Source organism: Equus przewalskii, chromosome 12 (assembly GCF_037783145.1).
Source record: "Equus przewalskii isolate Varuska chromosome 12, EquPr2, whole genome shotgun sequence".
Classification (NCBI taxonomy): domain Eukaryota; kingdom Metazoa; phylum Chordata; class Mammalia; order Perissodactyla; family Equidae; genus Equus; species Equus przewalskii.
This window is the reverse complement of record NC_091842.1, coordinates 4,735,730-4,804,838: the sequence shown is the minus strand read 5'-3', so window position 1 is coordinate 4,804,838 and position 69,109 is coordinate 4,735,730. Positions and strand designations below refer to the sequence as shown.

The 69,109-nt window shown below is 54.1% G+C and overlaps 2 protein-coding genes and 2 long non-coding RNA genes across 6 annotated transcripts; 2 read left to right on the top strand and 2 right to left on the bottom strand.

Annotated features, from left to right (window-relative positions):
• Positions 1 to 17,237: 17,237 nt before the first annotated feature.
• Positions 17,238 to 24,394, top strand: ZNF853 (zinc finger protein 853). Of its 2 annotated transcripts, none has more exons than XM_070566234.1 (3): positions 17,238 to 18,005; positions 18,744 to 18,866; positions 21,290 to 24,394. In XM_070566234.1, exons 2-3 carry the CDS (start codon positions 18,782 to 18,784, stop codon positions 23,125 to 23,127), a joined length of 1,923 nt encoding a protein of 640 aa, XP_070422335.1. In that variant the 5' UTR covers positions 17,238 to 18,005; positions 18,744 to 18,781; the 3' UTR covers positions 23,128 to 24,394. The 2 variants fall into 2 exon arrangements, with proteins under 2 accessions (XP_070422335.1, XP_070422336.1); XM_070566235.1 differs by having other exon boundaries at positions 17,842 to 18,005; positions 18,749 to 18,866.
• Positions 24,395 to 39,395: 15,001 nt separating this feature from the next.
• On the bottom strand, positions 39,396 to 42,421 carry LOC139074695 (uncharacterized). Its single transcript, XR_011524332.1, has 3 exons — positions 41,044 to 42,421; positions 40,375 to 40,425; positions 39,396 to 39,548 (listed from the first exon to the last, which is right to left on the bottom strand). It is a non-coding gene; the product is annotated as an uncharacterized lncRNA (long non-coding RNA).
• Positions 42,422 to 42,585: 164 nt separating this feature from the next.
• On the bottom strand, positions 42,586 to 45,133 carry LOC139074694 (uncharacterized). The gene is made up of 2 exons (XR_011524331.1): positions 43,246 to 45,133; positions 42,586 to 43,061 (listed from the first exon to the last, which is right to left on the bottom strand). It is a non-coding gene; the product is annotated as an uncharacterized lncRNA (long non-coding RNA).
• Positions 45,134 to 45,174: 41 nt separating this feature from the next.
• On the top strand, positions 45,175 to 64,042 carry ZNF316 (zinc finger protein 316). 2 transcript variants are annotated; one of them, XM_070566232.1, is made up of 6 exons: positions 45,175 to 45,313; positions 49,265 to 49,587; positions 49,809 to 49,927; positions 50,780 to 50,906; positions 51,459 to 51,572; positions 58,687 to 64,042. In XM_070566232.1, exons 2-6 carry the CDS (start codon positions 49,293 to 49,295, stop codon positions 61,005 to 61,007), a joined length of 2,976 nt encoding a protein of 991 aa, XP_070422333.1. In that variant the 5' UTR covers positions 45,175 to 45,313; positions 49,265 to 49,292; the 3' UTR covers positions 61,008 to 64,042. The 2 variants fall into 2 exon arrangements, with proteins under 2 accessions (XP_070422333.1, XP_070422334.1); XM_070566233.1 differs by lacking the exon at positions 45,175 to 45,313 and adding an exon at positions 46,552 to 46,736.
• The last annotated feature ends 5,067 nt before the right edge of the window (positions 64,043 to 69,109 follow it).

The following is a 69,109-nucleotide window of genomic DNA, read 5'->3' as shown; positions in this document are numbered from 1 at the left end:
GCAGTGTGGATTGAAGAGCGGAACTAAACGGAGCCACTCAGAAGCTTTCCTAGGAATTTAGATGTGGCGGCCAGGAAACATGCTTCTCAGGTGTCCTGCCATGGGGAGCAGAGGTGGCTTGTAGCCCAGCCGCTGCCTCTCTGGATCCTACAGCAAAGTTATGCTTCCCACAACTGCTCCCAGCCAATGATGTGCGTGCTGGGTACCAGAGTAGGCCCATTCTTGGAGGAGAGGAAGGCCACTAATGGCTGATTTGCCTTGCAGACCCCCGTCTGCCTGGCTGAGACTTTCTCAGAGATGCCCTGAGGCTCTGAGGTCCGCAGTTTTCCCTACAGCACCCCCCATCCTTCCCCCTCTCTTTACGTGGGCAGCAGGCCTGTCTGGACATCTGCTCCTCAGAGGACTGAGCTAATGCATTAGAACTGGATTTTAGAGTCACTACATGTGGCTGAAACTGAGAAATTGTGGGGTAGCCTTCTTCTCTCCGATGTCCTGGTCCCAGGGCTGAAATCCATATTTTCCAAGCTTGCTTTGTCACAAGAATCAACTGGCTGCTTGTTAAAAATGAGAATCTTCTAGAAGAATCCTATTCAACAGGCCTGGGTGGAGTGTCTGGGAATCTATTTGTTTAACAAGTGTCCCAGGTGATGCCTATAATCAGACAATTTTAAGAAAGACCTAGATAAATAGTCATGATAACAACCCAATACACCCTGCAAACAACAGAGGAAGAAAAATTGGATATGACTACCTGCAAAGAAAGAAACCAGCTCCAGAGAACACGAATTGAAACTTCAAGTGTTCCTTTTAGAAAAAGGCTCTGCAGGAAAATCCCTATGCAGCCCCACAACAGGCACTGGTGTCGCCAGAGATTATATTTCATAGGTAGGAATGGTTTGGCAAATGCAGGACCAAATAACCAGGACGTCCTTTTCTTGATGCATGTACTTGGCAGTGGAGGGAGTGCCCTAGTCAGCTGGTTCTGCTCACTGAGAGTACTTCTCTCCTCCAGTATGTTCAGGATTCCCTGAGGGACCCTCACCTCCTAATTACTGCATTCATTTTTTTAACTGAGATAAAATTCACAGAACATAAAACTCACTATTTTGAAGTGTACAATTCAATGGCTTTTAGAATATTCATAATATCTTGCAGCCATCATCATTATCTAATTCCAGAACATTTCCACCACCCCAAAAAGAAACTCTGTACCTCATTCTCCCCTTCCCATCCCTTGGCAGCCGTTAGTTACAGTCCCTATAGATTTGCCTATTCTAGATATTTCGTATAAATGGAACTGCCACCCAGGAATAAATTTAAGGAGGCGAAAGACTTGTACACTGAAAACTACCAAACACTGTTGAAAGAGATTAAGACCTAAATAAATGGAAAAACAGCCCTCACTTAATATTGTTAAGATGGCATACTCCACAAACTGATATATAGATTCAATAGATTACCTCTCAAAATTTCAACTGCCGTTTTTGTAGAAATGGACAAGCTGGTCCTAAAATTCATACGGAGTTACAAGGGAGCCTCGATACCCAAAATAATCTTGAAGAAAAGACAAAGAGGGACAACTCACACTTCCCAACTTCAAAATTTGCTACAAAGCACGGTAATCAAAACAGCATGGTACTAGCACGAAGCTAGACAGAGAGAAATGGAATAGAACTGAGAGTCCAGAAATAAACCCATACATCTATGGTCAATTATTTTTCAGCAAGGGTGCCAAGACCATTTAATGGGGAAAGAATAGTCTTTTCAACAAACGGTGCTGGGACAGCTGAATCTCAACATGCAAAAGAATGAATTTGGACCCCTACCTCACACCATACACAAACATTACCTCAAAATGGATCAAAGACCTACATGTACGTGCAGGGCCACACCGCCAACACTCCACCAGGCAGTTAACAACTCTGCCTTAGCCTTCACTTCCTGCTTGCACACACCCAGAGGCAAAAGCTTAGAGCCTTCTCAGGTCTTTCCTGAGCGTGTGCACAGCCCGCAGCATGCACACGGCCTATCAGATTCCCAGGAATATGTCAGGGATTTTCAAAGTCCTTATTCTCCCAAAGCATTTCGTCCCCAAGTCTTTCCTCCCAAGTTTTTAGTTAGTTTCCTCAACTATTATCCATTGCATCCATGAGCTACTAAAACCTTTTCCTATGAATATTTTTGACCAGTGCCTCTTGGTAACAGCTTTAGCGTTAGACAGATCAACAAGCACAGTTCTTTGCAAATGTGGTGTATTCTGTTCTCCCTCTGACACTGCCACCAGGAACTGGGCTGTTATTTTCAAGACTATCACTGAGCTGGGGAGCAGAGGATGGCATAGTGGAAGATAAAAAGCCACCAAGCTCACTGCGCTCACCAAGACCAGCCATTTTTCTTGAATAAGCACTTTTTGGTTTGCTGCAAGTTTTTGGTTAGTTTCTAGAGTTCTGAAAAGGTTGGTTCTTGTAGCTCTTGCCAGTTTTTTCATTGCTTTTATGAAGGAGAGTTCCTTATTCCACCCCTTTCACTAACCTCAGTTCCTTAATATTCCATTTTAATTTATCATTTGATGTTTTGGCAATATCTCTGGTTTTTGTTTTTTGTGGGTTTTTTTTTTTATGGTTTCTCTAGGGATTATAATTATGCACACCCAACTTACCACAGTCTGCTTATAGTAAACATTTTACCACTTCAAGTAAAGTGTAAAAGCCTTACAAGATTTACCTGCCCCTTTGATGTTATTGTGGCCGTATGTATTTCATCTACTACACTGAAAACCCCACTAGACGTTGCATTTTTTACTTTCAATGTCATACATATTTTAAAGAACTCAAGAGGAGAAAAAATAGTCTGTTTATTGATATATTTGTAATTTCTATTGCTCTTTCTTCATTCCTGAAGTTTTAAACTTCCCTCTGATTTCATTTCTCTTCTGCCTGAAGAACTTGCTTCAGCATTTCATTTAGAGCAGATCTGCTAGTGATTAATTCTCTTAATTTGCTTTCATCTGAGAATGTCTTTATATCATTTTCCTCCCTGAAAGATATTTTTGCCTGACATAGAATTCTGGGTCGATGTTTCTTCTATTTAAGTTCTTAAAAGACGTTCTTCCCCTGTCTTCTAGCCTCCGTGATTTCTGATGAGAAATTTGGTATTTGAATTGTTGTGCCTCTAATTGTAATGTGAAGTTTTTCTCCGGCTGTTCTCAAGCCTTTTTTTCTTATTTTCGGTTTTCGGCAGTTTGACTATGATCGTCTTTTCCTTTGTGAATTGGTTAGATTTTCCTGGTTCTTGGTATGTTGACTAATTTTGGACTATATCCTATACATCTGCGCTACTGTATGTGTGTGTACCTATGTTAAGTATGTATGTACATATGTATGTATTTATATTTGAGACTCTGGGTCCCTTTACATTCTCTGGAGAATGCTGGAATGTTTTGTTTTGTGTTGTTTTAAGTAGGCAATCAGCCTGGTTAAGACCACAAATTCTCTCTCTCCTTCTGGGTGCAGTGGTTCCAATGTCAGTTCAGTTTTCAAAGACTTTGCTAAGCTGTTTGGCTCTACCCCCGGCAAGCGCCATTCGGGGACTTAGGTGGTGGTTTGTTTCACAGTTCAGTTTTCTCAAACCCTTGGCTGTGTTTCTTTGGGTGCGTTCCACGGAGGCACCGTTGGGACGTGCGTGAGCTCATCTGTAGAATTAAGGGAATCCGTTCTCAAGCTTTCTCCTCTCCAGGATTTCCTCCACACCCCCTGCCTCCCAGGGACCCCTTTCCAGATTCCTCTGACCAAGAAGATGAGGTTCTCTAGGAACATCAGCCCCCTGAGCCGTGGCACCGTTCTCTGTGACTGGGCCTCCTTTGGGGTGAAGCGGTGAGAGGAGAGACAGAAAAAAATCACAAGGATTCCTGTCACTCTTCCCACAACAGGAACCCTTTTTCCTGGTTCCTCAATCCAGAAATATGGGTTTTCTCTCAGGACTTTAGGTGCCCAGGCCCCACCACCGCCTTAACAATAGGATTCCACAAATGGCGCTGTGCTTGGTTGGGGTAGGACTGGCAGAGAAAAATGTGCAGCTTCTCCGCCCGCTCTCCTGCTCGCAGGAGCCACTTCTCCCGTCTTCTGGCTAAAAGACTGGTCCTCTTGAAGGGTTTGCCGTCTCCACCTGCCGTGCAGTTCCCTGCTTCAGCCGGCCCGCAGGCCAAGGCCAGGAGATAAAGGACAAACAGGAAACCTGGCCTGCCACACTGGTTTTTCTTCACTTTTGACTTTCCTTCCCAATCTGCCTGTTAGTATTTACTTTTCACAACCTTCAGGTCACTGCTTTTGGGTTTTTCCAAGTTTTCTGTTGTAGTCAGCAAAAGAGGGTGGCGATTCTTATCTCCTCAGAAACCCTTCCCACAGCCACCATTGCTCTTTCCTTGGGCCTGGGGATTATCTAAGAGGCTGAGAGCCAATGATAGACCCCTGTGCACCAGGCTTGGGGTTTTTCTGGTGATACAGTCTCACAGAACCTAGGTCGACTGCTAATTAATTTCATTTCTGGGGACCCAATTATACATTTACCATAGCCAATGATTTCTGCAGGCCAGGCCACTCTTGAGCCCCCAGGAGCATCTCGGTGTCATGTTGTATTGACGACCCAGCTTGGCATGGATTGGTTAACTGCCACCCATCCCCAGAGTCTTCCCTCTAGTGGCCTTGACCCAGGGCCTGGATGGGGAACCCAGGTTGGGGTGGGATGGCAAGAGTCCATGATGGACAGCAGGATGCGTGACCCAGCTCCTCCTCCCCTTCAGGGATGAAGGGTGTGTGCTGCTGGCAGGCTTCAGAACTGCATCTGCTAAGGGCAACACCTTGCCCAAGGTCACAGCCCCTCCCCAGGACAGCCGTATCTAATGATTGATCCAGGTTTATAAAATTGCAGCCCCCCTGTCCCATCTTGTGACACCTCGGACGAGCCCTCCTGGCTTCAGAGGTCCCGATGAGGTCTCCTGGGGCCTTCATTGAGACTGCATCGCATCCACTCTCCCTCTGCTCAGTCCTGCTTCCTCCCCTTCTCCCTTCCAGTCCCCAAGCACTGGTTTCAAGAACCCTCCCTAAGGGCGAAAGACGATACTCCAAGCTAATGGCAAACAAAAGAAAGCAGGTGTCACAATACTTATATCAGACAAAGTAGACTTCAAGATAAGACAGGTAAAGAGAGATAAAGAGAGGCAGTATATAATGATCACAGGGACACTCCATCAAGAAGAAATAATGCTTATAAATATCTATGCACCCAACACAGGAGCACCAAAGTTCATAAAGCAACTATTAACAAACCTAAAAGAAGATATTACAAATAACACAATAATAGTAGGGGACCTCAACACCCTGCTCACATCATTGGACAGATCATCCAGACAGAAAATCAACAAGGAAACAGTGGAATTAAATGAAAAGCTAAAACAGTTGGACTTAATAGACATATATAGAACACTCCATCCAAAAACAGCAGAATACACATTCTTCTCAAGCACACATGGAACATTCTCAAGTATAGACCATATGTTGGGAAACAAGGCAAGTCTCTATAAATTTTAAAAAAATTGAAATAATAACAAGCATCTTCTCTGATCATAATGCTAGAAATTAATTACAAGAAAAAAGCTGAGAAAGGGACAAAGACGTGGAGACTAAACAATATGCTATTGAACAAGCAATGGATCATTGAAGAAATTAAAGAAGAAATCAAAAAGTATCTGGAGACAAATGAAAATGATAACATGCCATACCAACTCATATGGGATGCAGAAAAAGCTGTATTAAGAGGAAAACTCATTGCAATACAGACACATCTTAACAAACAAGAAAAATCCCAAATAAGCAATCTTAAACTATACCTAACTGAATTAGAGAAAGAAGAACAAACAAAGCCCAAAGTCAGCAGAAGGAGAGAAATAATAAAAATCAGAGCAGAAATAAATGCTATTGAAACAAAAAAGGCAGTAGAAAGGATCAATGAAACAAAGAGCTGGTTCTTTGAGAAGATAAATAGAATTGACAAACCCCTGGCCAGATTTATGAAGAAAAAAAGAGAGAAAGCTCAAATAAACAAAATCAGAAATGAAAGAGGAGAAATAACAACAGACTCCACAGAAATACAAAGGATAATAAGAGAATACTATGAAAAACTGCATGCCAATAAAATGGATAACCTAGAGGAAATGGATAAATTCTTAGACTTGTACAACCTACCAAAGCCGAGTCATGAAGAAACAGACCATCTGAACAGACCAATCACAAGGAAAGAGATTGAAACAGTAATCAAAAGCATCCCAAAGAATAAAACCCCAGGACCAGATGGCTCTCCTGGGGAATTCTACCAAACTTTCAGAGAGGATTTAATACCTATCCTTTTCAAGCTATTCCAAAAAATTAGGGAGGATGGAACACTTCCTAACACATTCTACGAGGCCAACATCATGCTGATACCAAAGCCTGACAAGGACACCATGAAAAAAGAGAACTATAGGCCAATATCGCTGATGAACATAGATGCAAAAATTCTAAACAAAATTTTGGCAACCAGAATTCAGCAATTCATCAAAAGGATCATACATCATGATCAGGTGGGATTCATACCAGGGACACAGGGATGGTTCAACATCCGCAAATCAATCAACGTGATATACCACATCAACAAACTGTGGAATAAAAACCACATGATCATCTCAATAGATGCAGAGAAAGCATTTGACAAGATCCAACAGCCATTTATGATAAAAAAAAAAACTCTTAACAAAATGGGGATAGAAGGAAATTACCTCAACATAATAAAGGCCATATATGACAAACCCGCAGCCAACATCATACTCAATGGGCAAAAGCTGAGCGCCATCCCCCTGAGAACAGGAATGAGACGAGGATGCCCTCTATCACCACTCTTATTTAGCATAGTACTGGAGGTTTCGGCCAGAGCAATTAGGCAAGAGAAAGGAATAAAAGGAATTCAAAGAGGGAGTGAAGAAGTGAAACTCTTGCTGTTTGCAGATGACATGATCTTATATACAGAAAACCCAAAAAAACTCCATTGGAAAACTAATAGAAATAATTAACAACTACAGTAAAGTTGTAGGGTACAGAGTCAACCTACAAAAATCAGTTGCTTTTCTGTACTTCAATAACAAACTTACAGAAAGAGAACTCAAAAATATAATTCCATTTGCAATTGCAACGAAAAAAATAAAGTACCTAGGAATAAATTTAACCAAGGAGATGAAGGACTTATACAAAGAAAACTATAAGACGTTACTGAGAGAAATTGATAATGACTTAAAGAGATGGAAAGAGATTCCTTGCTCATAGATTGGAATAATAAACATAGTTAAAATGTCTGTACTACCCAAAGCAATCTACAGATCCAATGCAATCCCTATCAGAATCCCAATGACATTCTTCACAGAAATAGAGCAAAGAATCCTAAAATTCATATGGGGCAATCAAAGACCCCAAATTGCTAAGGAAATCCTGAGAAAAAAGAACAAAGCTGGAGGCATCACAATCCCTGACTTCAAAATGTACTACAAAACCATAGTGATCAAAATGGCGTGGTACTGGTACAAAAACAGGCACACAGATCAATGGAACGGAACTGAGAGCCGAGAAATAAAACCACACATCTATGGTCAGCTAATCTTCGACAAAGTTGCCAAGAACATACAATGGAGAAAAGACAGTCTCTTCAATAAATGGTGTTGGGAAAACTGGACAGCCACATGCAATAGAATGAAGTAGATCACTATCTCACGCCATACACAAAAATAAACTCAAAATGGAGCAAAGACTTGAAGATAAGTCCTGAAACCATAAAACTCCTGGAAGATAATATTGGTAGTACACTCTTTGACATCAAACTAAAAAGGATCTTTTCAAATACCATGTCCTCTCAGACAAGGGAAACAGAAGAAAAAATAAACAAGTGGGAGTTCATCAGACTAAAGAGCTTCTGCAAGGCAAAAGAAACCGGAATCAAAACAAAGAGACAGCCCACCAATTGGGAGAAAACATTTGCAAATCATATATCTGACAAGGGGTTAATCTCCATAATATATAAGAAACTCACACAAATGAACAGTAAAAAAGCAAACAACCCGATCAAAAAGTGGGCAGAGGAGATGAACAGACATTTTTCCAAAGAAGATATACAGATGGCCAATGAACACATAAAAAGATGCTCAATATCACTAATCATCAGGGACATGCAAATCAAAACTATACTAAGATACCACCTTACACCTGTTAAAATGACTATAATCACTGAGACTAAAAATAACAAGTGTTGGAGAGGGTGTGGAGAGAAGGGAACCCTCACACACTGCTGGTGGGAATGCAAATTGGTGCAACCATTATGGAAAACAGTATGGAGATTCCTCAAAAAACTAAAAATAGACCTACCATATGACCCAGCCATCCCACAAGTGGGTATCTACCCAAACAGTCTGAAATCAACAATCCAAAGTAACATAGGCACCCCTATGTTCATTGCAGCACTATTCACAACAGCCAAGACATGGAAACAACCCAAGTGCCCATCGACTAATGATTGGATAAAGAAGATGTGATATATAGATACAATGCAGCCAGAAAAAAAAACAAATTCATCCCATTTGCAATAACATGGAAGGAGCTGGAGGGAATTATGCTGAGCGAAGTAAGCTAGACTGAGAAAGACAAACACCAGATGATTTCACTCATATGTGGAATATAAACAAGTACTGGGACAAAGAAAGCAGTTCAGTGGTTACCAGGGGAAGGGGGCTGGAGGGCACAGGGGGTGAAGGGGAGCACTTATGTGGTGACAGTCAAGAAATAATGTACAAGTGAAATCTCACATTGATTAAACTATTATGAACTCAATAAAAAAAAAAAAAAAAGAACCCTCCCTAAGGAGGCCCCTGCACGCTAACCTCCATCCCAGAGTCAGCCCCCAAGGGAACCAAACCTGCGACAGCGCCTTTCTCTGCCAATAGGCTTAGCGTGTGTCCCCAGTCCGCAGTCATGATGCAAGGCTCAGGCACAGGAACTAGACGAGAGGCCGTATCAGCCAGCATGGAGGCCTGGGCCAAGCTTTTGTTCCACAGACTCAGAAAGGTTTGGGTTACACACATCAAGTGTTTTCTTTCTTGGCCGCTCGCTAGTTTTTACTAACAACAGCCAGCCACCTCTGAGTGTTAGACTGTTCCTTTAGAACTGATTTCCACTGCACCCAGACAATGCCTGACGCGTGTGAGGCCCCCCACTTTGGTGCTTTGGTGATGTCTCCTGGCCAGTGGAATGTCCTTTCGTCCCTGCTCAGACTAGGAAGTCTGTTTCAATGGTCTGGTCGCACCACGCCTGGCTGACAAAGAGCTTTTCAACAATCCCGGTAGTGCCATCGCTGACCCATTTCTCAAATCAGGGGCGAAGTCCTCTGAACCTCCTGGGGAGAGATGAAAGAGCTGGGGACTGGGGCAGTGGCAGGACACCTGTGTTCCGTCCAGCCCAGCATTCCTGTCTCAATGTCTCTGGATTCTTTCTCAACCCAGGTCAAGGACAGGGCCCCTAAACACAGGCCAGTGTTAGATTCAGGTTGGCAGTGGCTCCCTCGAAGGGGCTGCGCCATGCCCTGTGGACAAGCTGGCACAAATCCACATTCCCGCCACACGTCAGCCACCCGTTCAGCTTGACCCGAGTCACAGTCGGCTCCCTGTGGCCCAGTTCCCTTGGGCTGCCTTTCACCCCCACAAACCGGTCTCAGGCTTTTAGAGATACAACTTGGTTCATCCTTGTCATCTTTTCCTGAGGCTTCCTCTTCTTCTCCCGCCTCTGATTCCCAGTGCCATCCTTGGGGCTATGTTGAGCATAAATTCTGATTATGCAGGGAACAGCAACGGAGGCGAGGTAGGAGGGGAAGGGTCAGCCCTACAGGGGCGTGGCTTTCTTGAGCTTTGAGGATCTCTCAGAAGAACTAGAAGATGTCCAGTCCTCAGTCTCTTACATTCCTTCCAAACGTCACTGCTCCAAAGATCGGCGTCCCCACTTTCCTGATTAACGCCCCCAAAATACCTGGCAGGGCTGTGAGTCTGTTACAGGTTGAATCGTGTCTCCCTAGATTCATATTGTTGAAGCCCTGGCACCTTATTTGGAAATAGCATCATTGCCGATGTAATTAGTCAATGAGTGAGGAGGTCATTAGGGTGGGCCCTAACACAGTATGACTGTATCCACATAGAGAGGGGACATTTGGACACACAGACACACACAGGGAGAACGCCGTGTGAAGATGAAGGCATAGCTTGAAGTGATGCTTCGTCAAGCCAAGGAATGCCAAAGATTGCCAGCAAACCTCCAGGAGCTGGGGGAGAGGCCCAGGACAGGACCTCCCTCAGATGGAACCAATCCTGCCGCCGCCTGGATCTCAGACTCGTAGTCTCCTGAACAGTGGGACAGGTCATTTCTGTTGTGTAAGCTGCCCAGTGTGCCTGGTACTTTGTTACGGCAGCCACAGGAAATGCATACAGAGTCCAGCTGGAGCTCCCTTCCAGTGACCTGGGAATTAGACCCAGGTTTTCAGAGGTCTTAGCCCGTGTCTACCAGTGTTTCGGGATGCTCTTAGAGTGGCCCCAGGAAGGCCTCCTTCAATCCGGGCCTCAGCAAAGGAACACTGAGATCTTACTGGGAGGGGACCAATGCCATCAGGTGGAACCACCGTATGCTGTGGTCCTGGCTTCCCTTGTTCCCTTTAAATTGATCCTCTAGAGCTCAACATCAGAGGACACGTGATCCCAGGGGACCCAGCTGACACTTTGATTAGCCATTTAGACAGAACTCACTTCCCCATCCGGGAACGTGTATAGGAACCTCCTTGCCCTGCCCCCATCTTGGCCCCATCACTATTTCCATATGACCCCCATTTTCCTGGGATGTCTGCGCCTATATATGCCACTTCTAGTGCCAATTTCTGAAGTTGTTAAAGTTCTCTGTTTGCAAGCAACAGAAACCAATCTTGAGTGAACTAGGCAGAAAAAAGGGGTTTCTTGGCAGGATGCAAGGGCAGTGCAGAGGAAGGGTGGGAGCCGGGAGAAATCTGGGGTATTCAGCAATGGCAACCCTAGGGACTGTCTCTCTAAAGTGCCTCCATTGGTCCATTCGACACAGCCACCTTTGGTTCCAGTGTGTCTCTGCACCAGATTCTGGGAGAGGGAGCGTGTGATCCACCATCTGGGCTCAGATGCCCCACCCCTATGGGCTGGAGGTGGAGACCGGATTACTAACTGAATTGTTTTTGCTCTGTTAGCAGGTATAAAATAGCATCTCCAATTTGATTTCGTTTGTTAATTCATTTAACAAATACTTATTGAAAGTCTGCTCCACTAGGCACTGGGGAGACAATGGTGACCAACAGAGACAAACTCTTTGCCCTTACAGCTGGCAGTCTCGTGACGGAGGCAGACCCCAATCAGATTGTAAAATCAGAATCATGCAAGAGTCCCAGGTTGCTGGTGCTCTGAGGGCAAACTGTGGGGGCTTCCGCCTGACAGAGCGAGGCCCGACCTTTGCCCACTGGGTCACCCGTGTGCAGGCTCTACCACCTTCCTGGTAGTCAGTGCTGCTCTCTAGTCTGGCACTCTTCCCCAGGGCATATTCCGAGCCTTCTCCATCATCCCCGTGGGAGGTGGAACTTCCTGCAGCCCCAGAGCTGCAGTGGGGGTGCAAGTCTGTCGTTCTTCCCTCCCCCTCGGGGCCCTTGCTCCTGGCCCACTGCCTTCCCTTCTCTCTGTCTCTCCTCTCTGTCTCTTTTGCTCACTGTCTCTGTCTGTTTGTCTCTCTCAGTAAGGAAAAAAATCAAAAGCACAAACCCGCAAGATTTTAGAAACTGGGACAGAGATGAACTAAGCTTTCCAAGGGGGAAGCACCAGACCCCCAGAAAGCCTGGGGCACCCAAGGCTCCCAGGATGGCCGAAAACAGAAAGGTTTGGTACAAAGTATTCAAAGGAGCCAGTGGGCCCCCAGACCTCCCCTCCCGCTTCACATCCAGCCACCAGACCTCTCCCCATCCATGCTGGCAGAAGCCTGGAACCACGCAGGCTCTTATGTTGGGAACAGTGGGCAGAGCCAAAGGCAGGGAGAGTTCATCCTGGAACCAGGGGCATTTGTGAAATCCGCTTTCTGAAACGTGAGGTTCCTCTTCCCGTCTCTTTGCCCCATTTGTCTCCCAGAATGCTCACGGCCAACTTACTTCCCAGGCAAGAGGTTAAATGATTCCTATCTAGGGGAACTGAGTGGCTCAAGAGAAAATACTAGCAGATGTTTGAGTGAGGACACCCCTCCCCATGACAAAGTTCTCCAGTTGCCCAAGTCCCCCTCTTGCACGCAGAGGGACTTACTCCACACATATGACTGAACAGCCCAGGGTCATATGTCATCTTAGGAAATCCTCCAACAGGAGAAATGAAACATGCACATTTAAAAAAATGAACTTGGGGCAAACAAACATGATGGAGGGAGCAGGAACAAAGTTAACTGCCCTCAGAAAGATGGGAGCGAACGTTGCCATCGTGAAGCAAGAACAGCATGCATAGGAAAAGCAACAGTCTGAGAATAAGAAAGTTCTGGCAAATGAAAGACAGGGAGCAGGAGTAAGAACATTCAACAGAAAGCTTGGAAGATAATGAAGAGAAATCTTCTGGAAAGTATAACTGAGAGCTTAAGTGATGAAAAAATGGAAGAGAAATTAAAATGGCATTAGAGGATCAGAAGGGCCAACATTTGAATAATCAAAATTACAGGAAAGGAGAAAAGAGAAAACGGAAGGGGGACACTATCAAATAAATAACTCAAATTCATTTCTCAGAACAGAAAAACATGTTTCCAGATTGATGTGGTTGCCTGAGGGTCTATCATCATGGAATTTCAGAATACAGTTTTTTTAAAAAAAATATTTAACTGTACAAGTTTTCAGAGAGAAAATATCAGCCACATGCAGAATGTCAGGTTTCTAAATGGCACCGGACATCCTCAGCAGCAACAATGGAAGGTAAAAGACAATGAAACAGCGTCTTTAAAATTCTGAGGAGAAACAATTGCCAGTCTATAATCCATACCCAGTTACATGTGAGAATGTAGACTTTTTAGACACGAGGGTTCCCAAAATTCTGTTGCCGTACAGTCTTTCTCAGGAAGACCACTAAAGAATGTGCTCCACCCAAACCAAGGTCAGCATAATCAATGCTAGCTACAGCATTCCTCTCAGTGGCTTAGCTCCCAAACGTCTACATTTCCAACACGGGTTGGCAGGCGGCTCTTCTCTACAAAGTCACTAAACCTGGCAGTTACTTGTCTGTTGCCTCTTGACTCAATTCCCACACTTCCACCCGCCGCTCTGTGTTACGGGAGGCTGGAAGATGGCAAACTACATTTCCCAGGCTCCCTTGCCAGCTGGCCTCAGGCTATACTCTGCTAATGGGAAGTACTCAGGAGAGATCAGAAGTTGGGATGGAAGAGATCTTTCCTGCTTCTGGTGGTTGGTGCCTCCAGTGGCTGGTGAGTCTGGGCTCGTGGGTTCTTGCTTAGGTCTCACAGTTCCAACCGTGGCTACAACAGCCTCAGTCGTACAGGATTGTGGCTCTCTAGTCTCATTTTCCCCTTTTCTCCTCTAGTCCTGGGGGTACCAGTCTCTGAGTAGTCCCATCTTCTCCTTGGTCATACTGCAGCCCTTTTAACGTGTTTGTAACCATTTTCCTGTATTAAATGTGATATTTAATTACTTAAGAGTTCTGCTGTTTTCCTGACTGGACTTTCAGGGGCTCAGGCTAACTGAGGTTCCACCATCTTGTGGTCGCACCATCTGGAGCACATGTCCTCCAAGGCCACATGGCAGGAGAGGAGCGAGGTGGAGGGGGCACACCAGCTCTTAAGAGCTTTGGCTTAGAAGTGGGATATGCCACTTCCTTTCACAGTCCTTCGGCCAAATGAATCATGTAACCCCAATTTAACTGCATGGAAGACTTGGAAATATAGGGGAGCCCCTGGGATATTTGGTGAGCATTAAGTGTCTCTATTACAATGAGTTGATCAAGAAGGAGAAAGATGGTGGTGTAAAGAAACAGAGATTAATGCAAGAGAGAGAGTAAGAGAGTCAAAGGAAAGTTCCAGAATGATAGTAATGGAATGTCCCAGGCTAATGGCAGCAGTACTGAGGGCAACCTGCCCAATTTGAATCCAAAGGAAGGAGGCTCTAGAAGGGATGTGTCTGGAAACAAACGGATTTTCTGACCAGTTAGACCCTGTGGAAAGTTGGGTTGAGAGGCATTTGTAGAGCCAAAGGAGGATGTGGGAAGACATCAGTAGATTCTAAGACTGAATCAAAGGAAAAAAAATGAATAAGTAAAAGAGGAGTGATGAACTCTAGGAAGAGCTAAGAGTTGTACAAGGAAACATAAAAATAGTTTTAATGGGCTCAGCAGTGAACACTACATAGATGTAATTATGGAAACAGTAAACATGGATTTACACAAAACCGATTCTCAACTCAACTCTGCATTGAGAGGTGCAGTACTGACTGCAATTATAACGCTAACCGCCAGAGCTGGCACAGACTCAACATGTTAAATGCATGGTCCCCAATAAGACTGCCCTTACTTCAAACACCAGCTGTAAGTCCCAGGGTCCCCAGGCCAACTGCACTTCTGACCAACTGGCTACAAATCCAAGGGTTCCTGCGAGCCACTCAGGTTCAATAATTCCCAAGATCAACTCAAAGAATTCAGGACAGTGCTATACTTATGATTATATTTTAATTACGAAGGACACAAAGCAGGACAAGCCATGGCCCATGAAGAGATCCAAGGTCTGGGAGAGTCCGGAACATGGAGCTTCTATGTCCTCTCTCTGTGGAATCAGAATACATCACCCTCCTGGAGTGTTTATCACCAACCAGGAAGCTCACCTGAACCTTGGTGTCCAGAGTTTTTATTGTGGTTTCATTGCATGGGCATGATTGATTGAATCATTGGCCATGCGATTGACCTCAATCTCCAGCCTCCTCCCCTCCCCAGAGGTCAGGTTGCTATCACTGGCTCAAAGCCCCAACCTTGTAATCATATAGTTGGTCTTTCTGGTGTGATGCCATCCTGAAGCTTTTTGCAGGCCCACCGTGAATAACAGAGACATTCCTGTAATTGGGGAAATTCCAAGGGTTCAGAAGTTCTATTTCTGAAAACTGGATAAAGACTAGACAAATTATTGTAAAGAGGAGGCTGAGAGGGAGAGGATGCATGTGTATGCGTGGTTTAAACAGTTAAATCTGCATCTTGCAAAGTGGGATGTCAACAGATAGTATCTAAGACGGAAAAAAACAAGTAATAGCGTTATAGGCATGTTATTTAGAAATATGGCAAGAAACGTCAGAAGAAATGGGAGGTAAAGAGAGATTTTTGTGGTTGCTAAAGCCTCGTACAACTAGTTGACGTATTCAACTCAGTATGTGTATTGCCTTGAGAAAAATTAAAGAGAAAAAGAGGAAGGAAAAGGGTGGCTGTTGTTTGAATCCAGGGCTCAGGTGTGGACAGGAGGAACACCCTTGGGGAGAAAACTGTGGATCTGGGAAGACGCTTTACTGCAGGTTTTCATTATGTAAAGGTGAGTAATGAGCCTGGTGACAGAGGCAGAGCCTGCAGAGGAGGCAGAGAGATGGTAAGCCAAGAGGGAGGGGGAACCGAGGGTGCTCTCTCTCCGCAGCCACTGGAAAAGTGTCCAAAGCTGCCGAGAGGTGGAATAGGATGAGGGATTTAGTGACATGGAGGTCACTGGTGACATTAGAGGGAGCTGTCGGGGTGGAGTGATGGGGTGGAGGCCAAGTTGGAGAGGGGGAAAGAGGGAGAGGCGGATGGGGATACGGACAAAACTACCGGTCGGCCTCTTTATGGGAAGTTTGGCCACCAAGGACGGAGAGAGAGGAGTTGCATGTTTCTAAGATGGGAGAGCCCTGAGGATGAGCAAACGCAGTTGGAAAGAAGCCAGCAGAGGGAGAGGCTGAAGATTCAGGGAGGGACTGGATCCTCTGGGGAGGAGGCTCCCAGGAGGCAGGAGAGGGCAGAGACAGCTCTGCTCCAGGTCTCCCCAGGGAGAGGAAGATGCCTGCCTGCTCTGGGCAGGAGGGAGACACTCACTTGTCCTTAAATTCCTGGCTAGCAGGGTGCCGTCCCCATTCTGCCGATGGAAGGTAATACTTTGCCTCAAGTTACCTGGCTGGAAGAGGGCCCCACAAACCCAGATTTTTCTGCCTCCAGAGCTAGGTTCTTGCCACACTGTTCCCCCGTGAGGCAGATGTGATCCCCTGCCCTCCGGAGCTCCTAGTCTGGGGGTGAAGCCCCCACACAGAGCACAGGCTTTTCAAGCAAGGGCCAGAGGGGAAGCCCCAAACCCCAGCACCTGCGGGCCAGGAGGAATCACAAACTGGGACAAGGGGCAGCATGCGCGGCAGTGATGTGAGCATGGAAGCAGTAAGGAGGGAGGGGCTGTGACCACATGAGGGCTGTGTCCCCTTCCATGGGGCAGTCCCACACTCCACTCCAGGAGCAGCTCTCCACCACCAGACCTTTGGCTTTTTCGAGAGAATTTGAGTATTCTGAGTTTAATGGGAACTCTCTGGATAGGAGAGGCCTACTGAGGATACTACGGCAAAGTGATGGGGTCTTGAGATGGTCCTGAGGCCTCCACGAGAAGCAGACCCCTGACGCAGGCAGGAAGCAGCTTAGCACATCCGGAGTGGTGGGCGCTGCTAGGGATTGGGGCCTGGGCAGGGCCGGGGATGGGGCCAGACCACGCAGCCTTGCGTACAGAGAAGGTGAGCAGGGAGTCCGGACCGAGACGGACGTGCTTAGTTCTCCAGTTAACGTGGGTGGCCCGACGGCCCCACGTGGCCCTCTCGCGTCCCAGCCCACTCCCCGGCTGGCACAAACCCCCGCCCCCCGCAGGCCTGTCCTCGCCACCCCCGGGTCCAGGAGGAGGGGTCCCAGGCGTGGAGGGAGGAGGCCTCTTCAGGACCCGCTCAGCCCGGGATGGGGCATCCTCATTAACTGAGCTCCATCTAATTGAGTGCTAATTAACCACAATTTGTACCCGGGCCAGGGGCGCCCTGAGGCTCTGCCTGCCCTCCAGAGGGTGGCAGGCAGCGTCCCCCCGCACCCGCGCAGCGACCGTCGCCCAGCCCGGCGCGGCCGCGCGCACCCCGGGATGCAGGGCCGGTCCCCGCAGGGCCCCCGCCTCGCGCGCGCCGGGGGCAGCGGCCGGGCCGGCAAGGGTTAAGCCCACCGAGCTCGCGGCCTAGAGCGGCGGCGGCGGCGGCGGGGGCCGGGGCGCGGGGGCGCGCGGGCGCGGGCGGGGGACAGGATGCGGATGCCGGGGGGACTTCCTGTGCCGGCCCCCGCCGCCCCCGCCCCCGGCCCGGCCGCTGCCCGCGAGGACGCACGGCCGGCCGGACGCGCGCTTGGGCGGGCGGGCGAGCGAACGGGGACCCCGGCCCAGGCCGCCCGCCCGCCGGCTCGGGCACCTGTGGCCGCCGCGGCTCCCGGCCGGCCCCGGGCGGCCCCGGCCCCCGCCGCCCTCAGCCCGGGCCCCCCCGCCCGGGGCCCCCCGGAGCCCGCGGCGCCCGCGATGCTCGCGCCCGGGCGGCCCTGAGCCCGCGCGGGTTCGGGCGCTGCCTCCTCCCCACCCCTCGGCCAGGTAGCCGACGCCAACTTGTCCCTGGAACTCCGCTCGGCCCCCTCTCCGGTCCGGGGCGACCTCGGCCCCCTGAGGGCGGCAGCCCCTCCCGAGCGCCCAGAAAGGCCCCCGGGGGGCCCAGCGCCTCCCCGGCTCTTTCTGGATGGAGGCGCCTCAGGAAGGAGCTGGCTGAACGCTCCGGCCTGCGCCTTCCAGCCCCTGCTGACCACACCTCCCCCGGTGCAGAGGCTGCGTGCGGAGCAGGAAATGCTGTACCAGGTGAGGCCCAGCGGGCGGGAGAGCTGGGCGGCCCGGGGACGCTTCTCTTAAGAGGTTTTGGGCCGGATCGTGAAACGCCAGAGGGACTCGGAGTCATCCTGTTAGGAGGAGAGAGAGGACTGGTTGTGGGGACACCTCCGCAGGGCCCCGGGGTGGGCGCAGGAGAGAGGCGGGGAACCCTCCAGACCTCAGGAGCCCTTGGGCACAGGGCCAGGCCGGCAGCCGCCGGTCCCATGGGTTGTGGTGCTCTGGAAACCTGCCTGGCCCAGGGGCTGAGGTGGCACCTGGACAGACATGGCCTGGAGCCGGCGGCCGGGGACAGCTGGGCTCGCCCCCGGGAGTTGTCTGGGAGGCAAGAGACCACGGAGGTGAACAGACTTGTCAGTGCTTTGAAGGGGGCAGGGGGTGCGAGATGGACAAGTCTCTCTTTTTTCTGCAAACTTCCCCAGATGTCCCTTCTGGGACTCCGGCCCTCCATCTTGGGGAGGGCCTGATGCCCGCAGTGGTCTCTGAGTAAGGAGCAGCTGTCTCGACGGCCCCTAGGCGGGGGCCTGAATGTGGGGCCTGCCCCTGTGCAGGGGAGTGGGCCCTGGCAGCTGGGCCTCCCTTTTCAGCAGGGGTGGAGCTGCCCACTCTGGGGTGGGGGTCTGCGAGGCACAGGTGGAGGGCTCTCTGGCAGTGAGTGCCACTGAGCTGGGGACTCCTGTCCCTCTAAGCAGCTCCCTTCCTTCCTCTCAGCACAGCCGGCTCCCCGGCGTCTCGGTCTGACTGCCAGGATGGAGCTGGGGCCGGCAACCGAGACCTTCGTGCTGGAACTTCGGTGTCTTGAAGATGGGGGCCCAGCTCCTGACACCCTCTCAGGTGAGGGTCTGGGGGGACCTCTGACCTCCTAGACCAGGGGATAGTCCTCAGGTCCCCCGTGAGGATCCTTGGACAAGCCAGGCCTGCCCGGCCGAGAGAGGGGCCCTGAGGAGGGCAGCTTGCCGTCTGGGAGGGTGCCCACCTGGCAGTTTCAGGCATGGAGCGCGGGCCGCACCTGCTCACCCCAGCCGACTTCAGCTGCTTGGAGTAACATGCTCTGTCGGGCTGCGGTCATGCTGCTGACGGGTTCCCTGGCGGTGCAGACAGTCTCAGCTCATGCCCCCGACCCCGGATGTGTGCTGCTGTTTCCCCAGCGGTCAGGTGGCCCCCACTGTCCTCCCACCTGTCCCCAGCTCCAGACTCAAGTTCCCAGATCGAATTCTCTCTCTCTGCCCCTTGTGCCTCAGGCATTAGCCCCATGGCTTCTCTTTTCCCTGTGGCCTCTGATCTGGGCCGCTTTTCCTTGACCTCTGCTTCCATCCATCTTTCTCCCCCTTTGCCCAGAGGCAAATGTGGCCCTGCAGAACCTCCCAAGGCTGCCTCTCCCTCTGGAACCCACTCTAGACAAACCTATGATGGCCAGGCCCCTGGGAGCCGATTTTCTGCTCTGTGCTTTGGGTGCAGAGCGAGGGGCTGGGGCAGGGTTGGACAGAGCATGAAAAGGACCAAGGGAATGGATGGGAGGGTCAGGTGGGACACAGTGGACGGAACGAGGACTCTTCTGCCTTGTAAATTTAACTGACAGAAATCTTGCGAGAATACACACATCAGGCGACACCTTACTATCCATTAACTAAAACGTCATCGTTAAAAATGCTGCCGCAGGAAGTCGGGAGTGGTCACATGGCCGAGCCCTGCTACACATGGGAGGACTCCTACAGAGGTGTGATGTGTCCCCCGCTCCCCAAAGTGGTGGGAGAAGGGAGTGTCTGAGACCTTGGACTTTCTGGGGCACAGGTTTTCATGGCTGTTCTCACCCACCACCCGCGTACTCCCAACTGGTGTGAGTGTATAGGAAGAAATGTGCTCACTGATCCCTTAGCCTCAGCAAAGATTATTAGGAATAGAAGTTTTCTAAAAGGAAGTTATTTACATGTAGGTATCTCTTGGTTTTACTAAGGCAATATATTCCTGGAAAAGTGGCCAGAAAGCAAACTTTTATAAATCAAAACACTGCTTTCCATTGCAAAATAGAAAATTTGATGCTGCAAGAGGAACAAACCGGGGGACAGAGAAAGCCTCTTAGGATCCCACATGTAAAGAGGAATTGGGACTTCCTGGTAACACAGGAGTAATGCGTAGAGTGAGAAACCGCAGGTGGATGCTGTGCAGAAAGTGAAACGCAGCAACAGAGCGCCTCCCGTTTAGCAGGACTTACTCTCTTCCTGCGCGACCCTGGGCCTGTACATTTATACCCTCTAATTCTCACAACGTCCCTGAAGAGGATTTACCTCCTTTTGCAGATCGGGAGACTCAGGTTCCCAGAGGTTAAGAAATTGGCCAGTCACCACATTGCCTTGGTGCTATGAGCTAGTCCTTTCTATTCCAGAATAACGAAGCATTTCCAGTCCTTAGGCTGTTTCAAAGGGAGCTAGTTGTACCTTTGGGATTTCTAAACTGTGTTTTAGTTTACAAACTAATTCCCAACCCACGGGAAGGGGGATTTTTCAAGCACCTACCAGGTTCTAGGGGATATGACGGGGCCCTTCCTGTTGCACTCTCTGAGCTGGCGGTGTGGGTATCAGTGAGCTCTTTTACAGACGAGGAGGGCTCTGAGCCTGCAGGAGGTTAGACAGCTGCTAACTGGTAGAGTTAGGGTCTGAACTGAGAACTTCCTGCTGGAAACCTCACATTCTCTCTGACACTTCGGTGACTTTTCGAAACCACTTGTGGAAACACTTCCAGGCAGCTTTAGAGGAATTCTCTATTCTTTACAGAAAAGGCAAGTTTCATTTATTTAAGGTGTGACTCTAACTGAGGTCAGAGTTCAGCATAGACATGTGGCTTGGCTGTGGGAATGGCTGGTTCATGGATTCCCACTGGATGGCGGGTAAGCACAAGGGACTTGTCAGGGAATGGTGTTGGGTGCCCCGGCACCCATGCTGGTGCCACTGCCGGGATCTAAGCATGGAACTTGTGTGGAGGAAGGCCCAGAGGAGAGGTCAGGGAGCTGGGGTCCAGCATGATGTGACCAGCAGTCCCTTGGGCACATTTCTAAGCCAACCTCACACCTCTGGGCATTTTAGTTTCTGCCATGCTGCCATTGTCACTTGGTCCAGTGCTTCTGGGTCTCTGATGTGAGCTCAATAGGGTGTCCTAGAGTCACTGTACGTGGGGCAGGGTAGGTGGGAAGGTCCTGGGGTCTGTGCCAGAGAGCTGCCTGTAGATGCTCCTCTCCTGGCTTCCTGCCGTTTCCACTACAGGTGGCAGTGGTGGGAGTGAGAGTCAGGAGGAAGAAGAGGCTCAGGAGAGGAGCAGCAGCCCACCACGGCCAGCAGCCTCAGCCCCGATGGGGGCCAGTGGAATCACCGAGAAAGCCCAGCCAGAACGGCAGGAGGTGCAGCTGCAACAGTCAGAACCGCAACCAGAGCCGCGACAACAGCCACAGCGGGAGCAGCTGCCGCAGCAGCAACCACAAAGCCAGCTGTTAGGACATCAGCCAGAATTGCGGCAGCAGCAAGATGGACAAGAACAGCTGTCTCAGCAACAGCAGGAGCTACAGGAAAAACCCCCAGCTGTGCAACTGAAACCACAACTACAGCCGGTGCAGCAGCAGGAACAGTTACAGCCGCAGCAGCAAGATGGGCCGCAGCAGCCGTCTCAACAACAGCAGGAGCGACAGGAAAAACCCCAACCCGTGCAGCATCAGCGACCGAAACCACAACTGCAGCCGCTGCAGCAGCAGGGACAGTCACAAGAGCAGCCAGTGCCAGGGCAACAACTGTTGCAGCAACAGCAGGCACAGCTACAACCACAGCAGCCGTTGCAACAGCAGCAGCTGTTACAGCAGGCACGGTTACAGCAGCAGCAACAGGAGGAACCGTTACAGCCACAGCAGGAACAGTTGCAGCAGCTACAACAGCAGCAACAGTTACAGCAACAGCAGCTGTTGCAGCAGCAGCAGTTACAGCAACAGGAGCTGTTGCAGCAGCAGCAGTTACAGCAACAGCAGCTGTTGCAGCAGCAGCAGGAGCCGTTGCAACAGCAGCAGCTGCAGCCCCGTCCCCTGGAGCCGGAAGAGGAGGAGGAGGTGGAGCTGGAGCTCATGCCTGTGGACCTGGCGGCTGAGCAGGAGCTGGAGCAGCAGCGGCAGCAGGAGCTGGAGAGACAACAGGAACAACGGCAGCTGCAGCTCAAACTGCAGGAGCAGCTGCAGCAGCTGGAGCAGCAGCTGGAGCAGCAGCAGCAGCTGGAGCAGCAGCAGCTGGAGGGGCAGCAGGAGGTGCAGCTGGAGCTGACCCCGGTGGAGCTGGGGGCCCCACAGCAGGAGGTGCAGCTGGAGCTGACGCCCGTGCAGCCGGAGCTGCAGCTGGAGCTGGTGCCCGCCGCCGGGGACGGCGGGGCGTCGGTCCCGGGGGCTCCCGCCGCAGTCGTGGTGGCCCCGCCGGGCTACGTGGTGCTGCAGGAGCTCATGGTGCTGCCGGCCGTGGCGGCGCCCGCGGTCGTGGCCATCCCGGGCCCGGCGGGCAGCGCGGCGCTCACGCCCGCCCGGCAGCGGCGGCGGCGGCGCGCGCGGGACCGGCCGACCATCTGCGGCGAGTGCGGCAAGGGCTTCAGCCGCAGCACGGACCTGGTGCGGCACCAGGCCACGCACACGGGCGAGCGGCCGCACCGCTGCGGCGAGTGCGGCAAGGGCTTCTCGCAGCACTCGAACCTGGTGACGCACCAGCGCATCCACACGGGCGAGAAGCCCTACGCCTGCTCCTACTGCGCCAAGCGCTTCAGCGAGAGCTCGGCGCTCGTGCAGCACCAGCGCACGCACACCGGCGAGCGGCCCTACGCCTGCGGCGACTGCGGCAAGCGCTTCAGCGTCTCCTCCAACCTGCTGCGCCACCGGCGCACGCACTCGGGCGAGCGGCCCTACGTGTGCGAGGACTGCGGCGAGCGCTTCCGCCACAAGGTGCAGATCCGCCGCCACGAGCGCCAGCTGCACGGCGCCGGCCGCTCCCGGGGCCTCGGCCTGCTGCGGGGAGCGCGCACCCCTGCCTCCGGGCCCCAGCGTTCCGAGCCGGCGGCGGGGGCGGCGGACAAGGCCCCGTGACCCGGGCGATCGAGGCCGGCAAGCCCATGCTGGGACGTCGCCACCCCTTCCGCGGTCTCTCTCGGGACATCCTGGAATGTCGCTGGGAAAAGGCTTACATCCTTTCCCCGATGACCCGAGGCGGGGAGTGCAGATCACAGGTTCACCCTCAGAAACGCTCCGCAGGAGGAAAACCCATGCGGCTGACACAGCCCGGGTATTGCCCAGCGGTCCCGATTGGTTAGGGGGCGCCCTTGGGTGAGAGGTCCGCCAAAGGTTTTCCCCGGGAAAATTGGACTTCCTAGACGCGACAGCTACAGGAGAAAACTTGGCAGAGGCAGATGTGACAATTGATGACGTTTGACACAGATGGGCCACTAACCAGGGAATCAAATATATGTGGTAAAACGCACATGAAAAGGATTTGATCCTGGCGAAAATTATTCCAAGGGGAAAAAAAAAAAGATGGGGAAAAAAGGAGACTGATCTGCACTATGTCGGAAACTGATCAAGGCATTTAATTGTCCTCAGTGGCATTTGCCTTGAAAATCCTTTCTAGAATGAAAATTCATCAGGGTGGATGTAATCCTGATTAAAATGTTTGTGTTCATGAACACAGGGTCAGAGTGTCCACTGGGTCAGTGTGCAAATGCCAGAAGTCCTGCCCTGGGCGGAGGCAGAACCTTCGCTCCAGGGTAACCCAGGGTCCCAGCAAGCGTGCAAGGCTGGCTCTCGGCCTCTTTGCTGCCTTGTTCCCATGCCCGGGGTCCTCTTGAATAGAAGCCTGTGGCTGAAGCAGAGGGCATTCTGGGAGTGCTCTCCAAGGTCCAAAGGAGTGGCCCCCAGGAAAGAGCTCTGGGGTAGCCCTGGCGTCCCCGGGATCTGCCAGCTCTAGGCTTCTCAGACGCTTGCCCAGGGACTGAGACTATGGGGTTGGGGCCTTGAGCACCAGGGGCGCAGTTCTCCTGGGCCAGGCTGGGGGTCAGAGGGAGAATGTTGGAAAGAAGAGTTGGAAGCAAGAGAAATGCTGTTTACGACGTTTACAAAAGTGTTGGGGGTCCGTAAGAGCAGGAGCGATCGCCGATGCCTGGGGAGGGCAGGACGGTAGGGGAGGCTGCCCACCACTCTGCCCCCCACGCTTCCTGCCCCTGACTTCCCATGTGTGGCTGCTTCCATCCTGCCCCCTCTTTTCCTCCCTGCTTCTCTTTTACTAACACAGCCTGCTACGTTTTACAAGTGTGTTGGTAAGTGAGAAACAAAAGATGAAAAATAAATTTAAATGAAGAGATACACTGTCCTGTCTGTGTTTTCACCCCTGGATTTTGTGTCTCGCCGCTGCGCTTTGTTTCCATGGAACTTTTTCCCGGGCTGTACTAGAGCAAGGGACTTCTGGTCCACGCCTATGGCCGGTGCTCCTCACCCCAGACCTTCCTTCTAGCCTGAGGCCCTTGGCCAGGGATGAGCTTATTCAGCAAACCCTCACGGGAGGGACAGGGACCAGAGGGTAGACACTTGAGGAGTGTTGTGATAGTAGTGAGCATACGTGCTGTTGTTGGAGGGGTGTCCTGAGGCCCCTCCCAGCCCGGACACCCAACCAGTCTCTCAGCTCCTTTTCCCATTCTGTGTCCCTCTGTCGTCCAGCCTCTGCTTCCGAGAATCCCCACCTCAACCCATCTTTGCTGGAGGACCCTGGGGCTGCGGGTGCCCCTTGACCCCTTGTGCAGAGGGCTGGACATACCTCAGAATTGCTTCCCCCATGATGGCCCTGAGCCCAGGAGAGACAGGTATGGGAGGAGGCCACAAGCCAAGCTCTGTGCTTCCCGTGGGGACAGCTCGGAGGCGGGAAGCACCCTCCAGAGTGGGCCTGTGGGCTCTCATCGGAGCTCCTTTGTGGGATTTGCTTGAGAAGGCACCCTGACTTTGCTTCCTCTCCCTTCCTGTCCCACTGCCCTTACTCTGACACCCCCTGGGAGCACGGCCTTAATAAATCGCTTGCACACGAATCCTTGTTTCAAGGCCTGCTTCTCAGGAGCCCCAGACTGGTGGTGGTAACAGTGGCCCTTGGGAGTGAAGTCTAAGGGTGGGATTCTGGGCTTGGATCATCGGCCCATCGTAGCAACAGGATCCGCCTTGTGGGTGGTGAGTGGTGACCCCTGGCTGCTGTGCTGATGGACAGGACGGGGTACCAGGTGGGAGAGGACACCCCGCGTCATGCACTTGAGAGACGTGGGAGCAAGGGTTGTGACAGGAGTGGGGACGTGGTTGGTTTTGCTGAGCATAGCTAATGCCATGATGAGGGAAAATGAGAGGTTTGGGTCCACAGTTAATTAACTTAAGGCACAGAGGGGCAGTCCGAGGCCTCCGTGCAGTGTCTAAGGAGACCCTCATTTCCTTCGCCCAGGGCCGACTGCAGGAGACCAGGCGGGGGGCCTCATGCAAGGGCAGTGGGACTTCAGAGGAGGCTGCACTCCTCCCACGTTGGGGCCCTGATGTGGAGGGAGTGAGACCCTCCGGCTTGGACTGAGGATATCTGGGCGACGTGCTTGAGAACACCGAGCCCCCACATTGCCCCCAACCCTCTGGGCGTGCAGAAGTGGCCCATTTTGCCTTGCAAAAAATATCAGCTGTGCCCCCACTTTGTCCAGAGACCATGCTGAGGTGTCAATGCGGCAGATGTCTTTCAAGACAACCTTTGCCCTCCTTCAGATCTGCCACCGCCTCCCTTCCTGGTCACTAGACCTGTAACAAGGTTCGGGGCCCAGCACAGCCCGGCTGGGAAGTGTTGGCTCTGCTCAGGGAGAGGAGGAATTATTCACCAGCTGGCTAATGTGTACAGGCAGGAAGCAGGGAGCATGCCCAGGAGTGGGCCTGGAGGGCGAGGGGCCGGGAGTCGGGGGCTATGAGGCTGGCCAGGGAGGCTTTATTGATTGGGAGCACTCCTCTGTGGCCCACCTAAGTGTAATGCCCTGGCAAGGGCACCTGGAGCCAGAGCCAGGCTCTCCTGAGATGGCTCTGGAAGCTCAGACATGACCATGGCCCACATTAAATAAGCCGGAGTTGCCAGGACTGCCTTGGCAGAGTGTCAAGGAAGATGTCCGAGGTCCAGAGAAAATAGATCTGTTTTATTCCTGAGAACCCGTTGTTGACTATGCTCTCGGGAGAGCCCAGAGGGTGCTCCTTGCCCTACGGAGATAAGGAATGTGCTGGCGAGAGGGCGCTGACCTCAGCCGGTTGCTCAGCAGGGGCTGTTTTCTGTAGACCAGGGCTGATGTTGGAGGTGCAGTCATGGAACTGGACTCCCTCATGTCAACGGGGTGGCAGGATCCCGGAGTAGCAGTGGCTATAAGCAGCGCTTAACCAACAGGGCAAAGTAGACGTAGTCCCTGAAATGGGCAGTCGGGTTGGGCTGGGAACCAGGAGGCCCATGCCCAAGGAGGTCTAGGCAATGGGTAACGAACACGGTGTTCCCAGGGCCAAGATGGATGGGCGGCCAACTAAGGTATTGCTTGACACTTATCCAAAAACAGAAAGACCAACGTCAGCTTCTCTAATGGAAAGTCACCGTCTTGTTCCCAGTTCCTAGATCTGAGGCAGAGCCCACCCACCACAGGAGAAGCTGCCTGTGGGGAGCGTCCCTCCCTGTGAGAAGCTGTCCCCTGGGGACGGACTTTACAGTGCCACTCTTTACAGTATGGTATACAGTGGTGATTTCCTCAGTCCTTCCCCAAGTAGGCAACAGCCATTTCCCTGAGTAACCATTCCCTGAGGGGACTGGCATATCCAGTCTTTCAACCAGGGGCTCTGACCCCTCAGGGGCGAAGTTATCCCATCAGACAAGCCCCCTGGATCAGCAGGGATGCTGAAGGCGAGGGGATTCCAGGAGGAGGGGGGAGATGAGGAGCATCAGCGAGGCCCTCAGGGCCCACCGCAGTGGCGGGGGCTGCAGGAATCCCAGCAGCCCTTAGTTGGCCGGTGTTCTCCACCTGGAGCGGGATCCATGTGGGACGGGAGTGGGTCTGTGTGGAGCAAGGAGCGGCTTGGGCAAACGTTGACTCTCAGCCCACATCTCCTTGGATGGATCCTCTTTCAGATGGGTGGGCTCCCCCTGCCCTGCCAGGCTCCCCACAGCAGCATCTGCCACTCACACACTCCCAGAGAAGGGGAAATGGCCCCTGACCGAACTCTGAAGAGTGTGGGAATGTGAAAGCTCAGCTCCCTGCCTCAGGTCTCAGGTCGGGACAAGTCTGAGACACCACTGCTGCTCCCGAGGAGCCTGGGATGAAGCAGAAGCTTCTTCCCCGCTGTGGGACTTTGCCCGGGACCTCCCCCTTCCTCCCTTCCCGGGCTGCGCCCCCCCTCTCTCACTAGCCTCCCCCGGCTGCATTTCCTTGGCCAAACACTTACACACAAATGGTCTTCCGCCATCTGCTTCTGGAGAACCTAAGACAGGCGCCAACATGGGCTGGATAGCAAAGCCTGAGGGGAGGGGAGGGCCATGTCTTGGGAGGGGCTTGTTCCAGGTGCAGAGCGGGCAGGCCCCAGGTGTTGACGGGCATTGCTGACACGCTCACAGCCCAGTGGGAGAAGGAGACGTGGAAAAACGATCCTACCGCGGAATGGGCTGTGGGGGACAGAGCAACTGACTCTACCACGGGAGCCAAGTGGCCTCAAAGGAGAAGTCTTGCTGGGTCAGAAGTCGTTTGCAAGGAGAGGACTGGAGGGGAGGCATTCCAGACCGAAGTCACACTACATGCAAAGGGTCTGATGTGGTTAGGAGCGGTGAGTGTCTGGATGGTTGGAAGGTAGGAGCTATGGGACACATGTGGTGGACTCAGGGGGAGAGCTGGGCAGGGGCTAGATTCTGTGGAATCACATAGTTTTCAAGCCAAGGAGTTTGTATTTAATCCTATGGGTCAGTGTTTCCCATTCTTTGGTTATTTGCATATTATATCCACCTACACTAATATGACAATATTTTTCTTAAATGACTAATAGTGTTCTTTTTGTGTGTGTGTGAGGAAGATTGTCGTTGAGCTAACATCTGTGCCAATCTTTCCTCTATTTCACGTGGGTTGCTGCCACAGAGTGGCTTGACGTGCGGTGCTAGATCTGTGCCCAGGATCTGAACCTGTGAGCCCCTGGCCACCGAAGGGAGTGCGTGAACTTAACCACTCTGCCACCCGGCTGGCCCCACTGACAGTGTTCTTAAACAGATGTGTGCAAAATGGGAAATTTGTTTCACCACTACAAATGGAAGGGGTGGGGTATCTTTGTGTGTCACTGGGCTGAGCCAACTACGTTTGCAAGAATGTCCCCTTTTCTGTCTCTGGCTAAGGCTGGCCACACTCGGAGGCTTTCTGGGAGCAAAGGGAATACAGACTGCTGTGCGAGAAGGGAGTTCTAAATACCAGCCATGACTGCGGGATCCGGTACAGAAACGAGGGCTGGAGAGCTCGGAGTGTTTCACTCGTATTTCCATGTGAATCTGTTCGTTTATATATTAACCATCTTTCCCCTCTCCTTCTCCCGTTTCCCTGCCATCTCACATAAAATGCACTAACAGTAGTTAACTTTATATCTCAGTATTTAAGTTACGAGGAATTAAGGTCGAAGAGCAATGACATCAGCCAAGGATGGATAAAGGGGCTTTGCATCCTCCGGGGGAAGGAGCTGGTGTGTTTGGGTCATATGGGAGAGGACTGTCGTCTTGGTTTGGAGGTTAAGCATGATTCGTTGCTTTGGTTTCACACACGTCTGAGACCGTATTAGAGGTCGCATTGTGATGCATTTCCCTCACAGTCCTCTCCCTTACACTAACAAATTCCCCGTGGAACCGCTGACCCACGGTGGGCTTCACAGGAAAAAGAACCAACCAGTCACACTTGAAAATTGAGAGTGCGAGTCCGACTTTAATTCCCAGCGATACAGATACACCTCACATCTCAGCCATTGTCTTCGGGAGCTGGTTTTTCCATTCTTCACCGGTAAGAAACGTGCCATGCTGAGCGTGGAAATTCACAAAGGTTCTGCGTGCACCCCAGTTCCTGCGGATGGCCACCTGCAGAGAGCGCCACCCAAGCGCGTTGCCACCCTGGGTCTTCACTTGCAGAGGCTCCTCTTCTAGTCCTGGAAGTTTGTACAGGTATCCTCTCCCCGTCTTCGCTACCAGAGGGGCACCTTGACCCAGCGGACCCGTGGGTTTCCAGCAGCATCCGTGGAGGTGACTGCAGGGTTGAGATAGAAAGAGTCTCCTTACTCATCTGGACAAAATTCCACCAGGAAGCCCAGCCGTGAACAATCTTGGGCCCTCCCTTTGCGTCTCCCCTGCTGGGTTCTCCTCTGCTCAACTGCTGAGTGTAGGTGGGTCCCAGGGTCTGTCCACAGCCTTACCCAGGTGGCCTCACCCAGCCCCTGGCCTTCATTACCAGCCATTCACCCCAGACTCCCAAACTCCTCCTGTCTACAGCCCTGACTTCTCCCCAGAACTTCTCAGCATCTCCCTCACCCCTATTTGACTTCTCCATTCCGATAGGCATCTTAGACTGACTAAGCCTGCCCTCTGTGCCCACTGTCTCCAAGATAACGCCTGGGCCCGGAAGCCCAGCCACGTGTGGCCCCTAGAAGATCCCATGAGTCAGACCCTGCCTCTGGGGGGGCCTGCCCAACCTTGATCCCCGCCCTCCTTACCCCGACCCTCCCCTACTTTGCTCTTGCCAGCCCAGTCCCCAGTCCTTGTCATGCCCCGCCCCCGCCCCCATCAGCAGTCTGGCAGCAGGGGCAGGAACAGGCACCCTCCTCCACCCTGCAGAGGGACAGGAACCACGTCCCCTGAGCTGTCTCTCACCGCTGCACTTTTGGCTAGAACAGATGTCATGGGCGGATCCTTCATGGGGGCCATGGGGTGGTATGGTCCAGCAGCTGGGCTGCTCACCCACCTTGCCTAACCAGAGTCCCTAGGGCCCCTGCCTGCTGCCCCCACCCCCGGTTCCCTGCGTCCTGAACCCCTGTCTGTGCAGCCGGGAAGCCACCCTCAGCTCAACCCCCATTCAGAGCTCCCAGGGCCAGTGAGTCCCAGACTTGGATTCCTGTGACAGACGTCAGGGACACAGCTGCAGAGACACGTGACACCCCCCACCCTGAACCCTGGAAGAGGAGTCAGAGGGACACAGGACTGAAGGAAGCAGAGGCAAGGACAGCAGCGAATGACCAAGACCCCAGGGGAGACCTGGATTGTGACGCCAAAACCCCAGGGCCTGAAGGCTGGGGGGCGGGGGCCAGGGCCAGGAGACACTCCCACTTCCAGATCCTTCCACCTCCCCACCAAGGCAGCAGCAGCTCTTCAGGGTGTGACACACATGGCCCGTGGACACCAGGCAGTTTTAGGTGGAACACAGACACAAGATCGAGTAACGCTGGGTCTCATGGTATTATTGCCATCGTTCTGTGGGTCACATAAAGTTATCGCCATTTGAATTATGCTTTCATCTTTTGGGTTTTTTCGGTTTTCCCCTAGTATTTCCAAGTTTTACTGTCACGTGAGTCCTGGGATCTTGCAGCATCCTCTGACCCCCGGAAGTTCTCCACCTGTGGAAACAGGTCCAAACTGTCTGGGCATCTTTCTGACCCAGACATGTGCACCTGGACAGGAGCCCCATCTCCATGGTCTGCTTGGGCCGAAGCAGAAGCCACAAGAGAATTTTCCTTGTGGTCCTGACCTCCCCGTGACTCGCTGATAAATTCTTTGAGGGGCGCAAAAGGGTGCATCCAGGACCAACAACATCCATGTGGAGGCTTTGCACAAATTTAATAATTTTCCTTTTTCCCAGTGGACACAGCCCACTCCAGGGCCCAGGGCTTTGTAGGGGCGGCTGAGCAGGCCCGTTGGCACCCTCATCACTCCCACCTCCCACCTGCAGTTTCAGCCACATCTGGCGGTTCTTTGACTTGAGTCAACCTTTGCCACCTTTACCCTGTGCCCTCACTCATTGTGGGGACTTTGCTTTTCTGTGTTTAGATCACAATTCTGTCTCTGAGCTGGCAGCCAGTCAGGCCCAACTAGTTCATGTGTGTTGGGAGACGTAAAAGGAAAATGTAGAGACAAGAGTTTAAGAAAAGGAAGTTTGGGAAAGGGGTCCAGACCTCAAGTGAAAAATGCAATGGGAGTTTTTTTTAAACTCACAAAATTACCAAGAGTATAGTTAATCTAAATATTTCACATAATGATCATATCTGCAAGGGTTTGCAAAAGGCAAGGATAAGGTGGTTTTTGGGGAGGGGGGATCAGGAAAGGGCTCAAGGTTTTCTCTATTTTGGGGCCTAGTGATGGACAGAGGCACCAGGCGTGACATCCTTCCTGCCCCTTTGTGACATGTTAGTCATGATAATGGCAGGGAACAGGGTGTCCTTTTACTTCCTTAGCAAATAGATAAATATCTCTTTGGGCTGTATTCGTGCCCTACCAGGCGCCAAGCCCAGAATTCCTTGGTAAGACGGAGAATCCCCGGGCAGAAAGACAAAGTCAAAGCCATGAAACAGAAAAGAGCTTGACACTTACAGGTCTTTGCTTCCTTTGGGTCAGCTGGGGATCTTTTAAGAAACAGCAGCGGTGATCATCAGGGAAATGCAAATCAAAACTACACTAAGATGTCACCTTACACCTGTTAGAATGACAAAAATATCTAAAACTAATAGCAACAAATGTTGGAGAGGTTGCGGAGAAAAAGGAACCCTCATACACTGCTGGTGGGAATGCAAACTGGTGCAGCCACTATGGAAAACAGTATGGAGATTCCTCAAAAAACTAAAAATAGAACTACCATACGATCCAGCCATCCCACTACTGGGTATTTATCCAAAGAGCCTGAAGTCAGCAATCCCAAAAGTCCTGTGCACCCCAATGTTTATTGCAGCACTGTTTACAATAGCCAAGACGTGGAAGCAACCTAGGTGCCCATCGACAGATGAATGGATAAAGTAGATGTGGTACATATATACAATGGAATACTACTCAGCTGCAAAACAGAACAAAATCATTCCATTTGCAATAACATGGATGGACCTTGAGAGAATTATGTTAAGTGAAATAAGCCAGCGAGAGAAAGATAATCTGTGTATGACTCCACTCATATGAGGAATTTAAAACTATGGACCAAGAACAGTTTAGTGGATACCAGGGGAAAGGTGGGGTGGGGGGTGGGCACAAAGGGTGAAGTGGTGCACCTACAACATGACTGACAAACATTAATGTACAATTGAAATTTCACAAGATTGTAACCTATCAATAACTCAGTAAAAAAAAAAAAAAAAAAAAGAAAAGAAATAGCAACGGTCCTCCAGCGAGGACTTGGGGACTGGAATTCTGGCCCCCAGTTACTATGTGACAACTTTCTTTGCCTGAAAAATGGGCGCAAGAGGGTTGATTGCTCTGGGTCATTGTGTATCAAACAGGTGAAATAATAATGCAAAGAGGCCTGGCACATGGTGGGTGCGTGGAATATGTTTGTTGCATCTAAAACAAGGAAGAGTCTAAAACACTCTTTCCCCTGGTTGGATCTTCTATGAGATACGGCTTTCTGTTATTCCAATGTTAAAAAGTTTATAGGTGGTAGAAATGAAGACTTTGTGAGGCCCCGGATGGTAGAAGGGCACAGTGATCCCCTTAGGATCCTCCCTTGCAGGTAGGGTCTGGCAGGGTCCCCAGGTGACTCTTTGCAAGCCTGTGACAACAGCCACCACCCAGGCCTCTCCCCTAAGCCCTGGACCTGAGGACTCCCCGGTCTCCCCGCCTCGGATGTGTCCATGGAGCTCTCAATTCCTGGCCAAAGCTGCTCCTCCTGACTTCTCCCTTCAATGGCTGGCAGCACTGTCCACCTGGAGACATTGAGACACTTTCCTGAGAGTCCTGGATGTTCTCTGCTTCTCTCAATGCCCTCTGTTTCAGTTAACTATTGGTGTGCAATAATCCACCGGAAAACTATGGCTTAAAACAACAGACACTGTATTATTTCTCATGGTTCTGCAGGCTGCTTGGGCTCAGCTGGATGGTTCTTCTGCTCCCTGTGATGTTAGCTGGGGCTGTATCACCTGAGGGCTCCCTGGGGCTGAGACATCCAAAAGGGTTCGTCACGAGGCTGGTGGTTGATACTGGCGGTCAGCTGGGAGCTTGGTGGGGCTGTCCACTGGAGCACCCACGCATAACTTCTCCATGTGGCCTGGGCATCTCTCAGCAGAGTGGCTGGGTCCCAAGAAACCTGGGCTTGGAATCTGCAAGGCTTCTTATAATCTCGTCTTAGAAGTTGTACAGTGTCACTTATGCCACATCCTATTTATCAAGGTAAGTCACTGGCCCAGCCCTGATCAAATAGAGGGAAATAGTTTCTACTGCTTGGGGGGAGGAGCTGCACACAATTTTCAGCCTCTTCTATCTACCATAAATCCTATTTAACTGTGCACCAAGTTTTGCCTTAAAATTAAGCCCAAATTGTTCACCCTAACCCCTTTATGGATTGCCACTACTTCAGTATTCAATTATCACTCTGATAGTCTCTCTAAAAGCAGTAACCACAGGACTCAGCCGCTCCTGCCAGTGTCTGGTCCCCATCCCACTGCTGTTCTCTTGGGTCAGGCCATTCTCCTCACCTCTGCCCTCCAAGCATGTGTTGGGATTTCTCGTCCACTGATGATTCCTTCCTATTCTCCTTGTCCTTGTGGACACATACCCCTTTCTCCACCTTCACTGTACTTTCAGTGTCCTTTGTGGAGGGAAATAAATGCATGAGGTCAGTTCCCTATGTTCAATCAGAAATATCTGCCTTGGGTTTCTGGCCCCTTCTAATCCGTCCTCCCCAACATCGTCATGATGATGGTTCTAAGGTGCCAGTCCCTTGTCCCCTCCTCTGGTGGGGAGTCCCCTTCTTTCCTGGACCGATGCTTCACGACTTCCATCAAATTTGCCACATGGACCTACCACCTGTACTATCATTTGCTTAACAATTTTCTTTAAATCCAGTCACTTTTTAGCTGAAGTAAATTTACTTTAAGGTGATTATTGATATAGTTGGATTAATAGCTACCATATTTATTACCATTTTATATTTTTTGCCCTTGTTCTTTGAATGTTTTTTTTTTTGTCTTCAACACTTTTTCTGCATCCTCTTAGGTTAACTGAGCACTTTATATGATTTCATTGTTTCTCTTAAGTATATCAATTCTACTTAAAGATTTTTTTTCCAGTGGTTGCCCTGAGTTTGCAGTATACATTCACACCTAATTCAAGTCTGCATTCAAATAACACTATACTATTTCATGGGGAGTGCAAGTTCTTTCTTTCTTTTTTTTAGGGGGGAAAGATCAACCCTGAGCTAACATCTGCTGCCAATCCTCCTCTTTTTGCTGAGGAAGACTGGCCCTGAGCTAACATCCAAGCCCATATTCCTGTACTTTATATGTGGGACACCTACCACAGCATGGCTTGCCAAGCGGTGCCACGTCCACACCCGGGCCGCCGAAGCGGAACGTGCGCACTTAACTGCTGTGCCACCAAGCCGGCCCCAAGTGCAAGTTCTTCATAACAGAATATTCCCAATTCCTACTTCCTGTCCCTTTTAACATTGCTGTCATTCATTTCACTTATCCATTCGGTGCTTATAGCACCATATACATTGTTGTTATTATTATTTTATATAAATTGCTATGTGTTGAACAGTTAAGTAAAAGAAAAAGATTTTTTTTTTACCTTCATTTATTCCTTCTCTAATGCTTTTTCTTTCTTTATGTAGATCTGAGTTTCTGATCTATATCATTTTCTTTCTGAAGAAGAATTTCTTTGAACACATCTTGCAAAGCGGGCCTACCAGGGACAAATTTCCTCAATTTTTGTTTGTCTGAGAAAAATATTTATTTCTCCTTCACTTTCAATGGATGCAGAATTCTACGTTGGTGGGCATTTTTTTTTTTTCAGTGCTTTAACTATTTTATTCTGCTCTCTTTTTGCTTGCGTGATTTCTGAAGAGAAGTCTGATGTAATTCTTACCCTTGCTCTTCTATAGGGAAAGTTTTTCTTTCTCTGGCTTCTTTCAAGATTTTGTCTTTGTCTTTGAATTTCCGCGGTTTGCGTATGATGTGCCCAGGTGTAGATTCGGTGGTATTTATCCTCCTTGGTGTTCTCTGAGCTTCCCGGATCTATGTTTTGGTGTCTCCCATTAATCTTGGAAAATTCTCAGCTACTGTTACTTCAAATATCTCTTCTGCTCCTTTCTCTCTTTCTTCTCCTTCTGGTATTCCCATTATGCCTATGCTACAACTTTTGTGATTGCCCTATAGTCCTTGGATGGTCTATTGCATTTTTAAAAATTCTGTTTTCTCTTTGCATTGCGGTTTTGCAAATTTCTATCCATGTTTCACAAGCTCATTGATTTTTTTCTTGGCTGTGTCCAGTCTCTTGAGGGGTCCATTGAAGGTATTCTTCATTTCCGTCACCGTGTTTTTGATTTCTAGCATTTCTCTTTGATTCTTTGTTAGAGTTTCCATTTCTCTGCTTATGTTACCTATGTGTTCGTTCATGTTGTCTACTTTTTCCATTATGATCCTTAACATATTCATCACAGTTGTTTTAAATTCCTGGTCTGATTATTCCAACTTCTGTACTGAATCTGTCTCTTCCAATTGTGTTTTTTGTCTTGTAGGCCGCTTTTTAATTTTTTTTGTTGAAAGCGGGACATGATGCACTGGGTAAAAAGAACTGAGTCCAATAGGCCTTTAGCATGAGGTTTTATATTTATCTGACTAGGAGTTAGGCTTCGTTTACTGTTTGCCGCAGCTGTAAGTGTTAGAGGCTAAAATTTCCTCTGGTCTCCTTGTTTTTTTCTCCCCTATTGTCTTTGGATTTTCCTAGAGACTTCTTTCAAAACAAGGTCTGAGACACACCATTCTTTTAGTTGTATTCCCTTGTTGTATAGGGGAGCCTTCTTGATGTGATGGTAGGGGATGGGGGGGGAGCTTTCTATAATCTTACTATTAGGTCTCAGTCTTTTAGCAAGCCTGTGCCTGTGGGCCATGGCCTTCAGAAATGTTTCTCAGTGTTTCCCCACATAGGGGAGACAGGAAGGTTAGAGGGGGCAGGAGTTGGGTGTTTCCCCTCCCCCACATGGAAGACCAGCACGTGCTGGAGTCAGGTATTTCCCTTCCTCTGGCTTGGTTAGGCTCTCATAAAAGAAATTCTTTTCTTTTCTTTTTTTCAAGATTGGCACCTGAGCTAACATCTGTTGCCAATCTTTGTTTTTTTTCTTCTTCATCCCAAAGCCCCCCACTACATCGTTGTGTATTGTAGTTGTAGGTCCTTCTAGTTGTGGCATGTGGGATGCCGCCTCAGCAGGGTCTGTCGAGCGGTGCCATGTCTGCACCCAGGATCCAAACTGTGAAACCCTGGGCTGCCAAAGCAGAGTGCACAAACTTAACCACTGGGCCACAGGGCCAGTCCCAAATAGTTTCTTCTGAGAGCAGACTCTATTAAGAACAACAGAGCACTCTGGATGTATTTAAAAGTGGTTGCTTTCCCCCTTCTCCTGCCAGAAGCATGAGGGGTTTTTTTTCTTTGCTTTTCACTGTTAGAACCTGGTAGGGCTCCTGGAGTTAAAACTCACAAAAGTGCAGGGACTTCTGAAGCCCGTGCCCCACTGGAGTTTTGAAATCTCAGACTTGTTCTCACTGAGCCTCTAACCATTCATCAGTTCTGGTTTGCCTTCCTGCCTGGCACTGGCTCCAGGGGGCTTCTGCTCCAGTAAGCTGGGATTCCCTGTACCTGCCGTCTGTCTCTCCAACTTTGGGCACAGCGGTTTGCCCTAAGACCTCAATTCTCTGATGAATCTAAAGCCAATTGTTGATTTTCACTTGTTTCTTATTGTGATGATGGAGTGGTGACTTCCAATGTTGGACCAGAAACTGGAAATCCAGCTAACTTTATTTTAAAAGACGATTTAAATACAGTCACACATTGCTTAAAGAAGGGGATACGTTCTGAGAAATGCATCATTAGGCAATTTTGTCATTGTGCAAACATCATAGATTGTACTGAAGGTGAACAAAATTTGCCACCCCAAAACATGCCTGTTTAATGTGAGGATTATTTAGGTTGATTATTTTTAAGAAATAAAAGGCTCAGAAAATTTTTCTGGTTACTTCCCCATAACTGCCTAAAAGAATTCAGATAAAAAAACCTGTCTCGAGGAGTGAGCTATCACCTTAGCATAACATACACTATGTGGTGGATAGGGAGGAACCTAGAAAAGCTGTTTGTTGGGCTCCCCTCTCTGTTCTGTTTCTGTGTGGCCAAACACTTGTTTTCCAAACATTTGCTCCTTTTCTCCTACCTGTGGACCCGCCTTCCTTCCCTTTGCAGTCCCTGACTCTCCCCACCCCCAACATCTTCTTTTGTCTTTAGCTGAGGATGTTATTTGAGGGGAGGGCTTTGGCTATTTTGGCAAGTTACTCATTTTTCCTGGGTTTCTCCCATGCATATGTGTCATTGAACTATTATTTGTTTTTCCCCTGTTAATCTGTCTCTTGTCAACTTAATTCTTAGACTAGCCAGAAAAACCTAAAAGGATACAGGAAAATTTCTTCCTCTCCCACAGTACTTATACAAACCCAGATGGTACAGCCTACTACACAGCTAGGCTATATGGTACTAATCTTATGGGGCCACCATCATACATGCGGTCCATTGTCCAGCGAAACATTGTGATGCGGCAAATGACTATACTGCAAATGGAAAATCAGTGTCACCTGACACAAACAGAAGGTAGCTGTCAAAATGAATACAATGAAGGGGCCGGCCTGGTGGTGTAGTGGTTAAGTTTGCGCACTCTGCTTTGGCGGCCCGGGGTTCGCAGGTTCAGATCTTGGGTGTGGACCTAACATCACTTGTCAAGCCATGCTGTGGCAGCATCTCACATAAAATAGAGGAAGATTGGCACACACATTGGCTCAGGGGCAATCTTCCCCAAGCAAAAAAAAAAAAAGTGAATACAATGGAAAGAAAATGATGCTGTTAAATTATCTTTGTTTAGATGGGAGATGAGCAAGTGTCAGAGAGATGCTAGAGACCAGGTAACCTCACCTAGAGACTTTCTCTTTGATGCTTTCTCTCACAGGATGGCTTAGGAGGCTGCTGAGTGACTGACTCAGGGGAGGGGAGGGGAGAAATGGAGAGGGCTAGGTTGTCCATGGCCTGGGGGAGCTGCTCGAGCAGCCTTCGACCACCGCCCTCAGGATGCCTCTGACCTGAGGACGGCCACACCTTGGTTTGCACAGTCTGCTGTCTAGGTGGACTTTCCTGTTGCTCACTGCTGAACTCAATCTCAACTGACTTCTCTCATTCATCTGGAGAAGTAGTCAGCAGTTTTAAACACTCACATCAAAATAAGATATAAGAAATCGAATGGTCTCCAAAAAAATAAACCATATGCTTTTGCATTAATACAATTTCCATGTCACTCGGATATCTATAAACAGTTTGGTGGGGGTACATAAAAATGTATTCATGGGGGCCGGCCCGGTGGAGCAGCGGTTAAGTTCGCACGTTCCGATTCTCGGCGGCCCGGGGTTCGCTGGTTCGGATCCCGGGTGCGGACATGGCACTGCTTGGCAAGCCATGCTGTGGTAGGCATCCCACATGTAAAGTGGAGGAAGATGGGCACGGATGTTAGCTCAGGGCCAGGCTTCCTCGGCAAAAAGAGGAGGACTGGCAGTAGTTAGCTGAGGGCTAATCTTCCTCAAAAAAAAAAAAAGAAGTGTATTCATGAAATCGAGTTCACCAGGTGTATCATCTGCCCCGTTCCTCCTGTGCCCTCCACGGGGGACGCTGTTGGTGAGGAGGCTGTCAGTCCGCCCACTGGTTGTCATGAGGCTCATTCTGTGTGTCAGCTGTCCTTTGGCTCACCAGCAGGGACACGGGGATGTGGGAAGTACGAGGCATCTGGCTGCATTTGGAATTCTGTGAGGTCCAGGATGTCGTCGCTGGAGCTGGAGCGTAGGGTCTTCGGGCAGGCCCCGCCTCCGCACAGACCCACTGTTGGCATGCACTGCCTTCACTCCCAATCGGCTCTGGGGACTTGCTCAGCTGTCACCTCCTGAAGGAAGCCCTCCTGGGCTTCTCCTGGGCTCTCAGGCCAGAACTGGCAAGGAGCCCGGCACAGCGGGGTGCTGACTGATGTCTCCGCCCAGATCTCACATGCCCAGCGTGGGGAGACAGCACAGGGCCACCGTTAAAGAGAACCAGAGCCAGACGATTATTAAAGTGGCTAAAGCAGATTTTATTTAAGATCTAATGCAATAGGGGAAAAGAGACCTCAGAATAGAACTGGACTCAATTCCACATACGGCAAGGACGAGTGCAGATTCACAGCCAAGGAGCAGGTGGGAGGAAGTCAGCGGATGGAAAATCACTAAGAGAAACATCAGGGGTAGGGTTTGGGGGACTCTGGTTAAACAGACCCGACTGGATTCTTGCTGAAGGCAGGCCAGGGTGACCAGAACTCTCCTGGGGGTGGCGTGGGGAGACTTCGATCAGATATGGAGGGTGATCAAATATCGAGGGTGGAGATTCTGGCTAAACCGACTTGATGGGATTTTTGCTAAAACTGGGTGATGCAAAGGCAGACATGGAAGCCAAAAAATCAAGGCCTAATTGAGATGAGGTTCAGATAACAAGTTGGGTCAAGGAGGGAGTCTTTCTCATCCCTCGTGCCTCATCTGTCTGCAGGCCAGACCCCACTCCTGCCTGTTTCTTTCTGCTTGTCATCTCTGCTCCTCCTGTCCGCCCTTTCCCCTAGGCTGCCCTGCACTGCCAGGCAGGAGGCAAGGATGGACTCAGGGCCTGGGCAGACGCAGAAATCCGAGGGAGAGACTGGGGCAGGGAGAGGCTCTCTCTGGAAGAATGACAGACAGTCCTTCATAACGGTGTCAAGGATCACAGAACCGGGGGATGTCCCCAAAGTGATCAGATTTTCCTCAGACAGAAATTCCCATCTCTGCAGCTTAACTCTGTCACTTTGTGCTATGAACTGAATGTCTGTGTCCCCTCAAACTCCTCTGTTGAAACCTAGCCCCAGTGTGATGGCATTAGGAGGTGGGGCCTTTGGGAGGTGGTTCGGTCATGAGAATGGAGCCCTCATGAATGGGATTAGCGCCCTTATGAGAGGGACCCCAGAGATCTCCTCGCCCTTTCTACTGTATAAGGACACACCAAGAAGGCACCAGGTACGAACTCACCAGACAATGGATCTGCCAACGCCTCAATCTTGGACTTCCCAACCTCTAGAACTGTGAGAAAGAAATGCTTGTTGTTTAAGCGAAGCATTTGGTGTCTTTGTGACAGCAGCCCAAATGGACTAAGACACTGTCACCTTCAAGCCTTGTCAGTTTCCATCTGGGTTACCTCAACAGCCTTTGGACAGCTTCTTGCTGCCCACCTGAACCCCTGCCATGCACCCCCCTACCCCCACCTCCACCTCCATCCATCCATCTTGGCAAATCATGACCCACGTGCTTGATGCCTTTGGTGGCTGCTTGCTGCCACGGGCCCTCCACTGAGATGTGAGGCTCCAGCCCCAAGATGACTCCAGACCCCTAGTCTTGCCCCAAGCTCCCCACTTCCAGGCCCCTGCTCCGGCCAGGTCTCCCCTGCCCCACTGTGTCCCAGGCTCTAGCTGTCCTTCAGGCGTGGAGGAAATGCCACCTGTCCCACTTCTGCTTCCCTCAGTTCCTGGCTCTCAGGGTGCACCTCACAGTTGGGACTTTGGGACCTGCCCTCCTCCAGCCCCGGAGGCCCCGAGTCCCTCACTGCTGTCCCCCCCCCAGGCAGCATGGGGCGGGAGGAGCTCAAACCCAGGCGAGCCCTTGTGTCTGGGAGGGGCTGCTGCTCCCCTCTGCCCAGCCCACCTTGGGAGCCCCTTCCGAGCGCCCTCGAGGGAAAAAGCTGCTGACTAACAGGTCAGTCGCTGGCTGGGCTGAGTGGCGATGTCCAGTTTGGGTGTTTTTCTTGTTCTTGTTGCCTCCTGCTCTCTCAGCGTGCACAGGCCTGGGCAGGCCTTGCTCCGGGACACACTACCAGTCACCTCTCTCCTCTTGGCTCATAAGCAGCTGGGTGGAGGGTGGACCAGCTGCTGACACAGGCTCACTCGCCTTCTCTCTCTCCCAGGGCTGCCTCATGTTGGCAGAGGCCTCGAGTGGGACTGGGTCCCTTCCTCTGACGTTCCTCGTGTTTCTGGCCCATCGGCTGTCCCTCGCAGAGGCAGGACTTGATCACAGATAGATCCCAGCCCAGAACATCAAAAAATGGCATCAAATCCCGCCGACTCCCGATCATCCATAGCATGGAACACCGGCACCTTTGCGTTTACCCTTGTTATCAAAGGGCTCTCTGCCACTGACAGGCACGACGGTAATTTTGAGTTCTGAGAGCCCGCGTGGTACGCGGCCCTGAATGGCATCTCCCTGTGGGTGGGGCTGGTGCCTCAGCTGAGCCTGCCCTGTCACAGGCACACAGGCAGTCCTGGGAATGCAGGGAGCCCTGGCGGCCTGCTCCATTTTGCTCTTGCCTGTCCCCACCCCTGCTAACCTCTCCCCCACCAGAGCCCTGGGATCGCCCATCAGCTTTCATGCCTCGATCCGCAGCCCTTCTGCCCCCTATCGGGTTCTCACACCCCTCTACACACGAGTCTTAGGGCCTGGTGGGCCGCGGGACCCCATGGGAAGGCCTCCATCTCCCTGGCCCTCCCTGCTGATTAGACAGCAGGGCCTGAGCTCCGCAGGAACCCCTGGAGTGAGCACGGGGCCCAGCACTCGATGGGTGTGAGAGGCACATGCTGCGTGGGAACGAGTGAGCACACACCCCGATCAAGAATCCCCGATGAGAACAGAGGAAAAGCAGGGATCAGGCTGCTGGCCACGGAGGGAGTGAGGGATGTTGCTGAGGACCTGAGAACCCCCGGGAAAGGGCAGCCAGGGAGGGCCAGCGGCCAGGCCTTGGCAGGACTGTGAGATTCACGAGACCCAAGCAGTCAAGCACACGGCACTTTCTGGAACATGGCTGCAGGATGGAGTAAAGGGGAGGGATAGAGGGAGAGTCAAGGCTGAACCAGGCTCCCCTGCTCTCCAGCACCGCGTGAAGGGAGGCCCACCCGTCAGGGGCCACGCCCACAGGTGCCTGGGGCAGCCAGCCCTGACCCTGGGAGCTCTGCACTTAGGTGGCTGGAAGGGTCAATGCCAGCTGACTTTAGGACTTGAGAGCCCCAGGCGTGGCCCATTTGGGACCACCTAGCACTACCCCGAGTAGGCACAAAGGCAACGTCGGGCCCAGGGGAGGGTCATCTGCAGAGGCTCAGCCAGTCTGAGGCCGTTGGCAAGGCCCACACTCAAGCATGCAACCCGGGTCCGATGGAGAGCAGACCCGGAAGGAACGGGGTCAGGTGGGGTCACAAAAGCGGGGAATCATATGTATTTGATGTAAAATAAACACAGATATGGGGCTCCTAGCAAGCGGCTTGGGTTTCATTCTCACAGAACAGTGTGTGGTCTACCTGAGTGCATCTTGCTCCTGAAGTCACAGTTGTGGGACAGGGGAGGGGACACCTTGTGTGGTGAGGTCAAGCCTCACACTGACCTGGGAGACACTGAACTGGGTAGACCGTGGGGCCTCTGCATGCCTGTATCACTCAGTGACCTGGGCGGGATGAGGTTTGGGGACTCTTCCTGTCACAGGGTCAGAGGAAAGACAGGCTCCCAGGGGCCGTGGGAAGGAGACCCTTCGAGAGGGGAGGAAACCAAGGGGCCAACGGGCAGCAGCTCTCTGCTTGGCCTCTGGAGGACTGCGGTCAGCTGAGGGGGAGATTTGGGCAGAGACAACCTCATGGAGGGCAGGGCCTGTTGAGCAGCGAGCCTGGTGCCTTCGAAAACCTCTGCAGAGAAGAGAGGGGAAGAAACCGGGTCCTGGGTTAGGTATCAGGTGGGGACAGGCCAAGAGGAGATCTGAGGAGATGCTGGGGTGACGTGGGGTCCCTGTCTGACAAGGTGGAAGGTTCTAAGGCAGGGATGGAGTTGGTGGTTCCCTGTCCCCACCTGGCTCCCCCAATTGTTGTCTACCTGGCTCTAGGCTCCGGCTGTGACCACATCCCCTGGGCTCCCTTGGCCTCCAGATTAGGAGGAGGATTGGCCAGTGGACAGTGCTGACAGGATGGGGTGGGGGAGAGTGGCGGGGTAGTCACACTCCTCCCCCACAATCACAGCTCCCACCGGGTGACCCCATCTCCACTCCTCCAGCCCTCTCCATCCCTGCCCCACCCCTTCAGGCCCAGGGGCTAGTCTCTGGTGCCCCCACTCCTGGTACTGGCCTTCACCTGGCCTCCTCTTGTTAGTTACCCTACATTCAGATCCTCTTACTGGAACCACTTTGGGGGAAAGGGTAGAGAACTGTCTAAGATACCGTCTGAGGCTCCAAATCGTAGAGACTCAAAGGACCAGACAGGAGGCGCCATTCAGAAGTGGGCATTAAAGGGAGAGGCACAGTCCAGCCTCATCCACAGGGGCTGGTCACTTCGCAGCCCCTGTGACCGGCGCCCTGCACACCACGGGCTCCGTGTTGCCAGATCTTCTGATTTTTCAAATCTTTTTACAAGAGACTCTCAATTTGTAAGTGTTAGTCATTAATTTTAAACCGTTTTTAAAACACCAGGAACCAAACACAATCATCGAGATGTTGGAGTTGGCAGGTGGCTGGCGCTTTGGGCTGGGCAAGACTGGCTTGGGCGGGAGCTGCAGCCCTCTGCGGGTCAGAGGCGTGAGTCCTCCGTGGGCCTGAGAAGTCCACCAGGTCGGGGCTGAGGTTCCGCAGGGGAGAAGCTGTGAACCTGCCCCGGGCCCAGCCAGGGTGCTGCCTGTCTTGAGGGTCCAAGGCTGGGGACACTCCAGAAAATAGAAGAGCAATGGTATCCGTAGGGTGGGAGCTGGGGGAGGAGCGGGGGCACACCATTCCTGAGTGGGGCTGCACCCAGGCTGAAAAAGGGCGCGACCTCGGTGGCAGCAAGAGCTCACCATCAGACTCTGCTGCGTTCTCTGGGGGTGGATGCACACAGATTTGGGGGAGGGCCGCAGGTGGCCCCTGAGCCCACTGACCTCACCTTCTCACAGCTCCGACAGCGACCACCTATGGCTTCTGCCTTCCCTTCCCAGAGGCGGGCCCTCCCCACGTCCTGATCCCGTCCCTCCCGGGGATCCGCGCTCCTTATTGTACTCACTCAGGTACCCGGCCCACTGGCTCCTTCAGTCCTCGTCCTCCCCCATTCCGGGGTACCCTCCCCGACGCTTACCCAGCGTTGGCCCTGCCCGCACTAGTGGCCCAGGAAGCAGGGCCGGTGAGCTGTGGACCCCGGGCCCACTGGTTCCAGTCTGGGCGATCCATCAGCGGCCAGGGATCGCCCCACCTCGTCTGAGTCTCACAGCACGCTGGCCAGAGGGACGCCTCCACGAGACCCCGTAGGGGGTCATCGCCTCCCTCCATCGTCGTGGGGCCTGGGGAGGGTGCCGAGGGCAGGTCTGGCAGCCAGCAGCCGCTCCCTGAATCATGGTCGGATGAGAAAGGGGAGCCGGGTTTCGGGACGGGGCGCGCGCGCTCAGGGCCGCGGGACCTCGCGCACGTCTCAAGGGGCAGAGTGCGCCGGGGGTCCCCAGGGGTGGGGCCGGCGTCTCCAGGGCAGGGGGAGCTGCGGTCCCCAGGGGTGGAGCAGCAGGGTCCCTCAGGGTGGGGCCGGGGTCTCGGGGCAGGGGGCGCTGCGGCCCCCAGGGGTGGGACCGGGGTCTCGGGGCAGGGGGCACCGGGGTCCCCGGGGTTGGGGTCTCGGGTCAGAGGGCGCTGCGGTCCCCAGGCATGGGGCACTGAAGTCCCCCGGGGCGGGCCGGGGCCGAAAGCTCCCCTGCACGCGCGGAGCTTCCTTTGCCCCCACGCACGCCCCCTGCGGGAGCCGCGCTCGACCCCGCGTGACCGGAAGTGCCCCCCCGTGTGCGCGGGCGGGGCGGGGCCGGCGGCGGCACTTCCGGTGCCCACGCGCCGCCGCCGCGCAGCTCTGGGGCCGTCACTTTGTGTAGCGCGGGGCGCGCAGGCCCGACCCGGCCCGGCCCGGTGGTGGCGGCGGCGGCTCGGCTCGGCCGGCGCGCGGTGAGTGGCGGCGGCGGGCGCGCGGCGCGCGGGCGGGCGGCAGGTGCGGGCGCGGGCGCGGGCGTGGGGCCGGGGCGGGCCGCCCCTCGACGCCGCGCGGGAGGCGGCGGGGTCGGCGGGGCCTGGGCCTCGGCCGCCCGGCGGGGCCGGAGCGGCGCTGTGGCCGGGCCTTCGGCTGCCACGCCCACGCCCGGCACGGCCGGCCCGCGACCCCCACCCCGGGCTGCGCGTGGGGGGCGGGCTCCGACCCAGGGCCGGGCCGGGCGGCAGCGCGCCGTAGGCGGGCTGGGGAGGACACGCGCGATTCGCGGGAGGTGCCCGCCGTCGTCTAGGCCCCAGGGGCGGGGGTTGGGCCGCGGCTGCCCCCGGGGACACGCCCATCCAGGAGGGGCTGTCACCGCCACGGCCTCCGTGGGAGGTGGAGGTCCGGTAAGCCCCCTGGAGAGATGGCGCCCCCAGCGAGCTTGCTTAGTGACCTCGGGGGCCTTGGCTGGGTCCTCCCCTGTCTGCAAATGGAGGCCCCAGTGGGTGCTGTGCTGTCTTCTACTGCTGGTAGGCGGGTAGAGGAACCCATCCCTGGGGTTGGATGGGGTCTGGTCTGCCCCATGTAGCCGCAGAGGTGGGAGAGGGGCTGGCCTTTGGTGCAGGACCCGGTGGGCAGAGAGAAGGGGAGGTGTGCAGGAGGATGGGGCCCTCCCTGCGTGGGGAGCCCTTGGTAGTCGGTTAGGTTCAACAAGTGTTGGCAGGCCTGGTTAGCTGGCCAGCGTAGTGAGGGGCTGCCCTTGGGGAGCTGGGATGGCACCAGGCGAAAGCCCAGGAGAGTAGCACAGCCCAGATCCACGGACACACAGTGAGGATCCTGGCAGTTAGGGAAGGAAAGCTTCCTGGAAAAGATGAAAACGTGGAAGGCTTTGAGTAGCAGGAGTGTGGTCAGTAAGGCTTCGCAGAGGGGAGGAGGGGTCTAGATACATGTGCACCCACCATTTCTCCTACTTTTCTCTGTAGGTTCCCTAGATTTGGGACTTCGGGGAGAGTTTCTAACAGTTTTCAAACTTTGCCACTTCTTTCTGTCCTTGTGGTCCTCCTCCCCGCGGAGGGCGTTTTGTCACTCCCAGTTCTAAGTATCTGTAGCACTAGGATGCAGGGTCTCAGCGGAAATCAGGGTCTGGGATGACCTGGGAGGTTTATGTTGGTGAGGCTGCTTACTTGACCCTCTGTGGCTTTTGATCTGAAATCAGATGCCAGGAAGTGAGCAAAATGAGATTCCGGTGGGCTGACAGGCTGGAAAGAGAAGAAAGGAGAGTGTGTGAGTCTGGGGGAGCGTGCCCGGCACACACCCGGCCTGGGGAGGCAGAAGGAACCTGGCGCCCAAGTTACTGCAGTCCGTTATTCAGAGCTGTTCTGTTCTGGATTCTAGGTCCAGGTATGCGAGTTGTCTGACTGTGCTGGGCCCGGATCCCATCTACAGAGTGACTCCGACCTCCACCTCTGCTGGGCCCTTCCCTCCCCTGGTCACTGGCAGGTGCATTTCTTGGGAGAGAGACTTCAGGCTGCAGCCTCTTTGGAGGCAGAGACTGGCCAGTGCTTCTTGGATGGGTTCCAGGTTGAAGGACCCTTAACAGCAGTCAGTCTGTTCTGGAATGTGACAGTGGGGCCAAAATGCTGTTTTAAAACTCTTATGTCTGTGACATTGACTGCAGACTTTAAAATCATTCTTTCAGTAAATATTTGATTGCTAACTATATGTCTGGCATGGGGAGATTCAGAGATGAGCAAAAGGAACTTCTGCCGTCCTGGAGTTGACAGTGTACTCGGGGAGACAGGCAGTAAGCAGACAATTTGATAAGTATATGAAATGTGTGGGTGCTGTAAGGGCAAGGTCCAGGAACTATGTGTAACAAGAACCCAAGGACCTGCCTCTGGAGGGTCAGTGAAGAAGGCAGGAGAGTTCCAGGGAGAAGGAATGGCACATTGCAAAGGTCCTGAGGTGGGACGAGCATGGGGCCACTTTGTTGCAAAGCCATGGAATTTCTTCTTTTGTGTGTGGGTCCTTGGAGATGGCCTCCTGGCCTGTGGGAGTCTGCTCTGGGTGGTGGCCAGGCAGGAGGCAGCAGTACTGGGCTTGGTTTGGCATCTGGGCTCAGCCTGAATGTGCAGCCTGAGGCCTGGGTGAGAAAAGCTCTCTTCTGGGCCTGAGGTGGATGGTGGTTGGGAAACCTCTGCTGAGTGTTCTCGGTGCCCTGCGTGCTGGGCAGGGCTCTGTCCTCCTGGAGGTGGGTAGGGTGACACATGGCACACGTTTCTACATCTCAGGCACCTTCACATGCCCAGAGCCGTGGAGACCAAGGAGTGGGCTCTGGGAGAGGCTCTGTGGCCCCCCCAGGCATAGTGTTGCAACCTGCACCATTGGGCTAAGTGATTCTGAATCTAGAATGGGGCTGGAGGCAGCCAGCGGGGGCGTGAGGGTTGGGACAGAGGCGGCTCCTGGGCACCGATGTTTCCTAGCCCCTCGACTCGGGCCTTGTTCTCTGGGAGGAGCTACATGAATGCTCCAAGTTCACTCTATTAAAGCAGATTTTAAAGCTGCAGCTCATAGCAGTTCAGAAAATGAGTGTGCACTGCCTAATTAGTCAAAAAGCAATGAGTTATGGAGTAAGCTCAGCCCGGGGCAGTTCTCACAGGTGTCCAGTAGTCTCAGCTGTTCTCACGACCCTGGCGTCTTTGTGTGGGTGTCCGTGTCCTGCTGTAGAGGTTCTGTGGCAGACACTGTCCGCCAGTAGAGCTGGATGAGCTGGGCTGGGCCCAACTGTGCTGTGTGGCCTGATGTTTCAGGATCCTTCTGGGGTTCATGCCCTCATCTCAGATTCTGGGGTTGCTGTATGTGTAGCAGGCTTGTCTTACGTCCGAAATGACCCCATTCACGCCTGAGATACTGATGGGGCCCGTGTTGGGTGATGGACCTGTTCTTAGGTTTACACTTAAAAAAGGAGCCACTGAAACTGGCTCGTCAAAACCGTGACTCTCTCCTGCCTTTGGGACTCCACTGGGGCTGGTGAAGGATGCACAGCTGGGAGGGAGGTGTGGTCCCAGGGCCCGCAGCATCCGGCCCTCTCGGACCCATAGCCCCGGGCTCTGGGCGGTGCAGCAGCACGGCCGGGTCTCCCCTGAGCTCCTGCACTGAGCTGTCTGGGACGCTCATGTGAGAGTAGGAGCCTGTGAACTGCCGGAGCTTTGACAGTTCAGCTCTTAGGATTCTCTGGTCCCCAAACTGGAAGAGATGTCACAGGGCGCTTTACACCATAGAGCATTTCCCTGGTCTAGCGATAAGTCGCATCTCCATCATCTGCCACACTTTTTCCAGATGTCCCGGACTGAGCGAGGGTAGAGGAGATGTGGAGGGTAGTGTTTCGTCAGGCCTCTTCCCTGCCGCCTCTCACAGGAAGGAGCCTGATCTGCTGGCTGCCCAGAGCAGGCCCCCTGCGCAGGGGTGAACAGCCCTGGTCTTTACCTTTCACCTTGCCCCACCCCATTGCACTGCGCACGTGCCCGCGGCCTGCGCGTGCTTAGCTCTCTCCTACGCTCCCTGCTGGACGAGCTCATGTGTGCTGAGAACTAGGTGAGCATCTCCTCCTTTATATCAAGGGGCCTCTTCCTTGCAGGCTGTGCTCACCCCTTTCAGCTCATTGCCTGGACTCGATGCTTCTCATGGTCCTTGAGCATAAAGGTCACAGAGAGGGCCTCTTTGGGCAGCTTTTCTGGGTACAGAGTGGCTCATATGAGATCTGCCACATGAGATCACAGACAGAGCTCCGGTCCTGCCTCCGCTCTGGTGCTGTTGCTATGTGATGGGGGTACTAAACCCTGCCTCCCAGGGGGCTGGTGCGAGGCCCACGGAGGACCCCGTGTGCGCATGCTGGCGCGGCTCATCTCCGTCGCCCGTCTGTGTTCCAGGCCGAGCTGAGGCTTGCTTCCAGAGAAGATGGCAGCCCTTCACACGGCTCCAGACTCCCCAGCTGCCCTGCTGGAGAGGGCCGAGCATGGGTCGGAATGTGATCCTGATCAGGAGGAAGAGGAGGAGGAGGAGATAGCGGTGGAAGAAGCGGAGGACGAGGCTGTGGAGGAGCTGGAAGCGGAGGCGGCAGAGGGGCAGGCGGAGGTGGAGGCGGCCGAGGGTGTAGCAGAGGTGGTGGCAGAGGAGCAGAGTGAGGCGCTGGGGACCCAGGAGCACCTTGGCTGTGGTGGTCACACCAAGTCCCCAGGTCTTCAGGAAAAGGGTAAGAGAAAGGAGCTGGCCCTTGGGGGAGGTCGGAAGAGGGCAGGCTGGGAGCACTCTTTGGCCCGATAGGTTGGGGCTGGAGCTGGGACATGGAGGCCGGGTTGTGAAATGAGGGAGTAGCCAGGAGTCTTGACCTGGCTTGCTGGAGGGGCAGAAGTTGGCCAGGGCGTGAGGCCCGATCCTAAAGGCAGCTGGCCCCTGAGAGAGCTTTCTCCTCAGCCCTGCAGGCCTCTCAGGTGCCAGCCACACCCGGGGACGAGGACCTGGAGGAGGACGAAGAGGAGGATGAGGAGGAGGAGGATGACGACGATGATGATTCCCTGACAGCAGGGTCTCAGGTGAGCTGCCCTCTCGGTTGGAGTTCAGTTAACTAGGCAGGGTTTTCCCGGGGAGCTTGGCACCTGCTGTCCTAGAGACCCCTGTAGGCGGGGCAGTGGCACTTGGTCCTCAGGCTGGGCCCAGGCTGTGAGCCGGAACGGGGCTGCAGGAAGTGTCTGGGCATCTCTAGCCCCAAGCCCAGGCTATGTGGTTCCACTCTCTGGGGGCCTGACCCTTCCTGAGCCACTGGAATGTCCCGATCGTGTTGACCGGCACCCACTGACCTGTACTGTGCACGGTTCCTTCAGAGGCCTGGCTCCCCACAGTCAGGCCGTGCCCGTTCCCTGGAGGGCCTGTCCCCTGTCCAGGCTCTGGCTTCGTGATGAGCCCAGTCAGATTGGGCGCCAGTGCCCACACTCAGTTCACTTGGTGCCACTTGTCCACCCACGCATGGATCCTCACGCTGCTGATGTGACCACTGGCTTGAGCCAGACAGTGATGTAGGAGTGTGTTAGGTGGCCACGCAGCATGGCCGTGGGCGCTGGGGCTTCCTTGTCTCCTGACCCCTGTGTGAGTCCTGGCTCTGCCTCGTGTGAGCTGGGCACCCGCCCTCTCCGAGCCTGGGCTCCCAGTCTCTGGATGGGAATGGAGTCCCTGCCTCCCAGGGCTGCGGCGAGGCCCGGACGCCCCCAGTACTGTGGGGCCTTGGTAGGCCTGCCGGCAGAGGGGTGTTGCTGCGTCCCCATGAGCTCCAGCTTGCAGGGCCGCGGTCATTCCCTGCTGAAGTCTCTCCTGTTGCTCTCTTCATAGGCGCTCCCCCGCCTCTCGCCTGGGGCAGCTTGGGGTAGTGGCCAGGGCTCATTGTTTTCCAGGGGCTGGTGACTTTTGAAGATGTGGCTGTGTACTTCTCCCTGGAGGAGTGGGAGAGGCTGGATGCAGCTCAGCGGGACCTCTACAAGGAAGTGATGCAGGAGAACTATGGGATCCTGGTGTCCTTGGGTAGGCAGGGGCCTTTTGCCCCCAAGAGGTGTCCTGGTGTGATGGCTGCCAGGGGCTTAGCTGTCTGAGAGGGTGGCTTTGGGAACCTCAGGGTCTTGGAGAAGTGGGTGCTGGAGCCAGCCCACCACCCAGGGAAGCCCTCGGGACCACCCTGGCTTCTGGGCAGGGGCGTGTCCTGGGGACCCACTGTGGCCCAGCAGTGCCGTCAGCTAGGTGGACATGTTCTGGGGAGCTGCCAGTCCAGCTGTGCTGCACACTCCCCAGGGGCCTCGGGGGGTGAGGAGTCAGGTGACAGAGGAGAGGGTTGGGCACCCTGCTGAGGAAGGCGTGTGGCGGCGCTTGGCAGGAGAGCTGGGGGCAACAGGGCAAGGCTCTGGAGAGAAGAGAATGTGGCATCCCCAGAACGGAGGCAGGGAGGGGCGGAGGGCTGGTCCTGGGAAGGATGGAGAAGAGGAGGGGACCGAGGAGTGCGTGGGGCCAGCGCTGTGTGGGGCGAGGGCAGGGCCTGCCAGGAGCAGCCCTGTAGCTGGCGGCTGCTTTTCTCCTGGGCAGGATACCCAATCCCCAAGCCAGATCTGATCTTCCGGCTGGAACAAGGAGAAGAACCTTGGGTCCCAGATAGTCCCCGTCCTGAGGAGGGAGACATTGTCACTGGCGTCTACACAGGTGAGCATGAGACAGAATCCCATGGGGTTTCTGCCAGCACAGCTCCTCAGAGACTCTGGCCTTCAGCCTCACTTTCTGATGCGGGCTTGGCTGGTGGTCTGCGTTGTGGGGTGGGCTCTGTGGGGACAGGGCGACCACTATGGGCTAACCTCTGCCTTTGCGGGTTGGCTCCTCTTGGTTCCAGTCCATGGAGTCCCAAGGGCTAGAAGTCCTTGGAGAACCTAGAGGTTCCTCTTAGGAGCCCTTAGAAATGATCCCTTGTCCCAGTCTTAGGGCCTCTGATTGCTTTTTCTAAGTGAGGGCCCGTTGTTGGCTCAGAGGGCAAGCTGCAGGAGCCGAGCAGGCTGTCGGTCCTGGGAGGGCTCGACCCGGCCTTTCCGGCTCCCAGACTTGAGCCAGTCCTCTGGCTTCTCCACCCATTTGGCCACCTCTGAACAAAGGGTTCCCCTCGGCCTTCTCTCCTGTCGCTGGAAAGCCCAGGGGCAGGCCTCTGGCCTGGGCGGGCAGCTCTGGATCTTTCGGAGAGGCGATTTTGGAGAGATGCATACAGGAGTGTTCAGGGTGGCACATTTCTCTGGAGACCTCAGACCTGGCTCTGTTCCTCCAACTGTGAGCCTCACATTATTCATCTGGAGAATAAAGAATTTGAAGTAATCCGTCATTTCCAACCTGAGGACAGACTGTTGATTCTGTGGAGGTGCTTCCTGGAGGTCTGTGAGCTATTCTCAGTGTTCCAGAAGGTTCAGTGGAGGCCCGCGCACAGTAGGTGTATTTGGCTTTGGGCTGGAGTGATGCCAACCCAGTGAGGGGCACTGGACGTCTTATGCCAGTCACATGTCTGGATAGGTTGGGAACAGTTCACAGATGTGTTTTAAAATAAAAATATGGAAAAACACAGCGCTGTGCCTGTGCGTGTACGCCTCAAAGTACTTTCTCATACGCTTTTTGTTCTCGTAACAACCCTATGAGATAGCGGGAGAGGGATTGTTGGTCTCACCTTGCAGATGAGGAAGTTGACTTTTGAAGTGGAGGTTGAATGACTTGCCTGCGGCGGGCTCAGGCTGCAGGCCTCACTTGCATGCTGTTGCAGGACGGCCTTGCTGCGTGGGGCTCCCCCTTCTCTGGGAGCCTCTTGGAATCTCTCCTGGGCTTCAGCCTCGGGAGGGCTCTGGCTGTCGAGGCTCGTCCAGGATGAGCCTGGGATGCAGGTGACACCTCTCAGATGGTCTTAGTGGGAGGTGTGCACTGTTTATGGGCACATCTCGGAAAAGCCACCTGGAGGTGAAGGGACCACAGGCTGGCTTTGACCAGTTTCTTGTCATGTAGTTAGATGTGCCCCCGTTCTCCATGCTTCTTGGAGGGTCCTAAGGTGGAGCCTCTTGCAGGCTCGAGCCTGAGTGGTCCCTACCACATGGCCTGTGAACCTGCCCGCAGCTTGGCATCTCCTTGAGGGGGCTGGCTGTTGGGCCAGTGGCCTTCTGCCTCCCCTGTGGCCAGTCACTGTGCCAGGGAGGGTGGACCTGGGATGTGGCCCCACCCATCTGTGGAGCCCGAGTGGCTGCAGGATCCAGGCATAGTCTTAGATGTGGTTCCTGTCTGCTGGGAGGGGACAGAGTAGCAGATGCTGCGGTCAGCGCAGGCCGAGCAACTCCGGCTAGGGCTTCCTTCTTAACTGTAACTGTCACCTGTTTGCTCAGTGGTCCCTCCGCTCTGCTCCCTGCATTCGTATCTGTGCAGCTGAGCCAGCTGAGTTGGCTCAACTCCCTCCACCCGGCCAGCTCCTCACTCGGCCCCACCTCCAGCTCTCTGGTCTGCACTCTCCTGCCTCTTCTGACCCCATCTTCTGCCATCTTTCTCCTCAGCCGGCTTAGAGGGCAGGGTCCCTCCCTCCCTCGCCAGTGCCGCCTAGTCACCTGGAAGATCCCTGTCCCCGCCTAACCTCTGTTTTCTGCCCGCTCCCCATCTACACTGGTCCAGGGCACACGGCTGGAGAAGAGCATGCCTGCAGGCTGACCACAGACCCCTGAGGACACCATGGCCACCATGGCCTGGTGGTCTGGCCTTGTTTCCTTGTGGAGTTGGCTTTTCTGCTCTCTGAGATGGGCCCCCAGGACCCCACACACACGCCCGTTTCTCTGCTGCCTTCCTGGCTGCTTCTCCACCTGCCCTCACTTCTTTACAAGCCCAGGACGGTACTGCGTCGTCTCCCATTCTTTCTGTAGGTGACCCAGCTGGTGCCAGGGCTCTAAGTGCCATGTATACTTACGCTGTCCATCCTCAGCTTCTCTTTCCAGCCCTGACCTTGTCTGTCTGACTGTCTGTTTGACACCTCCACTCAGGTATCTCATGGGCATCTCCCAGTGACCCTGAACCTGTAGTGGCACCACTTTTCCTACCCCGGTCCCCTCTTGCAGTGTCCCTGGCACCTGCGTGGGTCTGGCTGCATGCCTGAGTAGTCCTTGTCCCTCTGCCTTCCTTGCCCCACCCCTGTCCCCAGCTGGCACAAGGCTGTCAGGCATGTGGTCGCAGGTGTCCCTGAGCTTCTGGCTGCCTTACCCTCTGGAGGCTTCTTTGTGCGCTTGACACAGTGGGCTGTGTGCCATGGCTGTGAGGCCTGCCGCCCCTCCAGGCTCCACAGACAGCCTCTCCTCAAGCTCTCGTCTGCCTCAGGGTGTTTGTACCTGCTGTTTGCTCTGCCGTCAGTGCCCTTCATGTGGCTGGCTCAGCTCTGAGGTCCCCACCGAGCACTTTGGCTCCAGGATCACGCCCTCCCCCAGTGCTCCGGGACGCTCCCTGCATTCTCAGCCCTCACTGCCCTCTGAGGTGACCCTGCCTAGACATTTGCATCCTCTTGCATCCTTGCTTCCTGCCTGCCTTCTCCAGCACACTCTGTAAGAGCAGGCACTGTGTTTTGTACCCCTGTGCTGTCTCCCAGTGTGGCCTGGCCCCCAGTGGGGACAGCCGGTAACCTCCTCCTTGACTGCTGTGCCTGCCCCTCATGTGAAAGTGAAGGATAGAAGAGAAATACCGCACACGGTTAAACCGGCTTAGATATTACACGGGAAAGGACAGAGAGTCTAAAAAGCAGTGAGAGGCAGAAACACACTCTGGTGAGAGAGTCTGGTTGGCGAGCATCAGCGGTTCTGGAGAGGAGACACTCACAGGAGCAGCTGTGGAGTGGAGGCACCTGCTGCCGGGCACCCTCAAGGCGCCCCCCCCCCCCCCACCTCCCCCAGCAGGTGGAGGCTGTCACAGCCTGCAGGTGTGTCCACCTCACATGGCCCATGAGTACCTGGGCTGGGCTTGTCTGCCCAGGAGAACTTGGGGGGCCAGGCCTTAGTGTGGGCCTTCCCTTTGCCACACCCCTGAGGGCACCTTGGTGTCACTGAATCGCCCTTTTCCAGTCTGAGCCAGGGACAAGGTGCTTAGGTCCTTGCCTCAGACCCCTCGGCTTGGCGTGGCAGAAGGGGAAGGAGCACTCAAGCAGGGAGCCGGAGTTCCCGAGTGCCGGTGTGAGGGGCCTGATCCGCTTTCAGACGTGATGGGGCTTTGTCTTCAGATTTGCATGTGAGGGATGAGCCAGCGGTTCAAGTGAGGAAGGGCCTGGCCTCGGCTTCCTGTTAGTACCTGTCCTTGGTATTCTGTCTGCATGGCGCAGGTGAGGGGACCGAGGCCAGAGAGGTCACCCTCCAGCCATGGGGGTGGGCCCAGTGCCTGTCCTTGGGAGAGCCCCCTTCCAGATGTGTCACCCCGAGGACTGTGCAGCTGGAAGCTGGATCCCAGCGCAGAGCTGTCGTCTCCCCCGAGCACAGCCTGGGTTCCTGAATTCCTGCTCAGCGGGGAAGAAGGAGCCTGCCTGCAGCTGTGGGCATCCCACCCTTGTCTGCGTCTTTCCTTTGTGAGTGTTCCCGGGGGTGGGAACGCCTGCCTGAGTCTGTCTGGATGGAGGATCAGGGGCAGGTGGTGACTTTCCTCATGTGACCCACTTCCAGGCCCTGCACTTGTGGACCCGGCCTGGCAGGGGTGGGTTTAGTCAGGGCAGACCCACAGCTGACTCCCCGGCCCCCGGCATGTTGGCCTGGGGGCGGGTCTTGGGGGTCCGAAACAGGGGTGGGAGTTGTAGGAAGTGCCCCGCTTCTTAGGGCGGTGCGCACAGGGCATGCTGAGTGGCCCTCAGTCCTCTCAGCAGCTCAGGGACACAGGTGCACCAGGCATGTGGCCTCAGGGCCCTCACCTTCCCCTCAGACCTTTTATTAGTGTCCCAATAGGCCACTTCATGGAGGTCTCTGGGGGCTCTGCTCCAAGGCCACTGGTCGGCCCTCAGCACTGGCCCTAGCTAGTCATCACCCAGGTCAGAGTCCTTGGGAGCCAGTGTCTAGGGAGATGAGGTGCCGGCTCCCACTCCCCAGGGTCCATGTCTGGACTCTCCCCCTGTGGGTTCTGGTAGCGGCGGCCACATGTGAGTCCCTGGGCCGCCTTGAGAAATGTCCTGTCAGAGCGTCCCCCCTGCCCGGCTCTGGTCTTAACAGGTAAACTGTGAATCCTCATGTGGATCCGAAACAGGTTTGGATCTGAGAGCCAGCCAACCCCCTGGGAACCCTGTCCCCACCGCAGCTGGGAGTAACCCTTACACTGGACACCCCAGCTCCAGGGCCCACGCCTCCAGACCCTGGGCCACTTGTGCAGCAGAAGACGAGAGAACAGAGCCTGGCCTCGGGGCAGGCTGGTCTCCGTCTGGGTCCCCTCTGGTGGCCCTGCTGCTTCCGGAGATTTTGTCTCGGGGTGCCCAGGGACCTGGATGCCTTTACTCCCCCTCGCTCGGTGTCAGTGGTGGCCTCCACCGCCTTGCTGTACGTTTAGTATTTTCTCATTCTTGGACAATGGCCGTGCCAGCTCCAGAGCTAATGATGAGGTGCCCCAGGTCCCCTCCCAGGATCGGCCCCCTCTGCAGAGCCCACTGTTGCTCAGAGGCTGGGGGCGGGGGCAGGGCAAGGGCTCACGGCCCCCAGCCAGGGGCTTTCCGTTGCCCTCAGACCCCAAGAAAGAGGTGTTGTGGGGCAGTCATTGGGACCTGTACCCCCCCCAGCTCTGAGTAGCTGTGGCGGGCCCCCCCGTTTGGTCTGGCTGTCCACCTCTTATCCAGCAAGCGCTCACTGACCCCTGGCTAGCTCCTGGGCACACACTCACCCCATTAAGACATTGTGCTTGTTCCTCAGCTTGAATTCCCCTGCCTTAGGGGGTCTCTAATTAAAACTACTCAAGCCCCCCACCAGAGTCTAGAGGTGAAATCTTTTCTGAGACTCACTGAGAGAACTCCTCGCTGATCTGACCATTGGGCCACACTGCCTGTCCCTCCACCATCCCCACCGCCCTTAGGGGTGCTCCAGCCTGCACAGGAGGAGGAGCTGGGCCTTCTCTGTGCTGTTCCAGGCGCCCCACCGCTTCCTGTCACTCACTCATGGTCGTGGGTGGCATCTGGTGGTAAACTCTGCTTAGTATCAGGAAATTTTGTCTTTCATTTAAAGCTTATTTTTACTATAATAGTATAATATTACTAACGAGAAAACAGGAAGATTGCGGAGTATGAAAAATAAAATAACCCGTTTTTGTGTACGATGCATGTTTTTTTCAAGCTGAAATCATGCCTGTGCGGTTCTGTCTGGTCTTGTTCACTCGGCACTGTGCTCTTTTCCCCGTGTGACCGCATCACCATAGGTGTAGGTGTGCCACGCAGAACACCGGACAAGGGCTGAGCCAGGCCAGGCAGCCCCCCCGAGCCCTGGCCTTCCCACGGGGGCAGGACTCAGTGTTGCAGGCTCACCTGCCAGGTGACACTGACACCAGCCACAGCCTTGGCGGAGGACGGGGCCGGGGTGCCAGAGTGGATTCCTACCCCTGTTGCTGGGGCTGAACCTTCCAGATGCTGGGGTTCTGAGGTGGGCACACCTGGGGCAGAGTGTTTGTGAGAAAGCAGACGCGCAGTGCTTTGGAGCAGCTGGGCCGGGCGCGCTCCCTTCTCTTCCGTGTGACTTACTGCCTGCTCCATAAATATTAGTCCCCCCTGGGTGTATTGTGACGGCAGCATATTGGGACGCCATTTTATAAACGGGGAGTTCTCCAGACCCGACTGCAGACCCGTGCTCTGCCCTGGAGGGAGAGGTTGGCTGCAGCTTGGTGGAGGAGGGCCAGGACCGCAGGAGCTCGGGGGTCCTTGGCCTTTTGTGATGGGCAGGTGCTGGCAGCTCAGCCAGCCTTAACCGACTTGGGACTGTTTCCCAGATGCACAGCCACTCAGAGAAAGCCAAGCTTTAGGGCTGCTTAGGAGGGAAGGCTGGCTGTGTGCGCACAGTTGCTGAAGCCTCTTAGGGTGGGTGCAGAGAGCAGGGGTCTCCTAGACCTTTCTGGCCAGGGCAGCCTTCCCTGGTTCTGCTCCCGGGGTGGGAGGGAGACCCCTGGCCGCCAGCCAGCCTGAGGCTGGTGGAGAAGAATCCAGAGGGGGTGGGATGCTGAGCAAAGATGAGCTGCTTACAAAGGCAGGTGTCAGCAGCCCGGCGGCAGGAGGTGCTGGTGCTGGAGTCCTGGATGCTTCGGGCCAAGCAGGCCAGGGAGGTGCAGTTCTCTGGGAGACAAGGGGCTTCGGAGAAAACAGCCCAGGCGTCTGTCTGTTTTTCTGGGCACAGGACCCCTGTTCTGGGCTTAGCCCCTGGTTTCACAGGAACCTGGAGGGTCACCCACTTTGTAGAGCGTCCCTGTTCGTGCGGCGAGCCCTGGAGGGAGCTGGGGGTCTGGAAGAGGAATTAGTTAAGGCCGTTGGAAGATAGACAGTAAGAGGTAAAGGAACCTCCGTCTTCCTCGGAGGGACACCACCGTGCGTCTTTCTCCCGTCTGCAAACTTCCTCCTCACTGGGGAAGCGGTGGCTTCACTGCCCCGTGTGTGCTCAGTGCACAGCCTCTCACTTCCGTGGAATGGAGGCGTCCTGGCCGCCACTGGATGGACGCTCCCATCTCATGCGCTTGGGGTCCCGCGGAAGCCGCGGTTCTGGGGGCAGGAACCTGCAGGGATCCTGTCACAGCTTCTTCTCACCTCTTTCTGCCCTTCCTTTGTTGCCTTCAGGGGCCTGGTTCTGGACCGACGACATAGAGGACCACGAGGAGGAAGACGACGAGGACTTCCTGGCGGAGGTGGCTGAGGAGGAGAACGAACCCCCCGGACTGTGGTCCGCGGCGTACGGCGTGGGAGACGTGCCTGGGACGTGGGGCCCGGACGACTCGGATTCAGCGCAGACTCCGGAGGGGTGGGGACCCGACCCCGGCGGCCTCGGGGTCCTGGCGGAGGGGTCCGAGGCCAAGCCGTTCCTGCCGGGCCGGGAGCCGGGCGCGAACCTGCTGGCGCCCTGGGCGTTCCCAGCCGCCCTGGCCGCTCCGGACGGGCGGCCCGAGACCACGTGCGACGTGTGCGGCAAAGTGTTCCCGCACCGGTCCCGGCTGGCCAAGCACCAGCGCTACCACGCGGCCGTCAAGCCCTTCGGCTGCGACGAGTGCGGCAAGGGCTTCGTGTACCGCTCGCACCTGGCCATCCACCAGCGCACGCACACCGGCGAGAAGCCCTTCCCGTGCCCCGACTGCGGCAAGCGCTTCGTCTACAAGTCGCACCTGGTCACGCACCGGCGCATCCACACGGGCGAGCGGCCCTACCGCTGCGCCTTCTGCGGCGCGGGCTTCGGGCGCCGCTCGTACCTGGTCACGCACCAGCGTACGCACACGGGCGAGCGGCCCTACCCGTGCCCGCACTGCGGCCGCAGCTTCAGCCAGAGCTCGGCGCTCGCGCGGCACCAGGCGGTGCACACGGCCGACCGGCCGCACTGCTGCCCCGACTGCGGCCAGGCCTTCCGTCTCCGCGCCGACTTCCAGCGCCACCGGCGCGGCGGCGGCTGCGCGGAGCCCGGCGGCGACGGCCCTCGGCGGGAGCCCTGCGAGCCGGGGCCCGCGGCGGGGCCCGAGGAGGCCGAGGCCGGGCCCGAGGAGCCTGAGGCCAGCGAGGCGGACGGAGAGGCCGAAGCCGAGGCCAGAGAGGCTTCGGCGGCGGCAGAGGAGGCGCCCACCCCCGGGGGCAAGGAGGACCCCGAGCCCGACAGGCGGTTCCTGGAGCTGGGCAACGGCCTGGGGGAGGGCGAAGGCCCTTCTTCGCACCCGCTCGGCTTCCACTTCCCCGCGCACCCTAAGTCTTGGCTCCACCCGGACGGCTTCCCGATCCTGGGCCTCCCGGACTTCGGGGAGCGGCTGCCGGCCGACGGGCGCCCCCTGCCCGGGCCCCTGGGGGCGCGGCTCTCCCTGGTGGAGGGCGCGGGGCTGGCCTGCGACCCTTTCGGCGGCGGCGGCGGGCCCGGGGGCGGCGGCGGCCTGCGCGCGTTCGGGCCCGCCGTCGGGGGGCTGCTGGCCGAGCCGGCGCCCGCCGCGCTGGCCGAGGAGGAGAGCCCGTGGATCTGCTCCGACTGCGGCAAGACGTTCGGGCGCCGCGCCGCGCTGGCCAAGCACCAGCGCTACCACGCGGGCGAGCGGCCGCACCGCTGCGCCGACTGCGGCAAGAGCTTCGTGTACGGCTCGCACCTGGCGCGCCACCGGCGCACGCACACGGGCGAGCGGCCCTTCCCGTGCCCCGAGTGCGGCGCGCGCTTCGCCCGCGGCTCGCACCTGGCGGCGCACGTGCGCGGCCACACCGGCGAGAAGCCCTTCGTGTGCGGCGTGTGCGGCGCGGGCTTCAGCCGGCGCGCGCACCTGACGGCGCACGGGCGCGCGCACACGGGCGAGCGGCCCTACGCGTGCGGCGAGTGCGGCCGGCGCTTCGGGCAGAGCGCGGCGCTGACGCGGCACCAGTGGGCGCACGCCGAGGAGAAGCCGCACCGCTGCCCCGACTGCGGCAAGGGCTTCGGCCACAGCTCGGACTTCAAGCGGCATCGGCGCACGCACACGGGCGAGAAGCCCTTCCGCTGCAGCGACTGCGGCCGCGGCTTCGCGCAGCGCTCCAACCTGGCCAAGCACCGGCGCGGCCACACGGGCGAGCGGCCCTTCCCGTGCCCCGAGTGCGGCAAGCGCTTCTCGCAGCGCTCGGTGCTCGTGACGCACCAGCGCACGCACACGGGCGAGCGGCCCTACGCCTGCGCCAACTGCGGCCGCCGCTTCTCGCAGAGCTCGCACCTGCTCACCCACATGAAGACGCACCGCGGCGCCGCCGGCGCGCCCGGCTCGGCGGCGCCCGCGGCCCCGGCGCCCAAGGCCGAGGCGCCCGCCAAGGGGCCGCCGGGCGCGGGCGCGGGCTCCGGGCCGGGGGAGCGCGGCAGCACCCTGCTGGAGTTCGCGGGCGGGACGAGCTTCGGCTCCGAGCCGGCGGCTGCGTTCGCGGGGCCCTCGAGCGCCTACGAGGAGAGCATCCTGTGAAGGCCGAGGCGGACGGAGGTGCGGCCCGCTAGGCCGCCGGCCCCTCCCCGGGGCGGTTCGGGCGCCGGCCGCTGACGCGCCCGCCCCTCGCTCCTCTGGCCTCGGGGGCTGAGGGTCCCAGTCCGGTGCGGTGCCTTACCCTCAGCCCCGGTGCTCGCCCCCTGGCCTCGGGCTTCCCTCCTGCCCGGCGCACGGAGCCGGGCCGCCGAGCTCGTAAGGCCGCGTGGGGGGCGGATGGGGAGAGGAGCGCCGCGCGGAGGCGGCGAGGGCAGGGGACGGCCACCCCGGAAAGACTGCGATATCCCTGGGTCTGTGCTGTGAAGCCAAGCGGTAGGGATGGCAAGCGATGTTATTTATTTTACTCGGAATTCGATTTAGGTGGCCTGGGGGAAAGGTGGCTTATGAGTTTGGAACTGGGTTTTACAGCGAGGGAGGGGAAGCCCTTGCGTCAAGGGGAGGGTGGGGTGGTCGAGGGCAGAGGATCTGGCTGCTCCGGTGGGTTTGGCAGACGACTTCTTTCCATTCCTCAGTGGGAGACTTCAGGGACCTTTTGGTTATTTGAGCATGTCCGGAAAGTTCTAAGTCGTGTGCGCGTGGCGAGGGGATGCCTTGAGGGTTTCCAAAGGCCCATGTTCCTCCCTAACCCAGAGGGCGGAGAGCTTGCATTCTGTTGGCTGTGGATGTTTATTTCCATCTCGTGTATAGGCTGAAGAATCTGGGAGGAGGAGAAAAAGCCAGAAACCAAATTGGTGGCCCCGGGCGGATGGGTTGCAGTTGGAAGGGTCCCGAGGGAGCTTGAAGCCTTATTCTCGGAGTCGCTCACTCCCCGCACCCCACTTGAGCACCGAGGTCAGCCAGGCGCTAGTCACGCCGGTCAATTTGTCTCAGCCTCCCTTTTGAGTCCTTTGGTACCCTGACCTTGGGTAGCGGGAGGTGGCATACTCAGAGAGCCTTGGGGGCCCCAGCCTTCAACTCCCGGGGCTGCCACCTTTCCGGGAGTAGGTGGACACGTGGGGCTCTGCCCTTCTGAGCCCAGCGCTGTTTAGATTTAATAAGCAATTGTAAAGTGACTGAGGTGGGTAGCAGGATCATTTCTTACATCCCATTAGGGCCTTATGACGTCTGCAGGTCCCTTTAACTCGGCTTCTGTCATTATCCTACACTAGAAGCAAGTAGTGTTTCTGTTAGATTCCCGTTCCACAGAGCAGGCAGTCTGCACAGTGGGGTCCACCTCGGGGGTGTGGACCTGAGCCCGGGGCTCAATGACAAACCGAACACCCAGCTATGCAAGGCCTACACCTGGCCGCACCGCATGCTCTGGGCTGGGCCGCGGGGAGCCAGCGGGCAGGCAGCTGGGGCATGGCTCATGCGAGACTCCCCCCCCTTAATGCCCTTTGGGCCAGTGTGAGTGGGGCCAGAAAACTGAGATTCAGAAGCAGTTGCATTCCCTTCTAGACCTTGTTCCGTCTGTTTTAGCGTAGACATGGCCTTGGGGCCTGAGGCCTTGGCTGCTGGGGCTGGGGGCGGGGTAGGAGGCAGAGTAGTCAAGGGTGGGAAGAGGGCGTGGATGGTGGTGGCGAGGAGGAGGCTGGCTGGGTGAGGTGGCGGGTGGGGTGGGGTGGTGAGGAGGGCAGGGGCCCGGGGGAGGCATCAGCAGTGCTGGGGGATGTCCCCTCTGTCCCCGGTTTGTCTTGTCTCCCTGTGGGACAGGAGCCTCAGAAAGGGCCAAGGGCAAGGTGGGCTAGCCTCGCACGGCCAGGGTCTGGCTCCGTGCCCATCCTCCTGATACGGCCCTCGAGTGCATACCCTCGGGGCCCCTTCTGGGCCCCCCCTGCTACTGCCTTGTGTGAAGCTGTTGGCAGGAGGGCCTAGCTTTAATAAAGAGTGGAGAAATGCGCTTTCTGAGTGGATTCCATGTTGTTGCCGTTCCTCGGTGCCTCGGAGGCTCTGCAAGACCTCAGGCCCATCTGGTTTCCACAAACTTTTTTGTAGGGGTTTCCCTTGACAGAAACTAGCCTTGGCCCATGAGGCGTCAGCCGCAGACGAGCTTTGACCCCCTGCTGTCTGTGTCCACCAAGTCTTTCCAGGAGTCCCCAGGGGCCCCCCCGACTGCCACACATTCCTTGGAACACACACACCTATCTCGGGACGTTACTGTGTTCAGGTTTGTTTTGGCCAGCCTCCCCATGGTCAAAGGAGAGAGCCAGGTCCCCTTCTTTGTGGTCCAGACACTCCTGAGTCACAGACCCCTCCTCAGAGGCCCCACGGCCATGTGGGTTTATCCAGGCCCACCTGCTCTGCCAGGGCACCTGCTCCCCATGGCCCCAAACCCCTTCCTCTGGACTGATCCGTTGACTGCTTTCTTCTCACTCCGCTTTGTCCTCGTGACGAGGCCTGACCCTCCCGTCCTTTTCCCATGGATTTGAAAAATGTGAACTATGAAGTAAATTTTCTTTTCAAATGTGATTCGGAGGTATCAGAACAAAACCCAGTCTTTCAGTAGCAGGTGGATGTTAAGATCTAGTTAAAAATGGGTGACCTCAAGGATCGCAAAGTCTCTTCAGAACAGTTAAATGATTCCCCGATAGAGCTCACAGTTGTCCAGCCAAATACTTTGTTTTAGGGGGGAAAATAAAACAACCCTGATGGTCACAGAAATAACGTAGACAGCCTTCCTGGTTTTGAGAGGACTTCGGGATTTCTGGAGTCCTGATTCCGCATGTGTCAGTTTAGCATCTCCCATCATTGCCAAGGAGGAATAGAAGCCCCCAGCGGCCCATGAGATGTGACCCATGAAAGGTGGTACTTCGAGGACCACGAGCCCCTGAGCACCCCTCGCCTTCACCTACCTTTGCCATTTTCCTGTTTCTCTATTGCTCAAACTTCCCCAAGCTCCTGCCTTTCCTCCAACCCTTTCACTCAATCTCTTCAAACATTTCCCTCTAACTCTCTCTCTCTAATTGGCTACCTATGGAATAAAATATTTTGAAGTTTTGGGTTATATTTATTAAATAAAGCTTTATGATCCTTGTTCATTATTTTTTTCCTGATTATAAAACACACGCTAGTTGTAAGTCCCAACAGTACAAAAATATGTTACACACTTTTCATCTCGTGAGGAGTCAGACCATATGGGGCATCATGGTTGATGCAAATGGTGTGGGAGCACATTTCTTCTACGGAAGTGGAAATGTCTTAAAACCAGGGACATACTTTACATATTCCCTTGCAACTTTGGCAAGCTATTACATTCTTTCTTACCTGACAGAGCTACCTACCTCACTCATTTTAACTGCTCCATCATAGCATTTCATTTTGTGGATGTGCCATAATTTACGCAACTACACCATCAAAGGGTATTGGGTTGTTTCCCAATTCTCACTATTACAAACAGGGCTGCAAAGTAGATTCTTGTACATAGATCTGTGCAGTTATGTAGGTTTTTAATGTATCTATATGAGAGAAAGTCCTAGAAGTGACGTTGCTGGGTCAAAGGGCATGATATTTAAAATTTTGGATATAGCTGAATTGCCATTGAGAAAGGCTAACTCCTGTCCAACAGCACGTTCTCCCGGCGCAGTGGGAAAGTCCTGGTGGTCCACGGCCTCGCCAACACGGGGCATCAGCCGTCGTTTGAATCTCTGCTTTGTTCTTCGTTTTGCGGAGAGATGAATGGCTTGCATTTCTCTTATTTCTTTTTAATATGTAAATAGGTTATTTAGAAAACTCATGGCTTTGCTAAGGTATTTCTGTGGCTGTGGCTATAAAATGTTCCCACCCCATCCAAGTTCAGAGCTTCCTTACTTTCTGGTATAACAAGAAGTCCTAGGCTTATCCTGAAAATTTCCTACCCCAAACGTGTAATCAGCCAATTCCCCAAGGAGCCCTGATTCCTTTAGTGGAAAATGACATTTAGGGACTACAATTGGAGTGCGGGGGTGCTCAGTGCTACTAGGTTGATTTCTTTTTCCCCTAAGGAAAAAATAATTTTCCATCTAGAATTCTATATCCAGCCAAGCTATTCCAGTTACGACAACAAATAATGATATTTTTAGACAGGTCAGAATTGAGAAAATTTACCATCCATTAACCACTCTTAAGAGGGATGTCAGAAAATGAAAGAATCAACCAAGAAAGAGGGAGATGCGGGATGTAGGAAATAGTGGGACCCGTCCAGGATGTCCAGGATGATAGCTGTACATCAGTCCGATTTGAGCAAGAGGATGGGCGGCTTCTGGAAGTAGGTCTCTGTGGAATAGAGGGTAACTGGTAGAGCAGAAAATAGGACTGAGGGGCCGACCTGGTGGCGCAGTGGTTAAGTGCGCATGTTCCGCTTCGCCAGCCCAGGGTTTGCTGGTTCGGATCCCGGGTTTGACATTGCACCGCTTGGCACGGCCTGCTGTGGTAGGCGTCCCACATATAAAGTAGAGGAAGATGGGCACGGATGTTAGCTCAGGGCAAGTCTTCCTCAGTGAAAAGAGGAGGCTTGGTGGCGGATATTAGCTCAGGGCTAATCTTCCTCAAGAAAAAAAAAATATGACTGAGAAGTTGGACATGGATGGGCAGAGCCATGGTGAAAGGCAGGTCAGAATGTAAAAAGGGACCTCAGCTAGGAACAGCCAACGTGGACATCTCGGGGCCGTTAAGGCAACTCTTCAGACACGAATTGGGTCCAGGAAGAACCAGGGACTTGCTCCCACCTTGAGACACGGAGTGAATATTGATGCCACTTCCCAGGTCTGATGGCCAAAGTGGCCACTGAGGGGACTTGAGTAGTTTTTGTTTTGTAATTCTTAAAAAAAATTTTTGAAGTTATGTCTTCATTTATATCTTTGACTATCCTGCACATACTTATTTAGGTTCTTGCCAAATTGTTCTATAAACTTGATTTCTATCACTCTTTGATTGGTAAATTTGTTGATTGCTTTTCCTCACATTCGATTTCTTCATATTTTGGGAACTCGCTTTGCAGGCAGGCTCATTTTGAGTAGGAGGGGTTTTGTTTGTTTGTCTTTTGGCCGGTGTTTGGGTTTCATTCTCTCCCTCTGTGCAGGAAGTCCAGCAGATGTTGGTTACCGCCATGGTAACCAAGAGATGTGTTAACAGTCCTCTGTTCCGTGACGATACCAGGCGTGCCGCAGAGCTGGGGAATGAGGCAGCACATGGCTGGGGTGGCCTTTAGTCCCTTTCACCCACCTCCTTAGGTCCCCAGCTCCTTGCAATCCTCCGTCCCGAGCAGCAGTTGGGCCACCTTTGTTCCCAGCTCTGTTTCACCCAGCAAGCCTGTCTTGGGTCCTTTTCTCACCAGGAGCCCTTAAACTGTCCTTTCCCCCCCAGAACTGAGCTCCCAGCACCCTTTGCTCACTTCCAGACCCAGAGCCCATGAGGCCTTTGCTTCTCATCACTCACATTGTTTCTGTTCATTTCTGGCCCATAGAGGTGTTCACTTTGCTTTTTGAGCCTGGCTCTGTCTTTTTAATGATCTATTTACAAATTTTAACTTTCACTGCTGTGTGATCCAGGCAAGGGAATACGCTGAAGGCAAACTTGCTATCTCGCCCAGATCGATGTCATTTTCATTACTTCCCTGTAACTTTATTCCCTCTGCCCTCCCTAGTTGTCCACTCTCTATCCATTTTCCCCCTTCTCTTTCTTTAACAGAACCTCTATATTGTTAGAGGTGCTGATCTACATTTCCCAGCCTCCATTGTAGATAGAAGTGTCCAATTAGCAGTAAGGACAACATCATTATGTGGGGCTTCCAGGAAGGCTCTTTAAAAGGGGCTGATTCAGCTGCCACGTACACCTTTTTGCCATTTGACACTTCTTTTTCTTATGCCTACAATGCAGATGTGATGGCTGGAGCTCAGCTGCCATCTTGGGGCAATGAAGTCACTTCAGGATGAAAGCCACATGCTGAGATGGCCTGGCAGAAAAAATAGCAAGAGCCTGGGGACCCCATGAGCAAGACCCAAGGTGGGCTGGGCGGTAGGGACATAGCTAAGGACCTGCCCCAGGAACATCCCAGTTAGGATGACCAGTTGGCCACTTCTGCTGCTGGATTCCAGCTGCTGCTGCTGAAGTAATTTCTCAACTGGCCCTCTGTTTTTGCATCATTCCCTCAAGACTCAAAGTCCAAGGTGGAAGCATCTGATTGGCGGAGCCTGGGTCAGGAGCATGTTTCCCAGCTGCTAGGGACTGGAGAATACCCGGCTCCTCTGGCATCTATAGTGGGACCTGGGTGCTGCCTCCCACAACAAAGGATACCTCCCTAGAGAGTCAAAAACTATGGGTAACATTCGCTGTGCCCCTGTAGTAGCTGATATATCCGGGAACTCTTTGGCTGGGACTCCCTCTCCCTGACCGGTGAGCTGTAGCTCTTGCCCTTTCACTCCCAGGGTGGATTAGGAAGAGACACAGGGTGGGCTCGGGTCTTGGCAGGCATCCCTGTCTTTCTAGGCTCTCATTCTCCATCGTCCAGGCTCTCTCGTGCAAATCTGAGGAGGCCCCTTTCTCTGGTCCTGGCTCTCGGCACCCTGGGCTTTATCTCCACCTCATCTTGGCAGTACCCCGTCCCAAACCTGGACCTTTACAACATCCAGTGCACACAGTGTTGGCTGTAGCCTTCCTTCAAAGACTTCCTTTCCAGATGATCAGCCCATTCTTGGAGGGTCTGGGCCAGGTGTCACCCACCTACTTCTGCCCCTCGGTGCAGGTCAGTTGAGAATCATTCCTGGGACCGGTCATGCCTTCCTGAATCACCATGCCAAGATGCTGATCCTCTTGCCCTGTCCCCTTTAGGGTTTCTTTCCAGGCAGAGATGGCAACATGCAGGACAGCTGACAAAAATGTGGACTTGGTTTATTTCCACCTGTCATGCTCATTCACGGAGCTGGTGGCTGGACATTGCACTGCCTGCAAAAGACGCAGTGTGTCCCTGACTGTGCTTGCCAGCACAGTGCCGGAAGCAGCAAGGGGGAATATGTACTCTCCGTTCCTCTGTCTGCCAAACTCACACAAGTGCATCGACCTGGCAGAGCCTAACTCGAGTCCAGAACCCCAGCAGCAGGGGAGCCTGCGAAATGCAGCATTTAGCTTTCCAGCCTCAGCACTACAGAAAGGCACGCTAGACGGAAGTGAGCATGGGTATGTGTGCCCACTCACCATATCCTTATCCCCTGCCATCAATAGGGACTCCACAGGAAGCTGATTGTTGACACTGTTTTGAAGAGGACAGTTCAGTGGCATTTAGTACTTTCACAATGTTGTGCAACCATCACCTCTATCTAATTCCAAAACATTGTCACCATCCCAAAAGGAAACCCTGTACCTGTTAAGCGGTCGCTCCCGATTCCCCCTGCTCCTGACCCCTGGGAACCACTAACCTACTTTCTCTCTTGGACTTGCCTAGTCTGGACATTTCATATAAATGGAATCACACAATATGTGACCTTTACGTCTGGCACAGTCACTTAGTTACGTCACTTCGCATAATGTTCTCAAAGTGCATCCCTGTTGCAGCATGGATCAGTACTTCCTTTTCGAGGCTGAATAATATTCCATCGTGTGTATATATCACCATTTATTGATCCATTCATCCTTTGATGTGGACTGTTTCTGCCCATTGATTACTGTGAGTAGTACTACCATGGACATTCATGTACAATTATTTGTTTGAGTCCCTGTTTCCAGTCTTTTTGGGTGTATGTCTAGGAGTGGAATGGCTTGGTTATATGGTAATTCTGTTTAACTGGTTTACGAACCACCAAACTGTGTTCCAACACAGCTGCGCCATTTTACATTCCCACCAGCAGTGTATGCGGGTTCCAATTACTCACCATTGGAGAAGTCCTTGCCAACGCTCGTTATTTTCCTTTTTTTAAAAAAAAAAAAAATTATAGCCATATTATAGCCATTCTGGTGGGCGTGTGAAGATGCTTAATAAGCACTGATAACCAGGGCCTAGGCATAAGAAGTTTATGTCCACAAACCAGAATGGATGAGGAAAATGTGACACGGTCACCACTTAGCCAGGATTCTTCCAACACATTTCTCTGTGAGACTAAATCGTATGCCAGTGATCTGAAGGAGAAAATTATTAC

Bases quoted from the DNA above. Each gene is read 5' to 3' on its own strand.
- ZNF853 (XM_070566235.1), top strand. The intron at 18,867-21,289 runs GTGAGGGTCTGG...TTTCCACTACAG, and splicing joins AGCTCCTGACACCCTCTCAG to GTGGCAGTGGTGGGAGTGAG.
- ZNF316 (XM_070566232.1), top strand. From the start codon at position 49,293: ATGGCAGCCCTTCACACGGCTCCAGACTCCCCAGCTGCCCTGCTGGAG. The intron at 49,928-50,779 runs GTGAGCTGCCCT...ATTGTTTTCCAG, and splicing joins CCCTGACAGCAGGGTCTCAG to GGGCTGGTGACTTTTGAAGA. The intron at 50,907-51,458 runs GTAGGCAGGGGC...TCTCCTGGGCAG, and splicing joins TGGGATCCTGGTGTCCTTGG to GATACCCAATCCCCAAGCCA.